This window comes from Schistocerca americana, chromosome 1 (genome assembly GCF_021461395.2).
Source record: "Schistocerca americana isolate TAMUIC-IGC-003095 chromosome 1, iqSchAmer2.1, whole genome shotgun sequence".
Classification (NCBI taxonomy): domain Eukaryota; kingdom Metazoa; phylum Arthropoda; class Insecta; order Orthoptera; family Acrididae; genus Schistocerca; species Schistocerca americana.
In genome coordinates this window covers 131,388,271-131,460,359 of record NC_060119.1, presented here as the reverse complement: position 1 = coordinate 131,460,359, position 72,089 = coordinate 131,388,271, and the positions used below count along the sequence as shown (strand labels likewise).

At 44.8% G+C, this 72,089-nt stretch overlaps 2 protein-coding genes across 2 annotated transcripts in view; one reads left to right on the top strand and one right to left on the bottom strand.

Moving 5' to 3' along the window:
* Positions 1–4,823, bottom strand: part of LOC124605893 (cuticle protein 67-like) — a 6,982-nt gene extending 2,159 nt beyond the window's left edge. Inside the window, exon 1 of the mRNA XM_047137880.1 lies at positions 4,767–4,823. Coding sequence (XP_046993836.1) covers positions 4,767–4,823 — 57 coding nt within the window. The remainder of the gene's footprint in view (positions 1–4,766) is intronic.
* A 10,991-nt stretch (positions 4,824–15,814) lies between these two features.
* Positions 15,815–68,391, top strand: LOC124605812 (vegetative cell wall protein gp1-like). The gene is made up of 3 exons (XM_047137762.1): positions 15,815–15,845; positions 55,185–55,598; positions 68,348–68,391. The coding sequence occupies exons 1-3, from the start codon at positions 15,815–15,817 to the stop codon at positions 68,389–68,391; spliced, it is 489 nt and encodes a 162-aa protein (XP_046993718.1).
* The last annotated feature ends 3,698 nt before the right edge of the window (positions 68,392–72,089 follow it).

The window sequence follows — 72,089 nt, the reverse complement described above, 5'->3', positions numbered from 1 at the left end:
GAACAGATGTCTGCCTATTACACATTACGACCCTCTTCAACTATCGGTCGTCTCTGTTAGTCAACAGACGAGGTCAACCTGCACGCTTTTGTGCTGTACGTGTCCCTTCACATTTCCACATCACTATCACATCGGAAACAGTGGACCTAGGGATGTTTAGGAATGTGGAAATCTCACGTACAGACGTATGACACAAGTGACACCCAATCACCTGACCACATTCGAAGTCCTAGAGTTCCGTGGAGTGCCCCAGTCTGCTCTCTCACGATGTCTAATGACTACTGAGGTCGGTGATATGGAGTACCCGGCAGTAGGTGGCAGCACAGTGCACGTAATATGAAAAACGTATATTTTTGGTGGTGTCCGGATACATTTGATCAGATAGTGTACGTGTAATTTTTTTATAATCCCTGGAAATTACTGCGCAGTCGTTTCCTGAAATCCCGAACGTACTTACGAACAACACTGTAGAACGCTATCGTTTTTATTTCGTCTGAAATCAGCGTTAAAGATTCTCTTTTACAGTTTGCCGGTTTGTAAACTCACTCTGTGTCAAAGTGCCACACTATCTCTACTGCTCTTCGTGAAATGCCATCTCGTACAACATCTTTCCATACTCCAAGGACTACTCAGCGCACAAAGTGGTTGATGAAAGATATTTATTGCTTGAAAATCTTGATAACCGTAATGAGTTTGATTTTTATCACAACAAATGAATGATATTTGTATTTTTCTTTATCAACCAGCACAGAAATGTTTGAGATAGAAGAATGCTGAAACAACTGAACTGATAAAATAAGGCATCTGAAGACGTTCTTGTTAGACCAGAATACTAATCACTATTAAAATTCGAATTTGTGGGAAAATACTGACAGGATTCACGGACAGAGTGCTAAGGCGTCTGTTGAAATATCAGACAACTGTTTCCATGGTGCTAGAGGGAGCTGTAGAGTGTAAAAGTAGATCCAAGGAATAATCGACGTCAATGCGTGTAAGTTGTACTCTGAGTAGGCTGGCACAGGAGAGCAAAACGTCTCCGACCACATTAAACCAGTCGCAAGATAGACGAGCCTAAAAAAGCGCATTAAAAGTGGACTTTGTAATAGAAACGGAAAAACTCTGGAGAAAAACAGTGGAAGATCAGGACACGAAAGTAAAGTAGCTGCTTACCGTCAGCGACGCAACATATTTGGCAATAAGCTAGGACCAAATGCAGGACACAGTGTTTCAAAGTAAGTTACATGTGACTGATTATGATCTCCCAGTAAATGAAAGCAGCTTAGCAGTTGGTGAAAGCAATGCTGTTAAACGGTTTCAGACGGTTCTCAATAAAATTGTAGTAGTAAGTAATGCGAAAAACAGGAGAGGAAAGAAACAGACTTGTGCAAGACGTTCGTCGCCAATAACATCTACGAAAACGTAGTGCATTGTTCCAAAGAATTTTGTTAAAGGCAGGGAACAAAACTAAAAAAATACATTATATTGTGCACACTGCCATCTTGTGACACAATCCGAAGATTTCATATCAAGCTTTACTATCTGTAAATAGTGTATAGAAACCTACAGATAAGAAAGAAAATTTTGGACCAAAGGTGAACAGTTTAATGTAGTAACAGTATATACATAGCGTCAGTGTACCGAAGCACAAATAGAAGAAAAGGAAAGTCAAAACACAACAGTGACCAAATTACTTCGATTATGGGTAAGGAATAAGGGATTAACAGTGAGTTAGCACCTGCAGAAACCAGAGAAATAACCTACCAGTGGACAATTGTGGGTGGTGGTTGCTGCAAAAAAGCTTGCAGCAAGCAGGGAAAGAAATAATTATTCTCAACTGTCGATGAACGTTAGAACTAAAAGACAAGTCAGTTTGAGAATGGCAGTATCTGGGTTGAACAGTTAGATATTAGAGACGTATGTGGTCACTCAAGACTGTGACACTCCAAAATGTTGTTGACTTCCTACAGCTCGAGGAACATTTTGTCACTGTGTTCCTCCGAACACATCGCCAGTAAACAGACGTGAAGGTGCTCCCTTACTATTTTCTGAGCAGGCAGGAATGTAATCTGGCCTGCCTCATTTCAGTAAACATTTATTAGTCGAAGTAAATAGAATTTTTTTAAAAGTAGAATGGAGAGCACCTGAAACTATCCAAAGGTAATTAGAGGCAACTTCATTAAGGTATGAATTTGAAGGTCCAGTTTTCAGGAAAATCATTAGTGCACTAATTAAAACGGATGAATGCAGAAACTAATTGTTGTAACTGTATCTAAGGAATCATTTCGGAATTTGTCTGAGAGATTTTGGAACATGCCAGACAAATTGATTCTGGATAGTGATATAGATGTAAACGAATGATTTCAAATGTGAGCCTCTTTAGTTGGTGTACGCTCAGGTGATCAAACTCATATGACAGCGATATCAACATATAGAGATGGTGGTAGTATCACTCCTGCACGATATAAAGGGGTAGTGGGTTGGCGGAGATGTTCAAAAATGGCTCTGAGCACTGTGGGATTTAACATCTGAGATCATCATTCCCCTATACTTAGAACTACTTAAACATAACTAACGTAAGGACATCACACACATCCATGCCCGAAGCAGGATTAGAACCTGCGACCGTAGCAGCAGCGCGGTTCCGGACTGAAGCGCCTAGAATCGCTCGGTCACAGCGGCCGGCGGCGGGGCTGTCACTTGTATTGACGTGATTTATGCGAAGAAGTTTCCGGCATGATTATGACCGCACGACGGGAATCAAGACACTCTGAAAGCGGAGTGATAGCTGCAGCTGGACGCATGGGACTTTGTGTTTCGGAAATCGTTAGGGAATTCATATTCCGGGATCCAGAGTGTCAAGAGTGTGCCGAGAATATCAAATTTCAGGCATTGCCTCTCGACGGCCTTTATTTAACTCCCAAGAACAGCGGCGTTTGCGTAGAGTTGGACTGCTAACAGACAAGCAACTCTGCGGGAAATAACAGTAGGAATCACTGTGTGATGTACGACTAACATGTCCGTTAGGACAGTGCGGCGAAATTTGGCGTTAATGGGCTAAGGTAGCAGGCGACCGACGTGAATGCCTTTGCTAACAGCACGACACCGCCTGCAGCGTCTCTCCAGCGAGGGATTAGCGGAGAGGTCTAAGGCGCTGCAGTCATGGACTGTGCGGCTGGTCACGGCGGAGGTTCGAGTCCTCCCTCGGGCATGGGTGTGTCTGTTTGTCCTTAGGATAATTTAGGTTAAGTAGTGTGTAAGCTTAGGGTCTGATGACCTTAGCAGTTCAGTCCCATAAGATTTCACACACATTTGAACATTTTGCGCCGGCCGAAGTGGCCGCGCGGTTCTGGCGCTGCAGTCTGGAACCGCGAGACCGCTACGGTCGCAGGTTCGAATCCTGCCTCGGGCATGGATGTGTGTGATGTCCTTAGGTTAGTCAGGTTTAACTAGTTCTAAGTTCTAGGGGACTAATGACCTCAGCAGTTGAGTCCCATAGTGCTCAGAGCCATTTGAACCATTTTTTTTTTAACATTATGCAGCGTCTCTCCAACGATGTCGGTTGGACCCTAGGAGACTGGAAAACCGTGGACTAGTCAGATGAGTCCCGATTTCAGTCTGTAGGAGTTGACGGTAGGGTTCGAGTGTGGCATAGACCCCACTAAACCATACAAGTTGTCAATAAGGCGCCGTGAAAGCTGGTGATGGCTCCACAACGGTGTGAGCTGTATTTACATGGAATGGACTGGGTCTACTGGTCGAACTGAACCGATTATTGACTGGAAATGATTACGTTCTGCTACTTGGAGACCATTCTGCATCCATTCGTGTATGTCATGTTCCCAATCAACGATATAATGTTCATGGAAGACTACGTGACGTGTCACCGGGCCGGCCGGAGTGGCCGAGCGGTTCTAGGCGCTACAGTCTGGAACCGCGCGTCCGCTACGGTCGCAGGTGTCGAATCCTGCCTCAGGCATGGATGTGTGTGATGTCCTTAGGTTAGTTAGGTTTAAGTAGTTCTAAGTTGTAGAGGACTGATGACCTCGGCAGTTAAGTCCCGTAGTGCTCAGAGCCATGTCACCGGGCCACAACTCTTCATGACTGGTTTGAAGAACATTCTGGACAGTTCGTGCGAATGCTTTGGTCACCCGTTTAGGGAATGTATTCAAGAGGTGAGTTGTTGCACAAAATCATGCACCGGCAACAGCTTCAGAATTATGGGCGGCTATAGAGGCAGCCTGGATCGTATTTATGCATGGGGCTTCCAACGACTCGTTGAGTCCATGCTATGTCGAGCTGCTACATTATACTGGGAAAAAGGAGATCCGACACGACATTAAGAGGTATCCCATGACTTTGTCAATCGGTGCATGTTGCGGAGAATATCTTAGGGAGACTCCTAGACAGTTTGAATCGTCCTGTTGTAGCCCACCCCCTCCCCCCTCAAAACGTCAAGTGGAAAAATGGTCAACAGGTTAGTGGACTTCGGTAAAATTCTTGACCCAGAAATTGAGGTTTTCACTTAGATATTTGTCGCTTGACTTCTAAGGGTGATAGCTATTACTGTAAATATGCTGGTCCAGAGACATTAACCGAGATTCGACGGACGCAGCAAAAAGCACAATTGTTAGCTGTTCGATCCACGAGACAGAAGATGTAGCTCAGGTTTCCATCTAAAGCAGGCTACAGAGCCCAAAACGAGATGCAGCGCGATCCAGTGGTGGTGCCGCGGCGCGCTCTGTATGGCAGCAGTGTGGTGCGCTTACCTTGTACATGGTGTGAGTGGTGGTCAGAGCGAATCTGGAGAGGAGTGCGCGCGCCATGCTTTATATACTGTGCGTCTGGCCGCGCCTGGCTGTTTCGTCACCTGCCGCTCGCGAGGTCCGGCCGCTGCTAGCCTCGTGTGCACGCATGCGCCTCCGCCGCGCCGTATCTCCCGATGAGCATTCGCTGACCCTAAACTACACTACTGGCCATTAAAATTGCTACACCACAAAGATGACGACCTACAGACGCGAAATTTAACCGACAGGAACAAGATGCTGAGATATGCAAATGATCTGCTTTTCAGAGCATTCACACAATTTTGGCGCCGGTGGCGACACCTATAACGTGCTGACACGAGGAAAGTTTCCAACCGATTTCTCATACACAAATAGCAGTTGACCGGCGTTGCCTGGTGAAACGTTTTTGTGATACCTCGTGTAAGGAGGAGAAATGCGTACCATCACGTTTCCGACTTTGATAAATGTCGGATTGTAACCTATTGCGATTGCGGTTTATCGTATCGCGACATTGCTGCTCGCGTTGCTCGAGATCCAATGACTGTTAGCAGAATATGGAATCGGTGGGTTCAGGAGGGTAATACGGAACGCCGTGCTGGATCTCAACGGCCTCGTATCACTAGCAGTCGAGATGACAGGCATCTTATCCGCATGGCTGTAACGGATCGTGCAGCCACGTCTCGACCTCTGAGTCAACAGATGGGGACGTTTGCAAGATAATAACCACCTGCACGAACAGTTCGACGACGTTTGCAGCAGCATGGACTATCAGGTCGGAGACCATGGTTGCGTTTACCCTTGACGCTGCATTACAGACAGAGGCGCCAGCGATGGTGTACTCAACGACGAACCTGACTGCACGAATGGCAAAACGTCATTTTCTCGGATGAATCCAAGTTCTGTTTACAGCATCATGATTGTCACATCCGTGTTTGCTGACATGGCGGTGAACGCACATTGGAAGAGTGTATTCGTCATCGCCATACTGGCATATCACCTGGTGTGATGGTATGGGGTGCCATTGGTTACACGTCTCGGTCACCTCTTGTTCGCATTGACGGCACTTTGAACAGTGGGCATTACATTTGAGATGTGGTACGACCCGTGGCTCTACCCTTCATTCGATCCCTGCGAAACCCTACATTTCAGCAGGATAATGCACGACCGCATGTTTCAGGTCCTGTATGGGCCTTTTTGGGTACAGAAAATGTTCGAGTGCTGCCCTCGGCAGCACATTCTCCAGATCTCTCACCAATTGAAAACGTCTGGTTAATGGTGGCCGAGCAGCTGTATCGTCACAATACGCCAGTCACTACTCTTGATGAACTGTGGTATCGTGTTGAAGTTGCATGGGAAGCTGTACCTGTACACGCCATCCAAGCTCTGTTTGACTCAATGCCCAGGCGTATCAAGACCGTTATTACGGCCAGAGGTGGTTGTTCTGGGTACTGATTTCTCAGGATCTATGCACCCAAACTGCGTGAAAATGTAACCACATGTCAGTTCTAGTATGATATATTTGTCCAATGAATACCCGTTTATCATCTGCATTTCTTCTTGGTGTAGCAGTTTTAATGGCCAGTAGTGTACATCCTGCACAGCACAACACGGTGCTGTTTCCGAAACATTGATCGGAAACAGTCTCCACTCCTTCCAGTCTGAGTATGTTGTTTCAATTGAGAGAAATAGTATCGACGGCATTTGTGAGATATATACCAAATAAACTAATAAAAGATGGTGCTCTTGGCCCATGGTATACAAAACAGGTCAGAACACTGTTGCAGAAGCAACGAAGAAAGCATGCCAAATTTGAAAGAACGCAGAACACTACTGGAGATGCAACGAAAAAAGTTCGCCAAATTTCAAAGAACACAAATCCCCCGAGATTGCCAAAATTTTACAGAAGCCCGAAATTTAGCGCCTACTTCAATGAGCGATGCTTTTAAAAGTTTTCACACTGAATGCTGTCTGGAAATCTGCCAGAAAATCCAAAGGAATTCTGATCGAATTTAAAGTACTGCGGGATAACAATGGTGACGTTACAAATGACAGTGCCACTAAAAAAAAAATACCAAACCCAGTTTTCCGGAATTTCTTCACCAGAAAAGATAAAGTGAATATTCCTGAATTCGAATCTAGAACAACTGCCAATATGAGTAACTCACTTAAGAAGTATATAACTTCGTTTTAATGAATCAGCTTAAATCACTTAATGAAGGCAAGGCCTCCGGTATACACTGTATATCAGTCACTTTCTTTGCAAAGTATGCTGACACAATAGACCCATACTTAGCAATCATATGCAACCGCGCGCGAAAGGTCGTTATCTAAATACTGGAAAGTTGCACAAGTCCCTTCAATACCGAAGAAAGGAGATAGGAGTAACGTGCTGAATTAGAGACCTACATCGCTAACGTCGAATTGCAACAGGATTTTGCAACATGCAGAGTGTTCAAACGTTATGGGTTACCTCGAAAAGAACGATTTACTGTCAAACAACCGAAAAGGATTCCAAAAATATCGTTCTTCTGAAACTCAACTAGATCTTTATTCTCGCGAAGTAATGAGTGCTATCGACAAGGGACGTCAAATTGATTCCATATTTTTAAATTTTCTGAAGACATTTGACACTGTTCCTCACAAGCGATTTCTATTCAAATTGCATGCCTCTGGAGTATCATCCTAGTTGTGCGACTGGATTCATGATTTCCTATCAAAAAGGTCAGGGTTCGTAATAACTAACGGAAAGTCATCGAGTAAAACATAACTAATATCTGGAGTTCACCAAGGAATTTTTATAGGCCTGCTGATGTTTCTTGTCTACGTAACCGATTCAGAAGAAATTATTACCAGCCCTCTTATACCGCTTACAGATGATGTTGTCATTTACCGTAATCAGATGACCAAAAAAGTTGCAGAATGATTTATATAAGAAACGGTGCGGAATAGGCAACTGACTCTAAATAACGAAAAGTGAGAAGTGATCCGCATAAGTACTAAAAGGAATTCGCTTAATTTCGGTTACAGGACAAAATACATAAATATAAAGGCTGTAAATTCAGCTAAATACTTAGAGATTACAATTACAAATAATTTAAATTCGAACGACCACACAGGTTATTTAGTGTGTAAAGCAAACCAAAGATTGCGATTTATTGGCAGAACACTTAGAAAATGCAACAGGCATATTAAAGAGACTGCTTACACTATACTTGTCTGGCCTCTTCTGGTGTGTTACCGTGCGGTGTGCGATCCGCATCAGATAGGATTGACGGACGTCATCGGAAAAGTTCACTGAAGGGAAGCTCGTTTCGTATTATCCCGAAATATGGGAGAAAGGGCCATGGATATGTACGTGAATTTGGGTGGCAATCATTAAAGCAAAGGCAATTTTCTCTGCTCCAGGATCTTCTCATGAAATTTCAGTCATCAGCTTCGTCCTCAGAGTTTGAAAATATTTTGTTGGCGCCCACTTACATAACAAAATAAGAGAGAGACTGATGACTCTGCCGTTTAGTCCCTTTACTATGTGTTTCAGGCTCTTTCTAAAACTACAAAAGTTTCTCCGGGAAAGTTACCTTTATCCACATGTGAAAAAATGTTGCAACGGTACACCATGGTCATATACCCAGAACAAGTATTCTATTGAACTTTAAAAAAGTTCCAATCGATAAAATCTTGTCAGTACTGTGTGTAATAGTGTATTTCTTAAATTATTACTCTATTACACGCCAATGCCTAGTAAGTGAAATCATATTAAGTAGAAGTATTACCAAAAACCATGTGCAAGCCAAATAGCGGTACATTATGAAACAGAAGATACTAAAAGCTAATACGAGTTTCCATTTTCAAGGGAGGTAAATTATTAAGGCATTAAAGAAACTCAGTTCAATTCCAGATACCACTTACTCGATTGTAGAACTCCTTCTGTTTCAAGGTACAAGAGCTGTACGACTGACGAGGTGTGGTTCAACCTTCGTTACGTTACGTAATTATTTTTAACAATAAATATAATTTCCTCTCCACAAAATTAAAAAGTCTTCTAAGTAACTTCAAGATATTATACAGAACTTAAATGTGTAGATCTAGATATAATACAACTGCAAGTCTCACAACCACAAAAACAGTAGAAAATGCCAGTAACATTTTGCTGCGATGTTCAGCATGCAGTCCTTCACGTGGTTCTAAAGTCGTCGCTAGACTGAAGCACCGCCCAGGAAACATCATTTGTTTCTAAGTACACTGTCCTCCAGGTGCAGTACTCTCCACAACAAATTATAATGAAGTCGTAGGAATATACGAGGCTTGAATGAAAAGGAATGCCTCCACGTTCGTTAATTGGGTTTGGATGGGAATATATTAATAAATCAAAGGAAGAAATAATCCTTAGAATGTGGTCTTTAATTAGCAATACTCACTTTTCCACATAATCAACAGCCAATTGGATAATTTTCTGTCAACAATGAACAAGTTTTCTGAAGACGTCACGGAAGAGGTCGACACTTTGTTTCCGCAGCCACAGTCGCACGGGGTCGTAATGGTGTACCCACGTTTCATCTCCTACCACAATTGAATGAAGAAAGGCGTCACCTTCATTCTCGTAACGCGAGAGGAGTTCCTGGCAAATTTTAGGTCTGTGTGCTTTCATTTCAGGAGTCAGCATCCGGGGTACCCATCGTGCACAGATCTTCCGATATCCAAGCAAAGCTATAATGTGACCCACACGCTCTTGTGACATGCCGATTGTGCTTGAAAATTCTTTCTGAGCGATACGACGATCGTCCCGAATCAATCTGTCAACATTTTGCTTGTTGAAACTCGATGGTAACTGTCACAGGACGTCCAACTCTTTGTTTGTCACGCAGGTCAGATGTTCCCGCCTCAACATCTTGAAACTTACTCGCCCAACGACGTACAGTACTCACATCAACACAATCACCATAAACTGCTTTCATTCTCTGGTGAATCTTCTTTGTGGTGACACCGTCCACTACCAAGAATTCAATGACTGCACGTTGCTTAAATCGCATTTACCGACCGTCTGCGCAGGGTTCTATATTTTACGCTGTAACAACACAACTGTTCATTGCTAAGGCTTACCGCCAACTGGAGCTGCTGAGAAGAGGCTACGGAACAAGCAAGTACGGATGCCATATTCCTTGAGTTCCGGAAAGCGTTTGACTCGATGCCCCACTGCAGACTCCTAACTAAGGTACGTGCATATGGGATTGGTTCCCAAATATGTGAGTGGTTCGAAGACTTCTGAAGTAACAGAACCCGGTACGTTGTCCTCGATGGTGAGTGTTCATCGGAGGTGAGGGTATCATCTGGAGTGCCCCAGGGAAGTGTGGTAGGTTCGCTGTTGTTTTCTATTTACATAAATGATCTTTTTGATAGGGTGGATAGCAATGTGCGGCTGTTTGCTGATGATGCTTTGGTGTCGTCGTTGAGTGACTGTAGGAGGATACAAGATGACTTGGACAGGATTTGTGATTGGTATAAAGACTGGCAGCTAATTCTAAATATAGATAAATGTAAATTAATGCAAATGAATAGGAAAAAGAATCCCGTAATGTTTGAATACTCCATTAGTAGTGTAGCGCATGACACAGTCACGTCGATTAAATATATGAACGTACCATTGCAGAGCGATATGAAGTGGGACAAGCATGTAATGGCAGTTGTGGGGAAGGCGGATAGTCGTCTTCGGTTCATTGGTAGAATTTTGGGAAGATGTGGTTCATCTGTAAAGGAGATCGCTTATAAAACACTAATACGATTTATTCTTGAGTACTGGGATCCCTATCAGGTCGGATTGAGGGAGGACATAGAAGCAATTCAGAGGCGGGCTGCTAGATTTGTTACTGGTAGGTTTGATCATCACGCGACTGTTACGGAAGTGCTTCAGGATCTCGGGTGGGAGTCTCTGGAGGAAAGGAGGCGTTCTTTCCGTGAATCGCTACTGAGGAAATTTAGTGAACCAGCATTTGAGGTTGACTGCAGTACAATTTCACTGCCGCCAACTTATATTTCGCGGAAAGACCACAAAGATAAGATAAGAGAGATTAGGGCTAGTACAGAGGCATATAGGCAGTCATTTTTCCCTCGTTCTGTTTGGGAGTGGAACAGGGAGAGAAGATGCTTGTTGTGGTACGAGGTACCCTCCGCCACGCACCGTATGGTGGCTTGCGGAGTATGTATGTAGATGTAGATACCTGCCGCATAGCAATGCTGCCAACTATTGAAGAGTTACGAAGGTGGAGGCATTATTTTTCAGTCAGCCCTCGTATGTGACGACTGACGACAGTATGCGGATGGAAGGAAAAAAACGGTAAATTTGGGCTGGAGGTGCTTTTGGTCAGGGAATTTTCCAAATCAGGCATCTGATCTGCCTGAAACGGAAAGTTTATTACAACGAGATTTATGGCAATGAGACACAGACCTTCACTGCCAAGTACCATTTACTGCACCGAAGAGTGGAGAGCTGCTGTTTGGGAACTGCTGGGAGAAGGAGGAAGAGAAAAAAGCAACAGGATTAATGGAATGCTCTAGAGCGGATGAAGTAATTATGACTGTAAAAAAAAATGGTGAGTGTGTCATGTACCCAAGCGGACAGAGGGCAGGTGGACCACGAAAGCTCTTTGCTTGATGTCAATAAAGTACTCAGCCGTATACTTTTAGTTCGAAATGAGTCAAACTTTCTCAAAACCGCACAAAGTGTTAATCGTTGTTCCGTTCTATAAGTTCATTCAAGATCTGTAATTGATATGTTCTGTCAGACGCGCTTGTGAAGGCACCTTCCTCCCCTGACGGAAAAAAATCCAGCCTGATAATTTTAGTGAGTATTTTATACGTTACGGAGAGATAGCAGTTACGTCTACATCTTTTAATGTAGAATACGACTCTTTTCTCATGAAGGTGAATGATTACAGCATTGTTCCAGTTTTAGAAATTATTTCCCTCTGTAGATATTCTGTAAAATATTTATCAAGTTCATCTTGTATTATCCTGGTTCCTTGATTACCCATTCCTTTTGAAACAGTTTCAGCTCCTGCTAGTTTTACTTTCTTCAAACCTTGAGGTTTTGTAACTTTATCCATCATTACTTCGAAAATATCGTTAAATATCATGTATCTTTGTTATTGGTTTATCTCTGGAGCTTTCTCTTCGCATCTGTGTTCCGTCCGCTTTTGGTAAAGCTATTTGTCCTGCAGTCATTTCGCTTCACTTTCCCTGCACTTCCTACTGATGTCAGTTTGACACGGCCCAGTCACATTAATGGGACCACCAGTCAAAAGCCCGAAAAACAACCATCTGAAGCGCGGACATGCGAGAAGAAAGTCAGTAGGTTCTGGAGGATAGAGATACCGACTCCAGGACCTTGGTCAGCTGCACTATGATTCTCGGTTCAGAATCCATTGTGCGATCGAGGTAGTCTCACAGATTCTCGATTGGGTTTTAATCCGGCAAGTTTTGTGGTCAGGGGAGTACGGTAAATGCATCCTGGTGATCGACAAACCACACACGAACGCTGTGAGCCATGTGACACATAGCACTGTCTTTCTGGTAGCTAACAGGCATTTAAGTCCTGAAACATGTAACGATAATATCAGCTTCCGAAAAGTACCTCGAATTGAGATATTTTATTGATGAAGGCAGCGAATATTTTTTAATTGACTGAGGGAATCCATTATGAAATTATTTTTATACAAAACAGATAAGCTTTTCTTGCAAAATTTACAGTAATCTCTTTCCTACAGTGTTACTGCAAGAACTAAAGTAGAAATAATGTTGCAAATGCTCATACAGTCGTTTGAAACTCAGACTTAGCTGTGAAACATATTGGACTTAAATAGTAATATAAAATATTAGGACTCAAAGAGATATGAAGTAATTTTATCCAATTTCGAAAAATTTTGAATCATTGTAGATAATGCAAACAGCATAGGACATCTGTGTTTATCTTCCCAGTCATCACTCTTCTTCAAAACAATAAGTCGGTAGTGCGCATGAAGGGAGATACACTTCTTGTATGTCGATTAAGTCACAGACCTTACGCACTTACACACGTGAAACATCTACACGAATGCATCGTATGTTTTTCTGAGACACCAGTGTCATAGCTATAAATAATTTCCAAAGCTCTGTTTACTATCAGAGTTTACGAGAGCTTATTGTTGGTTGTATAGCAGTGGAAATTTTCCCTGTTGTGAATCCCACGCCCAGCTGACAATTCGCTGTTGGTGTTTCTTACTTTGGACCGGGAAGTTAAGCTAGGTAGTCACGTTCTGTAGTTGTTGAAAGGAATAAGGAAGTAAGATTAGAATTTACCATCCCATTGAAGACGAGGCCAAAATCTTGGATTGGATGAAGATGTTTTTTTTTTTTCAAAGGAACCGTCACAACATTTGCGAGAGGCATTATATGGAAACTGAACTGATGGAACATTTACACTAACGACGCCGCACTGTCACTTTGCGGAGGAAACATTCCAGTGTGCGTGAAGAAATACAACTTTCTCCATTAAAGCACTCAGTATACCCACGATATGCTGGTTTGGGTGCAAGGCAGCTAGATGCTTAGGGCACAAACCAGCCGAATCATTAGCCAGCTCTACCATATGCACGGTCCAGTCACACAAATGTGACCACCCTCTATGTTCGACGTCAGCATGCACTTCCGTACGGCAGGTAGCAGCACCAGTAGTGGAGCGTGTATAAAGCGTGTCGGAGGACGCAGAAAACATTGCAGTCGTTGTCATAATGCGGAAATGGTGCGGCTTACCTGACCTCCAAAAGGGCGTGATTGTTGACTTTCGGGTCAAGGGTGGAAGCATTTCCGATACAGCTAAGTTTGTAAATATTTGCTTTCCACCGTTCTCGGAAAAATTTCGCTATCCAAAACTGGCGCCGAGGCAACTGGTGCACCACGGGCCATATATAACAAGGGTAAGCGACAGCGGAGATGTGTATGGGCGAATAGACGTGCAACTGTTGAGCAACTGAACGCCAAGATGAACCAAAGGACTACCAACAATGTCTGCTGGTTCATGTACCCATGCTGACTGCTGCTCATAGGCGACGAAAGATGGAGTTTGCACGCCAATACCGCAACTTATCATCCATTCAGTGTTCACAGGTAAATCACGTTTTGTGCACCTTCCAACAGATGATCGTTGGCATGTATGGCGTGAAACGTCTGAAAGTAAACACCTTGCAACAACTGTCCGAAGGGTCCATTGCGGGGGGAGAGAGCACTATGATCTGGGCGATGTTTTCATGGCATATTCCTGGGTGATCTCGACATTCTGGATGGCACAATGGACCAACACATGTGTGCACCTATCCTTGAGGACCCTGGCCACCCCAACATGCAATTTGCGTTTTCCTGTGCACGATGATGTCTGGGCTTACCAGCAGGACAGTGCGACGTACAGTGTTCGTGCGCGGTTTGAGAAGCACCAGGATGCATTTGCCAAAGTCTCCTGGAATCAGAAGTTCTGGATTTAAACCCAATTGGAAATCTGTGGGATCATCTCGATCGAGTTGTTAAGCCATGCGTCCTCAACCAAGAAACCTAGTGCAGTTGACTGAGGCACTGTAGTTTCCATAACTCCACATTCCTGTCGATACCTTTCAGAACCTCATAACCATCGTCCTGAACGTCCAGTTGGTGTTTCAGGCATTTAATAAGTTGTCACGCTAATATAACCGGACCGTGTGTAAGACCTGTCTTTTGCCGCCTCAGTTTTTTAAAAAAAGTCGTCATTGCCTCTGTACAAGTAAATCGAGCTATCGAAGCGGCAGAAGAGGAAATGAAATCACTAGTATTTCGACTTGTCAACTCATTGCTTTGTTTGCCAGTCGAGATATTCTTTCTGATGCTTTCATTTCGGAAGACCGATATTTTGTCTAGGGTCCATACATTAATCATATACTTGTCGAATAAAATGACGCCAGGAGTTTATTATATTTGACATTCCCTTTGAAACCCGTTCTGCGATATTTCGTACTCCATTACCCGTCCTTAGTCATCGTGCTACTGAATTTAATCTCCAGCACCGAAAATGTTGAGCATCTATGGACAAATTTCTAGAGTATTTTACAGGGTTAGCTTAAATGATTCGTCGTGTTTCAAAGCAATGTTTATTGACAACTACATGACTTACAAAACCGGAAAAGACTGATACACTCACAAAGTTTAAAAATTCCGAATCGTGGCACGCGTGCAAGTTAGATGGGATCTGCAAGATGGCGGCAACTCACGAGAAGAGATTTTGTAGAATGTACATCGGATACGAGCGTTCAGCGTGCATTCGTACGCAAATACGGGAAGCCTGCTCTTCTTCAGTATGGCATTTTGCGCTGGTTTCGCTAGTTTCGTGATCCTGGATGTTTTTGTAAAGGGAAGAGCGCTGGGGCGACTGCGTGTCAGACAGGAAATTGCGTAGCGCGCGGGACAGAAGTCTGTGCGCAACCCACAAAAAGCGACCGTTCGTGCAAGCCGCGAACAGGGTATTCAGCAGGAAACAATGTGGACTATTTTGCGGCGTCAATTGCATTTCAAACCCTAACGTTTCCATCTGTAACAACGTCTGACTCCAAATGATTATGTCCGCCGATTGGAGTTTCGTACCTGAATGCAGCAAACTATGGAAGATGGTGATAACTTTACAGGAACATTGATATTCAGTGATGAGGTGACTTTCCATCTGTCAGGAGATTCGAATCGTCACATGCAAAAATGTGGTGTTCTGACCTGCTGCATGTCCATTTAGAATTAGAAAGGGATTCGCCAAAAGTGAATGTCTTCTGTGCCGTACCGGAGACAATTACCTATGGCCGCTTTTTCTTCATCGTGCTGACGGTGGAAGATACCGTGTACCTGGGAATGTTGCAGTTGTGGTTGTTGCCACAACTGACGGCTGACTCCTTAGTTTCATTTTTCACAATTGCTTGCATCTTTCACAACAGCGAACTGCCACTTCGCTGGATAGGGCACGCTTGTGTGGGCGATATTCCTCTGTTGCCATGGCCCCCAGGATGCCAGATCTCACGCCATGTGAGTTTTTTACCCGCAAAGCCAACAACGCTTCAGGAACTGCAGGAACACATCACTGTTACTGCGACGGATTTTGACGGAAACACGCTAGTCAACGTTTGGACAGAACTGGATTAGCGTCTGGACGTTTGGATGTGTGCCGGGTGACCAAGGGCGCAACATTGAACGTCTGTAGACTATCTAATGTCGAGTTCTTAGATATGTTTGATGCATGCGTATTACAATTTTCTGGAGACCGAAAATCTCCTCTGTGGGATCATCATGCTGTACATTTCGGCGTCGTGATAGATACCATGTTGCTTGACTTTCACTAGGCATTCCATAGAAAATTGGACCATCTGTGTGATCGGTACGAATAGTTTCTAGAAAACAGAAGACAGTGTGACATTCTCAGCGACGTGAACGTAACTTCGGGTGTGCTACAGGACCGTTACTTTCCGCAATGTACACCATACACCATACGGCCACTTCACAAAATATGGAAAGCAAAGAGGCTGCAATAACAGAGATTTGATTCACAGTATCGAAGATCAAGAAGTGCCAGTAGCCCGTGTTTACTTAGACTTTTTTACTTGGCATGGTCGCTCCTATCATATTCCTGAATACTGACCACACCTCCTGAGACATCCTCTGTACGAATTATCCAGTGGACAACATTAGATGTTCCATGAGGCTTTTCACGAGTAATGCTGATGCGTACAGGGAAGTCACAATGGTAAAACACTGTAGCGAAGTACAGAAGATCAGCAGAGGACTGACCCTTGGCTACTGACTCTCGTCAACAAATGTAACGCCGGCCCGAGCGGTTCTAGGCGCTTCAGTCCGGAACCGCTATGCTGCACCGGTCGCAGGTTCGAATCCTGCCTCGGGCATGGATGTGCGTGATGTCCTTAGGTTAGTTAGGTTCAAGTAGTTCTAAGTGTAATGGACTGATGACCGCAGATGTTAAGTCCCATAGTGCTCAGAGCCATTTGAACAAATGTAACGCATTGCGCAAACATAGGCAGAAGGACCCATTGTTCAAGATTACTCGATACTAAAACAATACTGGAAGCAGTCATACCATAAAACATTTAAGAGTACGCGCACGGAGCGATTTAACGTGGAATGACAACATAAAACTAATCGTCGGAAAGGCACATGCCAGACAGATTCACTGGAAGAATTCTCAGGAAGTATAGTCCCCCTACAAAGCGAGTAGCTAGCAGAACCTTAGCTCGACCAGTAGTTGAGTACTGATCGTCAGTCCGAGATTCGTACCATATGGGGTTGAATCAGGAAACAGACAAAATCCAAAGAAGAGCAGAGCGTTTCGTCACAAGTTCATTTATTTTCATCAGTCTTCTGACTGGTTTGATGTGGCCCGCCACGAATTCCTCCCCTGTTCAACGTTTTCATCTCACAGAATCAACTGCAACCTGCGTTCTCAATTACTTGCCGGATGTATCCTAACCTCTCTCTTCCTTCTCAATTTTTATCCTCTACAGCTCCCTCTAGCACCATGGAATATATTCTCTGATGTCTTAACAGATGTCCTGTCATCCTGTCCCTTCTTCTTGTCATTGTTTTCCATATGTTCCATACCTCGTCGATTCTGCAGAGACTCAGTCCACCTGATTCCCAACATTGTTCCGTAGCACCACATCACAAAAGCTGCTATTCTGTTGCGGTTTTCCCACAGTCCATATCTCACTACCATACGATGCCCACAAATTTCTTCCTCAAATTATGACCTACGTTTAACACTAGCAGACTTCTCTTCACCAAGATCGCCCTTTTTGCCAGTGCTAGTGTGTTTTTTTATGTCCTCCTTGCTCCGTAACATCATGGGATATTTTTCTCCCTAGCTAGCTTCCCAGCTGCCTAGCCAACTTCGTCTTGTTCGGAAGCCCCAATTCTGATGTTGAGTTTCTCGCTGGTCTCATTTCTTCTACTTCTCATTAAGTCATCTTTCTTCAATTTACTCTCAATCCATATTCTGTACTCATTAGACTGCATGATGCAGTCAACACACGCTGTAATTCTTCTTCAGTTTCACTGAGGATAGCAACATCATCACCGAAATTTACCACTGATATTCTTTCACACTGAATTTTAATTCCATTTTTGAACCTTTCTTTTATTTCCGTCATAGCTTTTACGATATATAGATTGAACAGTAGGGGCTAAAGACTACATCCCTGTCTTACACCCTTTTTAATCCAAGCACTTCGTTCTTGGTCTTCCAGTCTCATTGCTCTCCCTTGGTTCTTGCACATACTGTATATTACTCATCTTTTCCTATAGCTTACCCATATTTTTCCCAGAATTTCGAATATTTTTCACCATTTTACATTGTCGAACGCTATTTCCCGATCGACAAATCAACGGACGGGTCTTGATTTTTCTTCAGTCTTGCTTCCATTATCAAACTCAAAGTCAGAACTGTCTCTCAGGTGCATTCACCTTTCCTAAAGCCAAACTGATCCTCATCGAAACTTCCTGGCAGATTAAAATTGTGTGCCGGACCGAGACTCGAACTCGGGACCTTTGCCTTTCCCGGGCAAGTACTCTACCAACTGAGATACCCAAGTACGACTCACGCCCCGTCTTCACAGCTTTATTTCTGCCAGTACCTCGTCTCCTACCTTCCAAACTTTACAGAAGGTCTCCTCCTCATCTTTTAACAAGCGCGAAAACGTCACAGAGATACACAACCAACACCGGTCCCAGAGTTGCTAGAGAGTCAACGAATATATTGTTGGTCGCAGGTTCGAATCCCGCCTCGGGCATGGATGTGTGTAATGTCCTTAGGTTAGTTAAGTTTAAGTAGTTCTAAGTTCTAGGGGACTGATCACCTCAGCAGTTAAGTCCCATAGTGCTCAGAGCCATTTGAACCATTTTTGAATATATTGTTTCCTCATTTGAGAAGAACATGGCCATTTTCAATCGAAATCCTTGTGCAATACCAGCTTGTACTCTGTCTTAAATGATATTGTCGTTGACATGACACTAAAGTCTGATCACTGTTTCTCTCTGTTTAAAAAAATTCTCAGTGTGTCACTTTCCTTTTGGAGTTACGTTAGCACGGTATTCGCCATTCCAGAGGTAGCTTACTTTCTGAGGTATGACATGATTCAGACACGGATAATTTGCGATAGAATTGAGCATTCCAAAAATAATATAGGTTAATTCTGATATAGGATTTATGATGATGTAGTTATGCTGAAGACTGCTACTCGAAGGCAATAAATTCTACTTCATTAGAAATATTCCCCTAGCAAACTGCGCCGAGAAAACTTTTCGCAGTAGAACGACTGCCCGGCTTGCTCCAACTGCACAGGATAATTCTACGGTATATTCTTGTACCAGCGGAAAAATGCTCTTATCGGATCAAAATAAAATGCGAATATATTCCTGTTTATTTAAAAGATTCTGACTGAAAAGCAGGGCACCATCTGCCTATTCTGCCATTTGAACCATTTTTTGAATTGCCATGGTCCTCCCACTATGTTGCAAAGTATAGAAATATTTATTTCTTCACACGTATTACTGACACAGTGGATCACATTTTCCCGTTCTTCAGGTTATTTTCCCCGACGTATGTGTAAGCACAATACGGGTGTGAGGTGACCGTGATTTCGCCAGGGGCTCTCATTCTGTGAACTAACCGCGTTACTTCCTGCGGCGCGCCGTGGCGTGCCCTCCTTTCCAGAAGGCCGAGTCCTTGGGTGTTGTCCAGGTCGGTGTATCTGTAACAGCATCGTGTGTAAACGCAACACGGGTCTCAGCAGGCGTGGTCACCTGTCGCTAATTGGCACACACTCCATCGCTACAGCTTTAAGGCAGACTTTTGAACCTTACAGTGATGTTAAACGTGTAATCACCCGTAAGATTCTTTGGACATGCGCCTTGCGGTGGTACTGTAAAAAAATTTGACCAGTAAGAAGGGGGCATTCGACCAAAAAGAAAGGTGTTCGAATCCTGATTCTTCAAGAAAATTCCAAAGCTCAGACGTAGGCCAAAAGGCAGTCCTTTATCAGCAGACGGTGTAAGATTATTGTGCAGTAAAGCTGTCGGTAACGTCATTAAGAAACAATAAACTGGTAGCCAAGATCGCAGGAATTCTTTTTATTCCATGATTACCGGTTTCGGCGAAACTTAAACCGCCATCATCGGATCTTAGGACACATACGGGTTACAACATCAAGGCAAACAATGGTGATATTAATAGTTGCCTATAACACGCAGGCCTTACAAAATTGTCGCAAGTAGCGCACAGGCGTCCAAGAGAGATGACATTATAAATGTTAAGTGTCTCCATCTTATACAAGCGCAAGCTAGGTATTACCACAGCTCCGGCTCTGTTCTTAAGCCACAGGCCGCGTCGAGAGATGGCGTTAGCGGAAGAGGAGCCAATGGATGTCACAGCTCGCGTCATACCAGGCTCTTCATGTCTGGTAACACTACGTCATTAGGGCTTGTACATAATTCGAGATATTACTGTATCACGTAAACATATACAAAACTTATGAAAGTGGCAGACCTACACAATTGTACATCTGCCTAGTCACATATACGACATATCGAAAAGCAAATGCAAATTTCATGAAAACTGCGGAATTACAAAAATGTACCTCTGTCTGGTCCTATACGCAATAAGATACAAACATACATAGGTATTCCATGGGATCTGCAGGGTTATACACAGCACACCAATCTGGTGATATATAAAATCTACCAAGAGGATATACAAATTTTAAGGACATTACAGGGTTACACAGTGCATACCCGCCTGGTCACATATAAAAATACCAATAAAACACACCTTGCGTATGAGCGCAGATTTTTCCGGTCGTATCAAAAGCACGTCTGCCTGGTTGCATACAAAACATACCGAAAAGAAATACAAATTTTTTGGCACTGCCGAATTACACAAGTGCACATCTGTCTGGTCGTAATAAAACCTACCAAAAGTCATATACAAATTTAAGAACACTGCGGGGTTACACAAGTGCACATCCATCTGGTCTTACATTGTATGTGATGCAGACACTTAACATTTATGTCATCTCTCTCGGACGCCTATGTGCAACTTACGACAATTTTGTAATGCCTGCGTGTTATAGGCAACTATTAATATCACCAAGGTTTGCCTTGATGTTGTAACCTGTACGTGTTTAAGATCCGATGACGGCGGCTTTAGTTTCTCCGAAACCGGTAATCATGGAATAAAAAGAATTCCTGCGACCTTGGCTACCAGTTCATTATTTTACAAGCATCTAGATCGCTCCCACATGAGCACAATGAGCTCCCTACAAAGTCACGTAAAACATGTAACGCATCGTCCTTAAGTAGAAGGATGGCAACGACAGTCTGCCGCCATCAGGAAATAACACGGTGAGTTCCACGAAGCCAAAATGAGTAAAAAGATGTAATAGGTTATATTTTGACGAGCAGTTATCTACCGGGCCACACACTTAGCAGACCTCCCAGGAGCTGTTGATAGCTGGAACTCATTTGTTAATTTAGACCAGTAGGTAGTTCTCAAAATGGTACAAATGGCTCTGAGCACTATGGGATTTAACATCTCAGGTCATCAGTCCCCTAGAACTTAGAACTACTTAAACCTAACTAACCTAAGGACATCACACACATCCATGCCCGAGGCAGGATTCGAACCTGCGACCGTAGCGGTCGCGCAGTTCCAGACTGAAGCGCCTAGAACCGCTCGGCCACACCGGCCGACTAGGTAGTTCTTAACTTAGCGCATCCTACATTCTTTGGAATGGTGTCCAACTCTCCACCCCTTCCCTTTCCCGCTGCTGTCACCACTATAAACCCTCCTAGTTTAAACGAAGTCAAAATGTACCTTGTATACAAATCCCAGTTGGTACTTAGTATTGCCTTAATCGCAACTGGAAAAATCGTAAGGTTTTATATATTTAGGTAAAATTAAGTTTGCTTCTAACTATGCACCAAAATACTTTTCAAATAAGTTTACTGAGATTTATCAACATATACTGTTTCGTATGTCGTAATACTCATCATATTTTGTGTGAAATCTAATAGTTTCAGCAGATTTCCATTATTTCTGGAAGTTACCAAAGTGGTAAGTAAGTTTTGGGTACAATAGTTATTAAGTTTTTTAGGAAAGAATTTTTTGGGAAAGAGTGTTTAATTACCATTTTACGGAAATGTGGGATGTACGAAGAAAATATTCCATGTTCAGAAGATTAACAGAAAATACAACAATGGAATTTAAATATATGTAACAGTAATAACATTAGTAACAGTAATTCTAGTAACTTCGACAATGATAATAATATACACTTTAAAAAACTGTACAAATCTCTGTCATTAGGTGTAGGTGAGCAGATGCCAACTTTGCGATAACTGTTGCCGTCGTCGTCAGCTTATATCGTCTCTCTCTCTCTCTCTCTCTCTCTCTCTCTCTCTCTCTCTCTCTCTCTCCATTTTTTTTTCTTTATGAAAGGTGTCGGTTTGGTACATTTGGAATTGTGGATGGAAATTTTTATAAGTCGTGACGTAGAATATATTTCGCACACTCCTAGTATCGGCTAAAATATACGCTATCATCAATGTTGCTTCGTAGACAAATCATTCTGAGTAAAGGTACTACGTTGAGTCGTAAAAATTTATTTAAGTTGACAGCAGATATGGCTAGCTCAAAAATACGCGTGGTTAGTTTAAAACTGCCCGATAAATAAATATTGTTGCAGAGAGACACACGACATAATCACCCACATAGCTGAATGTTACGTAAATTCTTTGTTAGACACTGAAATTTTATGCTGTTAGTTATGATTTGAATAATATTTACGGCAGAATTTTTTATCAGTCAGTGATTAACTCATAACGAAGCCTGATCCTCATGTTATTATTTATTATCTTTGCGTTCGTCGTGCATATTTAATGGAAACGTTTGTGCAAAAAGCACTTCCTTTTCATGACAGCAAATATATTGAAAGTATTTTTTCCTCTTATCTTGTGGGTGAAGCCCGAATATCATGTGATTAATTATATTTCACATATGGCTGCCAATGCACCATAACGACAAAAGAATGGCAGAAGGCCAATGATAAAAATTGAATTCTAGCGGTAATTAATTATTTTGATTTAATTATGTTCACATGGAAGGTGAGGTATGAAACGAGAATACAAGTATTAAAACTTTTTATAAATACGTATATTCTGAGAAAACTTACGTTCAATTAACAAAATCGTGCGTTCAGATGCAACATCGTGCAAAAGCGTCCGAGGGCTGACACCACAGTCATTATTTTAATCATCCAAGTCTGGGTAATTTCCAAGAATGATTGCCTATCGAAGTCGCGGGGTCCAAACGATACATTTCGAACGAGGATCGTAAATTGATCATGCGACTCCGGTGGCGGGTATTGTTACTATGTTTACAGAGGTCCTTGCAGCAACGACAAAAGAAGAGCGTTACAAAAATACTTGTGATTTGCAAAGGAGACAACTTACCTCAATCGTCGTCGGTGTTGTCGTCATGTGAAAGTCCATTACGGTGGTCTGGATGGATTATTTGGAAGAGTCGAAGCATATATTCCTCCTGATACTCGTTCGTTTCCCGCACTGTCTGCAATGACATTGTAACGGTATTTCAGCATCTAAACTGTTCTTACGAAGTTTTACACACTTCGCACCACCACAATAGGCACAGTCCATTCTTTCCTCGTCCAGTAGTACTCCATATTTGCGACAAAAAGTCGAAAAACTTTCTACGCTGGATAAACATGGAATTAGATTTTTCCATGTGAGAGAATCCGCTGAAGAAACGTAAAGAACACCAGATATCCCATTCACTAACGACATAAATCGTCTGGGTTTCCCTAGCAACTCATAAACAATTCGTGGAGGTATGTAATTTAGAGCAACTAAGGGAACGTCGGAAAACAGATAAAAATGACGATTACAAATAAGTGATCACAACATCCGCCACCGGAGTCGCATGATCGATTTACGATTGCACGTTCGATAAGTATCGTTTGGAGCCCGCGACTTCAATAGGCAGTCATTCTTGGAAATTACCCAGCCACCCTTCCACAACAATCTTTAATTCGAACTGTGCAACGGCATCAGAAAATGGGAATCGGTAGTGACCCGACAACCTAAATGAGCCGGTATATAGCAGTAACAATCACCAGGGTCCATCAGTTAGACAACTGAAGAGAACCACTACAAAGTCGGTCGAAAAAACACATTTTAGTTCTTTCAGTGTCTCATAATGACGCGACTTAGTAGCCAAAATCATTTTATTCGAAATAACTAAACTGTTACAAGGGTTTTGTTTTATGCATAAAATAGTAAGTTTGATAATATTTTCTGTGTCATCTGACTAATAGCGTGCAAAATCTCTGCCAAAGAGACAAGTTAGAGAGTGTTAGTAGAACCTTTGCGAGTGGAGCGCAGTCTTGGAGAGAGAGGGGAGAAGTGGAGTTGTATCTCGTGATGGAGTAAGATGTGCTTAGGTCGTGGTGTGTGCCAGCAATAATTTTCATATATTATTTTTCATTTATGGAGAAATGTTTTGTAAATTCACTCAGAAGCCTTCCAAACGTACCGCAATAGCGCATTTCCCGAGATATCCAAACATAGAAATTGTTTTGGTCAGGGATTTAGAACAGGATTTTATGCTAACGCAACAATGTGTGATTTACTGATTTTTCTTCAAAGATGGATAGCATACATGTCCGTAAGAAAGGAAAAAGAATTTTTTCAGGTTTTTCCACTATTATCTTTAGGTGAATTTTTTATTGCTTCAAGTGTTAAAATATTTTGTCTTCACGTGTAAAAATATTTTGTCTTAGTGATGTAAAGTAATATAGTTACTTTATTCTTTTTCTATCAATCAGCATTTGTCTCTTTATTTCAAGTTTCACATATAGAATTTTGGTTTCCCGAGTTACTCAGTGACAGAACTTGAATTGACTATAATCATTGCAGTTATGAGATTTATTAGCACACAAGTTTTATGGATGTCTCTATAGTTTAAAGCAAGCGTTGCACATTGCTTTGCTAGTGGTTTGAATTTTTATTTTTTTAATTAGCATAGCAGCAGCAGCTGTAGTAATTTGAAGATAATAGCAACACAGCATTCATTCATTACGCATAGGGTTAGGCCATTTATAGTTTGCGTGTGATGAAATTAACATTTCAACAGGTCACATAGTTTTCAGGCAGGGCATTTTGATAGTTATTTGTATTTCATATTTTTCTCGCAGTCAGATTGATTTCATTGTTGGTAAAAGGACAATTTGCTTAAATCCCACCGCCACACCTCCAAAGTGAATTGCAGTGACGGAGTCACTGCCCTGTGGAAATTTACTGCCTCACCAACACAGTTAGACCGGTGATGCTGTATTGTAACATATCACCCCGGACTACAAGTCCATTTAAAAAAAAAAAAAAAAAAAAATTTGACAAATCAGGCAGCACTCTCGCCACGAACTTGCAATGCTGATCAGTTGTCAAAGTTACGAGAACACATACAAACTTAAATACGAGCTTAACTGTTTCTCTAATTCAGGTTCACTTTACCATACAAAGTATCAGTAAATATAACTATACATTACCATACAACCAAAATCAAATTAGTCACTTTCTCTCTTTATTTCACAATAAAAGGATGTAGGGAAATGACTTCTTTCATGAAATTTATGCTGGTAGTGGAACCACACAAAGGACTATCAGAGTACTGTCTGACACATTTTGCCATATTTGGGATATTTTTCTATTGTTCGTTGAGTGGGTGTATACAGCGTGTTTCGTAGGAAATATTTCAAGACGAAGACTTTTGACGACTATGCCTTGCACAATTATGAATGGCACACGATTCTTAAGTTAATGACGAGGTTGTAGCCACATATGTTACTACAGACATATTTGAGAACTGGCAGTGTCTGAAACCGGTAATGTAAAAAATGATTTTATTCACAGTCTGACGAAAAACATCGTTCTTCAAATTTGTTGAGGCTGTGGGGCACACACAAAAATGAAAATGATTCTTCTATGCATACAACTGATATCTCATTCTGTATGACTTTAGAGTCTTGCGTAATTTATTGGTAGTCAGAGAAAGGAACTTGACATTCGACGCGCAAACAGCTAGCCACACGTGCTACGAACCGCGCAACCTGCGGTGGCGGTAACGAACCAGCCAGCGATCATTGGGTCAGTGTCAGGCGGAAGCTGGTCTCCGTAGAGGCATTCTCGGCCGCAGGGCCCCTCTTGTGTCGAGCCGATCTAGTGGAACCCCGCATGGCCCAAGTAAACAGGAAGCAATTCGGTAGCGAAAATAAACTTCTGAATAGAAGGAACGAACGTGTCAAGGAGATTACAAAACAGGATAAGGAAATTGAGGACGCTCTCAGACAGTTCTAAAACTATGTACAAAAATAAGTACTTTCAACGAAACGTAGGTACGAGAATCATCGTGAAAATAAATATGTGAAAGGACAGATTTTTGAAACACTATGTTTTTGTGTAACTCGCTCTAACTTGCTTTCCATGCGAATTATTTTTGAAAACATTGCTGGAGAAAGTCATCGACTGAAATAGAATAGCTGGAATTAATTATGAGACAGTCTAAACCGCAAAGGCACACTTATTACAAGGTAACCGTGTGATATTCCTGACTGTGGCCGCCAGTATTTTATTTTGCTAGAAGCTCGCCTTGATGCAGCTTGATACACGTAAAGTAGCATATGGTACGAAAGTGGAGTGAGGTACGAGCGACAGATGGTACAGTATGTACCAGTCCCAAGGGAGAGTACGCCAACTGTACTGAACCTGCTTCTGACTGGTCTGCACATTTGAGTGCTAGGCGCAAAACGCCTAACTTCTCTATTATTTATATACTTTTCATTGTATTGAACTCAGTTTTCAGTATGACAATCTCTCGTCGTTACCCCACGAGTCTACCGTTTTTGTTTATTAAACTTCACCAGTTTTGAGAAACATAATAGTAACGGTATTGCAACCGACTGCTTCGGACACCTTCGCTTCGCTTTGGCGCGCCTGAAAGATGAAGTACTTCGGCTGCTCTAGTCATTCTGTTTCGGGCGTTCTGGAGTGACGCACAGGTAACACCGTTTCGGGCATTCTGGAGGGACGGACACGTAACTCCGTTTCGGGCGTTCTGGAGGGACAGACACGTAACTCCGTTTTGGGCATTCTGAAGGGACGGACACGTAACTCCGTTTCGGGCATTCTGGAGGGACAGACACGTAACTCCGTTTCGGGCATTCTGGAGGGACGGACACGTTACTCTGTTTCGGGCATTCTGGAGGGACGGACACGTAACTCCGTTTCGGGCATTCTGGAGGGACGGACACGTTACTCTGTTTCGGGCATTCTGGAGGGACGGACACGTAACTCCGTTTCGGGCATTCTGGAGGGACAGACACGTAACTCCGTTTCGGGCATTCTGGAGGGACGGACACGTTACTCTGTTTCGGGCATTCTGGAGGGACGGACACGTAACTTCGTTTCGGGCATTCTGGAGGGACAGACGCGTAACTCCGTTTCGGGCATTCTGGAGGGACAGACACGTAACTCTGTTTCGGGCATTCTGGAGGGACGGACACGTTACTCTGTTTCGGGCATTCTGGAGGGACAGACACGTAACTCCGTTTCGGGCATTCTGGAGGGACAGACACGTAACTTCGTTTCGGGCATTCTGGAGGGACAGACACGTAACTCCGTTTCGGGCATTCTGGAGGGACGGACACGTAACTCCATTTCGGGCATTCTGGAGGGACAGACACGTAACTCCATTTTGGGCATTCTGGAGGGACGGACACGTTACTCTGTTTCGGGCATTCTGGAGGGACGGACACGTAACTCCGTTTCGGGCATTCTGGAGGGACGGACACGTAACTCCGTTTCGGGCATTCTGGAGGGACAGACACGTAACTCCGTTTCAGGCATTCTGGAGGGACGGACACGTAACTCCGTTTCGGGCATTCTGGAGGGACAGACACGTAACCCCGTTTCAGGCATTCTGGAGGGACGGACACGTATCTCCGTTTCGGGCATTCTGGAGGGACAGACACGTAACTCCGTTTTGGGCATTCTGGAGGGACGGACACGTTACTCTGTTTCGGGCATTCTGGAGGGACGGACACGTAACTCCATTTCGGGCATTCTGGAGGGACGGACACGTTACTCTGTTTCGGGCATTCTGGAGGGACGGACACGTAACTCCGTTTCGGGCATTCTGGAGGGACAGACACGTAACTCCGTTTCGGGCATTCTGGAGGGACGGACACGTTACTCTGTTTCGGGCATTCTGGAGGGACGGACACGTAACTCCGTTTCGGGCATTCTGGAGGGACAGACACGTAACTCCGTTTCGGGCATTCTGGAGGGACGGATACGTAACTCTGTTTCGGGCATTCTGGAGGGACGGACACGTAACTCCGTTTCGGGCATTCTGGAGGGACGGACACATAACTCCGTTTCGGGCATTCTGGAGGGACAGACACGTAACTCCGTTTCGGGCATTCTGGAGTGACGGACACGTTACTCTGTTTCGGGCATTCTGGAGGGACAGACACGTAACTCCGTTTCGGGCATTCTGGAGGGACAGACACGTATCTCCGTTTCGGGCATTCTGGAGGGACGGACACGTTACTCTGTTTCGGGCATTCTGGAGGGACGGACACGTTACTCTGTTTCGGGCATTCTGGAGGGACGGACACGTAACTCCGTTTAGGGCATTCTGGAGGGACTGACACGTTACTCTGTTTCGGGCATTCTGGAGGGACGGACACGTAACTCCGTTTCGGGCATTCTGGAGGGACAGACACGTAACTCCGTTTCGGGCATTCTGGAGGGACAGACACGTAACTCCGTTTCGGGCATTCTGGAGGGACAGACACGTAACTCCGTTTCGGGCATTCTGGAGGGACAGACACGTAACTCCGTTTTGGGCATTCTGAAGGGACGGACACGTAACTCCGTTTCGGGCATTCTGGAGGGACAGACACATAACTCTGTTTCGGGCATTCTGGAGGGACGGACACGTTACTCTGTTTCAGGCATTCTGGAGGGACGGACACGTTAACTCCGTTTCGGGTATTCTGGAGGGACGGACGCGTAACTCCGTTTCGGGCATTCTGGAGGGACAGACACGTAACTCCGGTTTGGGCATTCTGGGGGGACGGACACGTTACTCTGTTTCGGGGATTCTGGAGGGACGGACACGTAACTCCGTTTCGGGCATTCTGGAGGGACAGACACGTAACTCCGTTTCGGGCATTCTGGAGGGACGGACACGTTACTCTGTTTCGGGCATTCTGGAGGGACGGACACGTAACTCCGTTTCGGGCATTCTGGAGGGACAGACACGTAACTCCGTTTCGGGCATTCTGGAGGGACGGACACGTTAGTCTGTTTCGGGCATTCTGGAGGGACGGACACGTAACTCCGTTTAGGGCATTCTGGAGGGACGGACACGTAACTCCGTTTCGGGCATTCTGGAGGGACGGACACGTAACTCCGTTTCGGGCATTCTGGTGGGACGGACACGTAAATCCGTTTCGGGCATTCTGGAGGGACAGACACGTAACTCCGTTTCGGGCATTCTGGAGGGACGGACACGTTACTCTGTTTCGGGCATTCTGGAGGGACGGACACGTAACTCCGTTTCGGGCATTCTGGAGGGACAGACACGTAACTCCGTTTCGGGCATTCTGGAGGGACGGACACGTTAGTCTGTTTCGGGCATTCTGGAGGGACGGACACGTAACTCCGTTTAGGGCATTCTGGAGGGACGGACACGTAACTCCGTTTCGGGCATTCTGGAGGGACGGACACGTAACTCCGTTTCGGGCATTCTGGCGGGACGGACACGTAAATCCGTTTCGGGCATTCTGGAGGGACGGACACGTAACTCCGTTTCGGGCATTCGGGTGGGACGGACACGTAACTCCGTTTCGGGCATTCGGGTGGGACGGACACCTAACTCCGTTTCGGGCGTCCTAGAGGGACGGACGCTTAGCTATGTTTCGGTCGTTCAGGAGGGATGGACTTGTCGAACTGTATATCCAAAGTTGTCAGAGAAGTTACCTTACAATTAAGAAAGCTATGTCGGTTGTGTAAAATGTGTGATTATTTAAAGTATAAACAAACAGAATACATCAACGAGATGTGTCGCCTACAATTATTGTCCGTACTACAGATCTTGCTCTCTGTAGGCACAGAGACTAACCTGGCAAGTGGCATCCCATAAAAAGCACAATCACAGTTACAAGTTGACAGCGTAGTAGCGTCCGCCGAAGAAGATCCCACGACCGAGGAGCTGTCTTCTGTGTTGGGTACACAACTTCAGAAGAACGGTTAGAGACTCTTTTTCAATCTCTCCAGATCTCTCCAGCATCCAGATCTGACTTCCAAAGCACACATAATTTATAACTGATTTCGATCACACCCTCGCACTTGCACAACAATACTGATGAACAATGACTGTTCAAAGAGTGGGAACCGCTGAATGACGATAGTCAACTGCTCCTACGACTAGTCATTCAGCGGTTCCTACTCTCTGAACAGCTATTGTCACAAACGAATTGGCTTCTAAACAGATGATAAATAACGTGATCATGGCGTGTGTAAAATGTAAGAAATGGCTCAAATGGCTCTGAGCACTATGGGACAACTTCTGAGGTCATCAGTCCCCTAGAACTTAGAACTACTTAAACCTAACTAACCTAAGGACATGACACACATCCATGCCCGAGGCAGGATTCCAACCTGCGACTGTAGCAGCGCCCAGAACCGCTCGGCCACTCCGGCCGGCAAAATTATGGAACTGACCAGGGATCGAACCCGTCTTGCGAATATGGAGGACCACATTCAACAGCCTCAAGTCACTAGCGCAGACATAACGTTCGCCAGTCGTGCAGGATTGTGCAGTCATGTCACATACCTTGACTCAGGAAATGGGTTTGTTTGCAGCGAGGCATTGCGATGTCGTCTTGACCACCAAGGACTGTGAGCATGGGGACGCCGCAGCAGAAAGAAGCGCAGCGACAGCGTTGCACCCAACGACGAAATTGGACACAAGGGTGTCACCACATGGTCTTTTCAGGTGAGTCTCTGTTCTGCGTACAGCATCACTATGGACACATTCATGTGTGGAGGCTCGGAAGATAACTAAGGTTGCCAGATTCCATTCGTCATCATCATAGAGTCCCATCACCTGGCGTAATGGTACACATGATCTCTAATTTGGACAGAAGCCGTTTCGTTTCCACCTGTTCAGGCTGGTGGCTGTGCACTACCTTCAGGTATCCGTTACAGTATCTTTCAGCAAGATGAGGCAAGACTGCATGTTGTCCATGAGGCCCTAACCTACCTCGATACAGAAGATGTTCCACAGTTGACATAGCCATCATGAACACCAGATCGTTTAGACGTTGGCAACATCTGGTGATGGATTAATGAGAAACTGGCACCCCTTACGAGCCTCTACAGTTGATGAATTCTGGAGCAGAGCTGAAGCAGCAAGGGATGACGTACCCGTATTTTGTCATTCAAGCTCAGGTCGAGTCGATGTCCAGCCTGGCTTGATGCATTGTTGCAGTGCGGAGATGACAGCTCGGTGCACTAAATTTCACACCCTGAAAACCCTCAAATAACCTGCAAATTGAATCTTGTATTTTTCATTCTGTATTGTGCTGTGCTGTAAATGTCGATGTTTGATTAATTTCCTATTGTTGTATTCTAGCTCTTCATGAGCTACACTGTCAGTGATGCAGCAGCACTATGCCAACACGGTAAACCGCTGCATATTCATCTGCAGTGGGCATCAACGTATCGACGACAGTGATCGCCGTTGGGTATCCGGGCTGTAATGGTAGAAAGATGACTGACAGTGCAGCTTATCACGTGGATGTTCTATACTCCGATATAACATCCAGTGAGCTGACATGCCATCCAGAATCAGCTCCTCAATGAGGGACAGAGGTCGCCATACCGCACGTCTTCCTCTGCTCAGCACACTCCACATGACACGGAGAGTAGGAAAGGTGTACTGACACCGTGACTCAACACGTGAAACCTGGAAAAAGATCATCAGCTCTGACGAGCCGCAGTATAGGCCATTGGCAGAAGAGGACTCTGGAATTTTGCACTAGCCTATGCAAGTCACTTACCAGCAGAGTACTGTTCAGGCGAGTGATCTTGCCGTTTGCGGGATGCTTGACTGAGACGACAAGACGTCTATCATCGCGTATTACAGGGACGCTCACGATACCGTTCTACATGGTAGGCAGAATAAAACTTGCCCAGGGAATACAGGGTAAGCGTAAGGTCACGAGGGGATTGTAACACTGAATAACCTATTTATCATAAGTTTCAATTGATTTTTCACAAAAGAACAAGGATGGTGAGCCGTACACGGCTCCTGTTATTGTCATTTATTGTTTGTCATCTTCTATTACGCTACTGCCGCCTCGTTTTCTTATTCCATTTACTGGCGTCACTGGCTTCCTGCCTTACCATGTCTGGAGCGACCGATAGTATTTGCGAACCGTTGTGTGTCTCGAAGTTAGTTGGAGACGGACCAGCAGTGCAGTCGGGGACGGAGCAGCGGTCGGCAACGAAGGAGCGTCGGGGACGGAGCACCAGTGAGGTGCAGACAGCCAGTACTTGCCGACGGCTGGCGACACACTTGTACTGTCCGACTGAAGGAGACTGGAGTGGGAACCACCGTTGGTTGGTCGTCCGGTCGGTCGTCCCGTCAACCGACGTCTGTTTCGTCCTTTGACCGTTTCCGTGTCTGGCAGTTGGTCAGTTGGTGCAGAGCAGCATGGAAGTCTCCATGATGCGTGGTCAGGCTGGAGCCGCTGGCGGCGTGCACGCGCGGTCGGAGTTGCGAGGCGCTTCTCGTGAGTGTTACCAGGTTCGTCGCCTACCGATCCTGAACACTAAAGTTTAGTGCTCACTTAATCTACTATCAAGCCTCAACTGCTATCACATCTCTTCGTTTGATCCTGGTTGCCACTTTCTGGGAGATTCCCACGAGCAACAACGTGTGTGCATTGAAGTCGGCTAGAACTGCAGCCGTGTTCCTGTGTTGTGTTTAACTTAATTTAATTCATTCCTTCTTTAATGAAGTGTGCCAGCAGTATCTTCAGCCTTGTGGCCGTTTATGTCCCGGTTACCTGCCCTCGGCATTGATGTAGTTTTCGGCAGTGTGTTTTCCTCGTGATGTTGATGCTGTCCAGCACAGCGTCTAGTTCAACAGCTGAGGTGTTTTTAGTAGTTTTGGGTGTTTATTCTGACTTCGCTGGAATGGGCAGCAATATCCAGAACGCTGTGCCATTGACATCTTGTTGTCGTTTTGCTGGTTGGGTGGAGCAGAACTGATCTTGTTGGTTGGTTCGCCAGCTGGCTTTCAGTTGGGTTGCCTTCCGATTAAGAGGCTGTCGGCCTGGCTGCCTGTCTCACCTAAAAGTGCGTTAGTGTTACCTTCCCAGGCCGATCCTTGGAACCTTCTGAGTGCCGTTAGTTTTGTTTTACATAGTGATTTCCTTTTTAGTCATAAGTACTCTGTGTGGCCTTCAGCCGAGCTTTAGCTTATTAAAATTGCAAGGCTTTTCTTCTTAGGCCTTAAGCCGTAAAAAAATTGTTTCTTGTTTGGTATGTGCCTTTCAAAATTAAAAATAAAAATTCCTTGTGCCTAGGTCTTGAGCCATAATTTGGTTTCAAGTTGGTATGTGGCCTTCAGCCGAGTTTTCAGCCTTTTCAAATTAAAAGTTGAAAAATTTTCTCTAGGCCTTAAGCTGTAAGAAATATTTTCTAATTTTGTGTGGCCCTCAGCCGAGTTTTCCAGCTTAAATTAAAAACTGGAAATTTCTTTGTCTGGACCTTAAGCCATGAGATTGTTTGGGTTTCGCATGTGGTCTTCAGCCGAGCGTTATGTGAAGTATTTTAGGATAAAGCCTTTAGCCTATTTTAGTTGAAATTTAGAAGCTCTTCCCTTTCAGCCTTAAGCGGTAAAATTTTTTTTTGCATGGTGTGTGGCCTTCAGCCGAGTTTTAATCTCTCTTAAATCAAAAATTCAAAATCCTTGTCTTTCCCTTAAGTCTAAGGCGCTGCAGTCATGGACTGTGTGGCTGGTCCCGGCGGAGGTTCGAGTCCTCCCTCGGGCATGGGTATGTGTGTTTGTCCTTAGGATAATTTAGGTTAAGTAGTGTGTAAGCTTAGAGACTGATGACCTTAGAAGTTAAGCCCCATAAGATTTCACACACATTTCAACATTTTTTTCTTGCCCTTAAGTCATAAGATTCTTATTCTTTAGTGTGAGGCATTCAGCCGAGTTCTACACGAAATATTTTAAGATAAGGCCTACAGCCTTTTCAAATTGAAAGCTCCTCTTCTGAGGCCTTAAGACGTTAAATTGTTTTGTTGATATGAGGCCTTCAGTCGATTTTTCAGCCCATGTAGATTAAACTTTGAAATTCTTTGTCTCGGCCTTAAGCCGTAACACTGTTCTTGATTAATGTGAGGCCTTCAGCCGAATTCTATGGGAAAAATTTAGGCTAAGGCTTTCAACCTTTTTATATTGAAGATAAAAACATTTTTCTAAAGAAGTGAAACCTCCAGAAGAACTCCTGTACCTCAATTCCTTGCTTAGGCCTTGTGCCTTGGATTTTCGATGTGGCCTTCAGCCGATCTAAATTAAATGAAGGAGATCTTTCGACAAAACCTTGAGAGTTTTGATTCTTGCTGGTGTGATTGTGTGTTTTAAGAAATAAAGTTTATATGATGAGTGCAACTGACAGTAACTTATTTTGCCCCTTTCCACAAATATAACCACATCCGCTCTGTCCTGCTAGCCCAGGGATTTCAGATGGTCCATCTCCCGCCCTTCCTCTGTCAGAATCTGAAACAAAGGAAATTAGAAAAGTTTTGTGACGAGACGAAAATACTTCCTGCCATCAATAGCCGTGGGTTCTTTCTTCTGGAAGAAGGCACATCAAACTAGAACACATAAAACATTAGTTAACTTTTATACAGAATTAAATAAATGCTTTACTTAACTTTGATACAGTTCATTGCCACAGGATTTCTTGATAACTTAGGACTGTCGCTGACTATGAAAGCACCACTTGATGCGCTAAGTGACAACTGTTCTCTTGAGGTAGAATGTTCGACATTTACAACAGTAGAAATTCATCAGGACCTTTAACGGTCCCTGTCCTGCACGATGATGCTGACTGCTGTGGCCGAGGTCTCAAACTGGGCAGAGCTCTTCCAAGTTCTGTTCTGAACTGACCTCTGGTGTGAGGGCGCTGGTGTGCTGGGAAGGGATGCGTGGTCTTCATGAGCGCCTGCCGTATGCCATTGCAGATTGCCACAAGCCCTCGCTGATGTCTGTGGTATCAGTTCTTGTTTCCTCCTTTAGTGTGGCACCGCGATCTCACGATGATACCACAAAAATAACAACTAAAAATGTTACTGACAGTGATAATCACTTCGTGATTTTTGGGCCACCCAGTATGTTATGCACTTCAAGATAGGCGACCTAACTCACATGATATGCACCGAGAACAGATTATGCAAGAAGGGTTTCCCGTCTTGGGGTATATGTAAGATTTTCCAGGATTTATTTTGCCTACCCTGTATGTACTAGTGAGACTTTGCTCGTCCTCCGTCCATTGCTCATAACCAGAGAACATGCCATATAGCGGAAGTGACGTGGCGCACAGGGGCCCCTCTGTCGGCGGTAGCGGTGTCGTAAATAGAGACAGAAGGTGAAATTTAATTTCTAATAAACAAGTAAACGTTTCGGTCCAGAAATACCTGAACAGCCGATGATCCAAACATTTTGCTCGTATAGCATTAATTAATTACAGTGCTGGCCATTAAAATTGCAACACTATGAAGACGACTTGGAACAAACTTCAAATTGACAGTTAATTGAAATCCTCAGCTGTTGGCAGATGTTGTTGATATACCTCGATGGGGACAGCTGAAGATGTGTGGCCCAACCTGGACTCGAACCCGGAACCTCCTACTTACATGGCAGACGTTCTATCCATCTGAGCCACCGAGGTCAGAGACTAATAGCGCGACTGCAGAGACTTACCCTTGCACGCTTCCTTTGAGACCCACATTCCCAGTTGTCCACAATCTACATACGTAGTTTACCTAATAGATATTTGCCCATCCACTCATTACTTGCGCACACTAAGGTGACGTTTCTCGTAAGAGTTCGGGCAACCTGTGAGCATTCGCACAGACGAAGGTCAACGGCTAGGTAGCCTTTAAGCTGCACGGCCATCTATGGTATCTGTTCGTTCGAGAGCAGTTACTATCTTCATATAAAAGTCAAATTGGTATGGAGTGTATTGCGTGACTGGGCATGCAAATGATTAGGAACGACACAAAGTAGATGACAATACTGTCAACACTCTGTATATAAGTCAAGGTTATGCAGCTGGTTTCCCATTCGGAAATCTCATTTGTATATTTGTTGATTTTGAGGATATCGTGCGAGAAGAAAAAATGACGTGTCAGAACTGAACAAAATCGTGGTCTATCGACACTTCGGTTAACCGTTTCGCTATATTGCTGCTCACATTATTTAGAATGCCACGACTCTCACACGGATATCTAATCTATAAATGGATATAATCAACGCCATGAAAGATCTCAATGGCTCCACGCGACAAGTGATGGAGAGGATAGATATAATCTTCCACTGGCCATGCAGGACCGTACAGCCACGTCATGTGCTTTTAGTCACATTTGGAAGTGAGTGCCGTTTATATCCATACGGACAGTGAGACGATATGTGGAGCACCACGGACTGTCAGCATGGTTGCCACCATTGCAGGTTCCCTTCACGCAGCAGCAGACGGAAGCGTGCTGATAGTGACGTGCCCAGGTATAGACTAAAACTTGACACAAGATGGGCACCATGTCGTCTTTTCAGACTGTTCCATATACAGCACTACTATGGGCGTATCCGTGTGTGCAGGCTCCTATTAGAATTAACATTTCCAGAATACGTTCATCATTGTCATACTAGCCCAGCATCTGGCATGATGGTATGGGGTGCCGTTTGGTACACAACACCATCACCTCTGCGTCACATAGCCAGTAATTTGGACAGCAGGCGCCGTATTTCTGACTTACTAAGACAAGTGCCTTGCCCTATCTTCGATATCTCCCTGATGTAATCGTTCAATAAGATAACGCAAGACCCCATGTTGCCCTGATTGACTGACATACATCGGTACGCTGGGTGTTCGACTACTGTCTGGCCTCTACGTTATTACAAATATTTTATCCACTGAATTCATCTGATCATAGCACGCCACCACTGTGGGGATAGCCTTGCGGGGTAGTCGCGCGGTCTAATGGCGCCTTGCCACAGTTCGCGCGGCGCCCGTCCCCCCCCCCCCCCCCCCTCCCAATCGGAAATTCTAGTCCTCCCACGGGCATGGGTGTGTGAGTTGTCCTTAGGGTAAGTTAGTTTAAGTTAGAGTAAGTAGTGTGCAAGCCTAGGGACCGATGACCCCCGCAGTTTGGTCCCATAGTCCTTAAGACAAATTTCCAATTTTTCCACTGTGGGGATAGTCAAATGAAAACCAATCACCTTCCACAATGAGATCATGCAATGGTTCAATTGAAAAGTAATAACCACAGGCGTTAAAACATTTGTCCCACTGGGAGAGACGAGACCATCAATTCCTGTTTCGTAGAACGCGGTTGGCTCCGACAGATCCTCAGCCACACCCACTCTCGCCCAACTGAAACAGACGTCCACGCATGTCTTTTTTCACGTCGCAAAAGACGTGAAAATCAAGCGGTGAAAGATCCAGGCTGTGCAGAAGATGATGCAGTGTTTCCCAACCATATCCCATATAGCCTTCGTCCGGTTGGCAGTGGGGGGCGGACGTTATAGCGCAATAGGATGGTTCCGTCCGACAGCGTTTCTGGACATTTTGACTTCATAGTGCGTCGCAGTTCTTCCAAAGTGTCTTCATAACGCTTCGCGCTTTGATTTTGGTTCCACGTTTGAGGTGATCGACGAGCAGAGGGCCCCTGCAGTGGGAAAAGGGAGTCATCCTGATCCTACTGACACTTTTGTGAACGGCTTTGGATTTCTTTGGCGGGAGAGATGTTGGATGATTCCACTGTTGGCTTTTCCGTTGGCCCTCTGGCTGTCGGACCCGTTTCTCTAATACAAGCTCTATTCGACTCGACGTCTAAACGTCTTAGATCCATGGCTGCTGCCAGAGGTGGCGGCTATGAGTAGTAAATATTTCGCACCCATTATACCACCGAATCACTCACATATTTGATCATGTATTCTTTCTGCTATACTGTACACAGACAATAAGAAAATATTCGTTATCTTTTCTGCTGCTGCACTTTTAATGGCTATCAGATTAGTTTAACATTTATTTTAGAAAAAAGTTGTCTGGTGCATCAAGCAATGAAAAGGAATGGCAAACACGTTCAAATTCTGCATTTTACTTTCACACGTCCTAATAAGCCAGCGATTTTGCCCATCACGTCTGTTGCCACGCAAGTTAATAACAATCAAGGCGGACCAAATTTCTGCAAAATTTCTTCAAAGGCATGTTGTTATCTTGCCCTGCTATTGAATGCTTCACGGAGATGTGGTCTAGCATCTTCTCAGACAACTAAGGTTTCATTCAGTGTCCTAATAAAATTTACGTTCTATGCCGTGTCTTGATGAGTCCAGCGACATTCAAAGACAAAGAATTCAGAGAATTATGTTTTTCATTACTATTGGTTACGCCTGCACATCTTCTGCTAAATCATCAATTCAGTGCATTATACTCGTTCGAGAAAGTGACACACGCTACAGTTGCGAAATCAGATGCGAGAAAAATTATTTCCTCGCTGAAAAATACAGTCTTTAATTAAGTCGCCTTTCAAATCGACAGCTATCCCATCAGCAGTTTGTAAGTAGGCTGTATATGTTTTTATGTTGATGACGCCACGTAGCGCTGTCTATTAAAATCGCTGACTGCGCTGTGTGCAGTCTGTGGCTGGTTGAATTCGTTGGACGTTTTTCGCCAGTGTAGTGTTTGGCAGTAGAAGGTGAACAGCCAGCAGTGGTGGATGTGGGGAGAGAGATGCCAGAGTTCTGAGATGTTAATATGAGCGGACGGACTTTCGAACACTATTAAGGTAAATACATTGATTGTTCTCTATCAAAATCTCTCATTTGCAAACTATATGCTCATCAGTAATTAGTGCCTTCAGTAGTTACAGTAGTTATAACCTTTTATTTAGCTGGCAGTATCGGCACTCGCTGTATTGCAGTAGTTAGAGTAACGAAGATTTCAGAAACTACCTATTTTTAAATTAAGAGGAACTTCGAGTTTTGTAACAACAAACTATTTCGACATCCATGTTATCTCAGGGCAGGTACGGCTAAATATCTGATGCAGTTTGGGATGAAGTTTCCAAAACCCGACAAATCCTGAACTGTTGTTGACGAAATTCGACTTATCCAAGCGTCTGGAACATCTGTCAAACATTACCAAAATTTTATAAACGGAATTTTTTCACAACATTTCTGAAGTTCAGAGCTTGCTGTGTATTCCTGGAAAGTGTTGGCATTTCAAAGGAGTACAGCCGTAGATCAATTTACTTATTTTGCAATGTTACTTTAGCATTAATTGAGTTTGTAGTGTAGTTTCATGCTATGGAAGCGTCACATTTGTCTGAATGAGTAATTAGCCGCTGCAAATAGTAATAGTGCTCCACTGCTTGAAAAGTGAAAGATAGGTAAAAGCAGCATAGAAGCAGTAACTACACTATAGCTAGAGCAGTAGTTCACAACCTGGAGCATACTCCTTAAGAGGTAAAATATAATTTTTCTGAGGAATAAAAACGAAAGGGTTCAACTGTTTTTTGGTCATGATGTGAGGCTGCTTAATTATTCATGTAGCGCCACCCTCCGTATTTTTATTCATACTTTTATGTTCTCATAGTACTCCAAAGGTCTGTTAACATAATGAATGGGTAACTGAAATGTGCATTTCATAATTTGTATTACTACTTGCAGAACTCCACATGTTTCTACCGTCCGTCCAAGAACTGAATTAGTTGTTCATTTCTGTTTGTGAAAAGCTGTTTATTCGGGACAACAGCCTAGCAGGGAGAGACCGAGGAGGGAAGCAAGCAACCGACGTTCGGCACGGCGATATATGTGTAGATTAAAGTGGGTTTCAGGAACTAAGCAGCCTCCACCCTCGCTGTTTCCCCCAAATCAGGGCTGTCCACGTTAACACAATGGGAAGTAGCTCGTCCACCTGCTAGCAAGCCTTCGTGCATAGGCTTGATGGCTACATGGAGGAATGTCTCCTTTACTTAAAAAAAAGCGACGGTTGGAATCTTCCTTGGGTCTTGAAAGACACAGCATCTTAGCAGCTGCTTAGGAATGTGGCTAGAAAATTGAAATTTCACTTGGGCGGTGGTTGCAATTACCGTCATTGGTGGATGGCCTGTAGCTTTTCCAAAACTACAGGTAAGCTAAAATTTTAGTGAGTTCACTCTTTGCCTTTTACCTGCAAGAACGGCGGTTTGCTGAAGCCTGTCGGGCCTCGCACGGGAAGATGGACACACAACCCTGTTAACTGTAGCACACGGCCGGAGCACAGGCGATCACGAGTGCTGGAAGTTACTTGGTGAGTTTTGGGCAGTGATGCTTTTCCTCGCTATAATTTAGGGGGCGCGGTGTTATTAACTTTTAGAGCCAGTCGTTTCGGCAATTGATGACCGCAGTTTGTTGGTTCAAATGGTTCAAATGGCTCTGAGCACTATGGGACTTAACAGCGGAGGTCATCAGTCCCCTAGAACTTAGAACTACTTAAACCTAACTAACCTAAGGACATCACACACACCCATGACCGAAGCAGGATTCGAACCTGCGACAGTAGCGGTCGCACGGTTCCATACTGAAGCGCCTAGAACCGCTCGGTCACTCCGGCCCGCAACTAGTTGTTTGATTTGCAGGATGCACTTTGACTCTTTGAACGATATTTCCTCTTCCGAGTTCACTTTTCGCTAGCAGTTCCTGATTTTTTTTTTTTTTTTTCGCTTGACACTTGACAATATTCAATTCGTTGTAATTAAGAATCCAATTTGTAGTAATATTTATTAGGGTAAAACTGACCTCCTTCCCTCAACACTTTCCACGATTAGCGGGAATACCACGATGATACTCCGATTATCCAGATGCATGTACATCATGAAATGTAGTATCAAGCACTGGATCAACAATCTCAATTGTTGGAATCATTCCAAAAACTGGTACGAGTATCGGAGTTAAACGCAACTGTTTCTTTAATTTTGCATTCACTGCCATCCTGCTGAAGGCTTTTCCCACTTGAACACACGTTAAGGGAAATAAACAGCATATTTTGTAAGTGTGCGTTTTCATTCAGTAGTTAGGTATCTCCCTTAACAGAAACGTGCTATCGTGTGGTAGTTGACATGAGTATTTCATGCATCACTATTAATTTTTAAAGGTGGCTGCCCCTGTTAAATTCAGATTTAAGAAGAAGTTATTTGTTACGTAACTTGTTTCATTACCTTTTAGAAGTTAATTCGCACCATTGTATAGAGAGCTTCACTCCGTTTTCTGATCTCGGGGACTTTAATTTTGCATCTCAGAGATATGCACTACGCCTACTACAACCTCAACCAAGCCAACTCGGAACGATACGAAATGACATTTAGAAGATCATTACTGATCACATAAGATAAAATTTTTTTTTTCATATAGTAACATTAAAGTGTGAAACAAGTTGATAAAGATTAGAACCTGTGAAACGAATGTATGAACAACATCTACCTCACATAACGCACCCCTGGCTGATATATTTTGTACTTCGTACCATGCACCTCCTACAGTAGAATTGACACATATACGTCACATATGCTTAACTATCTCACGCAAGCCGGGCGGAGTGGCCGTGCGGTTCTAGGCGCTACAGTCTGGAACCGCGTTACCGCTACGGCCGCAGGTTCGAATCATACCTATAGCATGGATGTGTGTGATGTCCTTACGTTTTGTTAGGTTTAAGTAGTTCTAAGTTCTAGGGCACTGATGACCACAGCAGTTAAGTCCCATAGTGCTCAGAGCCATTTGAACCATTTATCTCACGCAAATCCCTTTTCCGGTTCCTAGGTAGTTCAACGCGTTAGACTACAAATTACAATAATAAACGAACTAATTCACGGCACAACACAACAGCAACTATAAAAAAGCTACTACTCTGCTTCAGGACTTACACTGTGTTCTTACTACTATAGTTCAATTCTTTTATCTTGGCGGCTCGTGCATGCCCGCCCAGACGCGGGAAATTGCTGCGTTGCCAGTTGCAAACGACGCACGCGCCAAGAGAACCAGCGCCATGGTATAGTATAGTTGGCAAACTTACGTTTAGAGAGGAGCGCGCGATTTATGAAGTAAAACCACCACGGCCGCATTAACCCTTTCGCTGCTGCAGAGACGTGCTCCCTGCATTCCGGGCTGTGCGCGATTTTGTCATCACTGCACAGCCCGTCTGTGCAGACACATGGCGTTCCGACTGCTTTGACTCACTTATCATTCGATTTCACAAAAACTATTTGGCCCAAAAATTTGATTTTTACACATCTTCTTGACTGATACCTTCCCGCGTAAATGACTTAATTTTGTTTCGATGTTCTACGCAGTTATTGTGCAGCATTAAATGTAGTAAACCATTGCACGAAATTTTGAAGAGTTTGCAGAGGTAACAGTCCATAGCGTATACTTTCCGTATGGTAGATTTTAGTTGCCACAATGTTGAGAATGAAATGTGGACAAGATACCTAAATTTCATATAAAATTTACTGTATAACAATATCTCATTTAATGTAAGTACTAGATAGGTGTAGTATGTAATATTGAGAAATTTCCGTCTTTCGCGACTGTAATAAAAGTTTTATTTATACCAGAGTCATTTCGCTTTTTTCTAAAAAGTTCTGGTTAAAACAAAGTTGGCGAAGTACACAGAAATGAATTGTGGACGTAATAAAACATAGAAACTAAAATATATTGTCAGTGAGACGCAGTGCGTAAACAATTTGTGTTTGTCACAACGGACAGTAAATACTTGCCAAAACATAGATCAGTCGACGAAAACATTGAATATGATGTTGCCAAAGCAGCGAAGCAAAGAATTGCGTCAGACAATCAAGTAGCTCGGCCACGTACGAGCCGAAATTCTGCTGTAAATAATACTTTTAATACTGTCGCAAAAGAATATATCTCAATCTGAATAGTAAAACAGCGACTGCGGAAGAGAAGATATACAAACAAAACAGATAACATGAATATTGTACGTGTGCTTTTTCATGGTTTTTAATTGGTGTGGAAAGAAATATTGCAGGTCAAAATTCGAAAAACCGAAAACTTATTATGATTATAATAAAGAGAAAGCATTAGAAATTTAAAAAAAATTAATTCAAACGAATAAAATTCATGAAGTAAGACACTTCGATATTGTTTTTAAATAAAGAAAATATTAAGTATCGAACAAGGTTTGAACCCAGAACCTTTCACTTAGCAGCCACCCAAACATCTAAACCATTACGCTAACACACTTCATCATTTAAGAGAAGTCCAAGAGGAGTCTAAGACAAACACTGTTGGTATGACTATGAATTACGTTTCGTCGAAGTACAATAGGAAATAAACAATTAGCGCTGTTCTTTATTGCGAAAAAGTGGTTCGTGAGAATGATACAAACACCTTTCCTTGCTATCGCCTGGATTAGGAGGCTTATTGCTTGTTTGGTTTAATTAATTTATATAATATGAAGCAATTGGTATAAAGAATGCTTTTTCCCAACTACACTCCTGGAAATTGAAATAAGAACACCGTGAATTCATTGTCCCAGGAAGGGGAAACTTTATTGACACATTCCTGGGGTCAGATACATCACATGATCACACTGACAGAACCACAGGCCCATAGACACAGGCAACAGAGCATGCACAATGTCGGCACTAGTACAGTGTTTATCCACCTTTCGCAGCAATGCAGGCTGCTATTCTCCCATGGAGACGATCGTAGAGATGCTGGATGTAGTCCTGTGGAACGGCTTGCCATGCCATTTCCACCTGGCGCCTCAGTTGGACCAGCGTTCGTGCTGGACGTCCAGACCGCGTGAGACGACGCTTCATCCAGTCCCAAACATGCTCAATGGGGGACAGATCCGGAGATCTTGCTGGCCAGGGTAGTTGACTTACACCTTCTAGAGCACGTTGGGTGGCACGGGATACATGCGGACGTGCATTGTCCTGTTGGAACAGCAAGTTCCCTTGCCGGTCTAGGAATGGTAGAACGATGGGTTCGATGACGGTTTGGATGTACCGTGCACTATTCAGTGTCCCCTCGACGATCACCAGTGGTGTACGGCCAGTGTAGGAGATCGCTCCCCACACCATGATGCCGGGTGTTGGCCCTGTGTGCCTCGGTCGTATGCAGTCCTGATTGTGGCGCTCACCTGCACGGCGCCAAACACGCATACGACCATCATTGGCACCAAGGCAGAAGCGACTCTCATCGCTGAAGACGACACGTCTCCATTCGTCCCTCCATTCACGCCTGTCGCGACACCACTGGAGGCGGGCTGCACGATGTTGGGGCGTGAGCGGAAGGCGGCCTAACGGTGTGCGGGACCGTAGCCCAGCTTCATGGAGACGGTTGCGAATGGTCCTCGCCGATACCCCAGGAGCAACAGTGTCCCTAATTTGCTGGGAAGTGGCAGTGCGGTCCCCTACGGCACTGCGTAGGATCCTACGGTCTTGGCGTGCATCCGTGCGTCGCTGCGGTCCGGTCCCAGGTCGACGGGCACGTGCACCTTCCGCCGACCACTGGCGACAACATCGATGTACTGTGGAGACCTCACGCCCCAAGTGTTGAGCAATTCGGCGGTACGTCCACCTGGCCTCCCGCATGCCCACTATACGCCCTCGCTCAAAGTCCGTCAACTGCACATACGGTTCACGTCCACGCTGTCGCGGCATGCTACCAGTGTTAAAGACTGCGATGGAGCTCCGTATGCCACGGCAAACTGGCTGACACTGACGGCGGCGGTGCACAAGTGCTGCGCAGCTAGCGCCATTCGACGGCCAACACCGCGGTTCCTGGTGTGTCCGCTGTGCCGTGCGTGTGATCATTGCTTGTACAGCCCTCTCGCAGTGTCCGGAGCAAGTATGGTGGGTCTGACACACCGGTGTCAATGTGTTCTTTTTTCCATTTCCAGGAGTGTATATCTAAAAGACAGTCTGCTATCAAGACACTGCTTTTGTTCAATTATTTTATGTATGACTGAACATTTCTAAAACTGAAGACACTCTTCTGTGCTCTGCACTGCAGTGGAGCTCTGGCAACATCGTTCTCTGTTCATTGGCTCACTGTGTTTTGTGACGTCAGATGCGCAGAACGAACCTAAACTCGGCCGCCGTCGTAAATGACGCGCACTTGTAGTACTACTGCTGCTACTACAGTTACTACTGGCACTAGTATTATTATCATTATTATTATTGTTATTATTAATGGCAGTGGTCAGACACAAAGCACAGGCAGCCTGAAGTCAATTTCTGCCACTTCAGAAGGTAGTTCAGCAATCAAGTGATAGAGAAATAGCAAGTATAGCGCATACATTTTAACTTAGTTAATTTTCAATGGGGGTGCAGGGTGTAGGTGAGACAAATGTCACTACACGAGGAGAGGCGCAGAGGAAGACTGTTCTGTTGCAAATACCTACGCACGATGTGCATAGTTAGCTTCCTTCTCTGAGGAGTTGCAGATGGCACTCGCAATGCACCGAGAATAGCTTTGCTATTCTTCGAAAAAGGTTGTTAGAAATTAGTAATGCCAATAGTCCCTCTGACCCATTCATAGAACATAGTTTAGTGAAACATCTACAAACACTAAATATAATTTACATTTAGTGATTTTATCAATGCAAGTGATAGAAGAAAATGCATTTTCATTCTACAGTTCAGTTAGGCGCTAATGACGAGGGCGTAGGAAAGTTGGGGTTGTCAACTAATATTTCTTTGCACTCAGACGGAATGGTCTCAGAAAGATTGGTAACCACTGCTCTAGCGACCACCTCAGCTATTATTCCTCGCATACTTTAATGTGTAACTGAAGGCAGGTATAGATATATAAGGGCTGTGTCTATTGTTTAGGGGTAGAATAGCAACTGGCCATTGTCCGAAACACAATATCCATTGACCACGACCGACGGGTTTCGGGTTGCCGCATTGCGCTGCGGTTGCATTGAGGCACCTGCGGTGAAATCTGAGGCGGCTCTGTTAACCTACAGCGTCGCCTAGGATTCCCGATGCGCAGCAACTACCTGTTTGCCTGACCTGGCCAGTTTACCCTCACCTGGGTATGACTGGCACATAGTTGACCCACTGCCACTCAGCGGAATACGGAAGTGGGTACTGGCCACTGGCTCTCCCTTTACACCGGGACGATGACGGAACCTTTCAGAGAGACAGCAGACAGGTCGAGAAGAGAGACCAATGGCCACTTTGCTCCGAAATCGCTTTTGAGATGTGGCGCAAGCAGCTGTTGAGCGCTTTGGCTGCACCCCGTTGCAAACCGTGGCATATTTCGGCACGAATTGTGTCGCTTACATGCTTCAGACGTCTTCCTCAATTTAAAAATTTTGTACCTAGCTAGAGCAGCGAACTTAGGATGAAATACTGTTGTATAAATAATAAACAGCCGGCCAGTTGCCAAGTGGAAGGTTTATTAGAGCTCATCTACCATGGATTCAAAATACCAAAAGACAGGAACCATGTCGTCCACATTTTAATTATTACAGAGGTGGCATATTACGTTCGACTCACGCCTTTCCGATGTATTTTAACATATGTCCGTTATAACATGTAACCTAGTAAGCCTGACTAATTTTCTGTATTCGTAACAATATACGGGGTGGTCCATTGACAGTGGCTGGCCCAAATATCTCAGGAAATAAGCATCAAACGAAAAAACTACAAAGAACGAAACTCGTACAGCTTGAAGGGGGAAACCAGATGGCGCTATGGTTGGCCCGCTGGATGGCGCTGCCATAGGTCAAACGGATATCAACTGCGTTTTTTAAAATAGGAACCCCCATTTTTATTACGAATTCGTGTAGAACGCAAAGAAATATGAATGTTTTAGTTGGACCACTTTTTTTGCTTTGTGAAACATCGTGCTGTAGTAGTCACAAACGTATAAGTACGTGGTATCACGTAACATTCCGCCAGTGCGGACGGTATTTGCCTCGTGATACATTACCCGTGTTAAAATGGACCGTTTACCAATTGTGGAAAAGATCGATATCGTGTTGATTTATGGCTATTGTGATCAAAATGCCCGACGGGCCTGTGCTATGTATGCTGCTCGGGATCCTGGACGACATCATCCAAGTGTCCGGACCGTTCGCCGGATAGTTACGTTATTTAAGGAAACAGGGAGTATTCAGCCACATGTGAAACGTCAACCACGATGTGCAACAAATGATGATGTCCCGATCTCACCAAGTTAATGTATGGTGCGGCACTATGCGAGGAAGGATAATTGGCCCCCATCTTATAGATGGCATTCTAAATGGTACAATGTAAGCTGATCCCCTACGTAATGTTCTACCGAAGTTACTATAAGATGTTTCACTACATGACAGAGTCGCGATGTAGTTCCAACATGATGGATGTCCAGCATATAGCTCGCGTGCGGTTGAAGCGGTATTGAGTAGTATATTTCATGACAGGTGGATTAGTCGTCGAAGCACCATACCATGGCCCGCACGTTCACCGGATCTGACGTCCCCGGATTTCTTTCTGTGGGGAAAGTTGAAGGATATTTGCTATCGTGATCCACCGAGAACGCCTGACAACATGCGTCAGCGCATTTTCAATGCATATGCGAACATTACGGAAGGCGACCTACTCGCTGTTGAGAGGAATGTCGTTACACGTATTTCCAAATGCATTGAGGTTGACGGACATAATTTTGAGCATTTATTGCATTAATGTGGTATTTACAGGTAATCACGCTGTAACAGCATGCGTTCTCATAAATAAGTTCACAAAGGTACACGTATCACTTTGGAACAACCGAAATAAAAGTCTAACGTACCTAAGTTCTGTATTTTAATTTAAAAAAACCTACCTGTTACCAACTGTTCATCTAAAATTGTGAGCCATATGTTTGTGACTATTACAGCGCCATCTATCACAAAGCGATAAAAGTGGTCCAACTAAAACATTCATATTTCTTTACGTACTACACGAATATGTAATAAAAATGAGGGTTCCTATTTTTAAAAAATGCAGTTGATATCCGTTTGACCTATGGCAGCGACATCTACCGGGCCAACCATAGCGCCATCTGGTTTCCCCCTTCAAGCCAGACAAGTTTCGTTCTTTTTAGTTTTTTCGTTTAACGCTTATTTCGTGAGATATCTGGCCCGGTCGCGATCAATGGACCACCCTGTTCATACATACCATTGTTAACTTGTATAGGTTGTAACTATTCCCTTCTAAAGAAGACTTTTTGTATAGTAGTTTTAATAAACCTACCATTTTGCAACTGACTGGCTGTATATTATTTCTTCCCCAGTTACTGCTGTCAGCTGCCTGTGTTGACCAACACATCAAGTCTCGCACGTGGTATGGAACCTGAGCTAGCGATCTATAGCATTGCTTTCAGCCGGGTTGAGAGTTGAAACCAGAGGTTCAGATGATTCTGTGATGATCCTGGACGTGGAGTTTTCGAACTCTGCTATTGAGTGGGAAGTTACAAGACACCTCTTAAGATGGCAGGCATGAACTACACACAACAAGCGACTACTAGGGAAATACCGCATCGCTTATAAACGAAAATAATGTCCATGTAGTACTTGAAACTGAAAGCTGCCTAAAATACCAACGAAATCTTTATTTAAGACAGGATCATATATCTCAAATATAGGCTTGACTCCGGTGGTGGAAGTGTGTTTACCAGCTGTAAATAATTCGATGATGTCTAGTGAGGTAAGTATGGATGGCGAAAACTAAGCAACGTTGAAGTTAAGTACTGGAGTCGGATCAAACATGCAAACAGTGTACTTTACAAACTCCCTTACCTTAGGAGCAGTAGCGACGGAACATTTCATGGAAAACGTGTATGTGGCTGCCCGTAAATTTTCGGATAACGCTACGGTATTAGAGATGATATTTGAACTTATCAGCTATGGAATGGGAGATACAACTGATTAGGGCAGGTCATAGGGATAGTATGATATTGTTCTAAATGTCTTACCCGAAAATTATCTTCAGTAGTTACTGAGATAATGACTAATAAGTTTGGTGTCTTAGAATTTGTGTTTACAAACAGGGCCGAAATTTCCTATTCATCTTCACCTCCGATTTAAGTGTAGTCAAAACCTTGTCGAGAGTCAAAAACTGACTGCATGCATTTGTAGCCGAAATCGCTGACTTCAGTCGGTTGTAGTATTTTGGAACACTTTCTATGTACACATACCCATAACCTCCTATGTAGGAATGACCACAATGTGCACAATCAACGATCCTGTGAAAATCCGCTCGTTCTGTTCTCAACGAGACCCAGAAGGCCGAGAAGGCAATAGGTATCTGCGTCCTTGACGACACCGGACGCCGGTTTCTTTCACTTCCGGAAGGCTTTTGATGCAGTTCAGTACATTCGACTAATTAAAAAAAATGTAGGTGCACTGGATATGAGACCAGCTTTCCGAGTGGACTGGAGTGTCCCTAGCAAATACAGCACAGCATGTCACTATAAACGGAACTAAGTCTTTACACATAGGAGTACCGTAAAAGTAATTTCGGGCGGACCGCAAGGGAGTTTTATATGGCAATATATATGACAATATACAAGGGTTGGAACTTTAATAGTGGCAACTATTTATTTACAGGTCGTACAAAATAGATGCATGTTTCAAAGTTTTACTGATTTTTCAAAGTAGTCCCCAGCATTCTGTATAACCCAGCGATGTGTAAGTCGTAGGATACTCTTAGCAGTGCCACTTGTGTTGACAGTTCGAGCGGCGCGGTCTATTTGCCCGACAAATTTGTATCAGCTCTGAAACGAATGCCGTGAAGTGTTTCCTTCAGTTTAGAAATCGAGTTGAACTCACGAGGGCTTAAGTCAGGGGAGTGCAGTAGGTGGTATAGCACTTAGCGGCCCCATCAGTCAAACAAATCAGTATAGCTTGCACTGTACGTGGTTGAGCATTGTCCTGCAAAATGATGGTCGGGTCCTGCAGAAAGTGTCATCACTTCTGTCTCTAAGCTGGTCGTAAGTTGTGTTCCAAAAATGAACGAGTCCTTGACTTCATCAAGGTGTAGTGAACATTCGACTGACGAAGGTCAATCCAGAGAGAAAGAGATAGTTTTGTTATTTTTCAGCGTCTAACGACGCAGGCAGCAGTTGTCGCAGCTCACGGTATTGTGCGCTGCAGCGTAGGCGAGCCCCATCTTCCCTTCATTAGAAATAACATACTTCATGTTATATCCTAGCCAGTAATGCCACCCGAGCCCGCTGCCAAAAGGTTGGTAGCATCAAAGTCCGGACGCCGTCCGCATAAGCAGCGCCAGCGAGACAGGAAATCGCCGCAAGTCTGCGCGCGCCACCGCTGGCTTCTGGTTTCTTAAGCGCTGGAGTCGCGAGCGCTAGGACAGTTCTGTATTCGCCGCTCAGTTGTATACTCGCCGCCGAATTGTGTACTTGCTAGTCAGTTGTGTGTTCATCGCAGCAGAGTTGTTGTTTGTCGTCAGCCGACGCTGACCTAGCCGCTCCGACTCGAACTAGACAGATCTCTGTAGACACGGAGTTCACTACTGTGTTTCTGTATCTTCGTTAATAAAGATAAGTACCGACTTTTATTTAATCAGAGTGTTTGGGTTTTCATCTTTCTGTTCACTGTTCCAGCGGACCGGTCGGCTCGCTATTAAAAGTGAGCCGGTGACTTCGTAAGCCGTTTCTACAGCGAATTGTTTGTCGCTACGAACGCCGCCACAAAACTGGCGACGAGGGCTTCCGAACTCGTGTGCAGGGCTGGTTCAACTTGTTTCTGGTTATACTACTTATAGCGATAAACTTTTGGGGGCTGGTTTAATTTGTGTTCACTATGTCTGCCGAATTACAACAGTTGATCTTGTTACAGAGTCAGCAAATACAAAGTCTGGTGGAAGCAATCGCCAAACAAGCGGCTAATCCTCCAACACAAAAGGAACAAGCACAGGCAGCACCACCTTTCCGTGCTTTTGATGCATCACGAGAAGAATGGCGAGAATATTTCGTGCAGTTGCAGGCGCACATGACAGTCTACAAAATCACAGGTACTGAGCGGCAGCTTTATTTAATTTCCACTGCAGGCGTGGAAGTCTATCGACTACTTTGTAAGTTGTTTCCGGAATCCCAGCCAGAAGCTTTAGACTATGACGTTGTTGTTAACAAGCTTGCTGAGTATTTCGAGTCGCGAGTTCACGTGGCAGCAGCCAGATTCAAGTTCTTCAGATTAAAGAAACTGCCACATCAATCTAATAAACAGTGGTTAACAGATTTACGGGGCCTCACCCGTCAGTGCCGATTTAATTGTGTGTGTGGAGCTTCCTACAGTGATGTCATGTTACGAGACGCTATTACTCAAAACATTGCAGATTCTCGTATTCGTGCTGCTATCTTAAAGTTGCCCTACCCGTCATTAGAGACTGTGATGAACATCATTGAAGCCCAAGATACTTTTGACTATGCTGAGTGTGAGTTAGAACAGCCATGTATTTCTCAAATTGCCTGTGCTAAGCAAGTTATGTCACGCCCGCGGCCCCACCGGCAGAGTCAGACTGTAAACACTAGCCGGCCGCGTCATGTTAAACACATTCGTCAGCCGCGTGTGCAAAATGATAGAGTTAAGTCTTGCCCTAAGCGTGTTCTTGCTCATCCTCGTAAACGTTGCCCGTTAAGAAACGCGGTTTGTCACTTTTGTCAAAGGAAAGGACACATCCAGACTGTTTGTTTGCGTAAACGCAAGAACAATTCTAGTGCTGCCCAGCCCATGGATATTCATGTTCTTCAAAGCCAGCCCGCCCAGAAGGTCGCGTTTAAAGACTCTTCCACGGTTCGTGTGGGTAATAAACTTGTTCGCAATAAGCCACCCACCCAGCCCTCTGCTATGCGACCCAAGCGTAATTCAAACGCTGTAAAAAGTAATGTACAGACTGCAAGTGAAGCGGGAGTTGTTGTTCCACCCGCCCAACCCACGAGTTGTCGTAAGCAGCAAACACGCGCTAAACGCGCTGATTTTGTGTCTTCCGCCTCCACTGCACCGATCCAGAGACAGTGTAATAAACTATTTGTGAAGCTACGCATCCAGGATAAGACCTTCAATTTTCAATTAGACACTGGTGCGTCTGTGACTCTCATAAATAGTGCTACGTATGCGGCTATCGGCCGCCCTAAACTTTCAGCGGCAAAACATTCTTTGGCTACTTATAGTGGAGAACAAATTCCTGTGTTAGGTGTATGTAGCGTGCCAGCCACATTCCGTGGCAATACAAAAACAGTTTCATTCACAGTGCTCCGCGCTACAGACAGTGTAAACATTTTCGGATTAGACTGTTTTGACTTGTTTGGCCTGTCTATCCAAGACAATGTGTTGCAAATTAATTCTGTTGTTGTTCCTCAAGACAGCATAACCGATTTGTGTAAACAATACAGTGACATATTTAAAGACGAACTAGGTTGTGCTGCGAACTTTGCCGCTCATATTACGTTAAAAGATAATGCTCAGCCTCGATTTTTTCGTGCTCGTCCAGTGCCTCACGCCCTCCGGGCACCTGTAGCAGATGAACTTCGTCGTTAGCAAAACAACGGTGTTATTCAACCCGTTCCAGCGAGCCAGCGGGCTTCTCCCTTAGTTATTATAAAGAAACCGTCTGGCAAGTTACGTTTGTGTGCTGATTTTAAGTCGACAGTTAATCCTCAGACTGTCATTGATTCTTTTCCTTTGCCTAGACCGGACGAGCTGATGGATAAGTTAGGGGAAGCTCGTTTCTTTTCCAAAATTGATCTCCGTGAAGCATATTTGCAATTGCCCCTCGACGAGCAATCACAACAGTATTTTGTCATAAACACGTCGTTGGGGTTGTTCCGTTTTCTGCGTTTGCCTTTTGGTTGTGCGTCAGCTCCAGCTGTTTTTCAGCGTTTTTTGTCACAACTTCTGGCTAATGTGCCATCGTGTTGCAACTATTTAGACGATATTGTTGTGTCCGGTCGGACGCCTGCTGAACATTTCCGTAATTTGGAGTGTTTGTTTACAGTGTTGTCTCAGGCAGGCCTACGTTGCAACATCGATAAATGTTCATTTTTCCTTACGGAGATGGAGTATCTGGGACATGTTACTAATGCTCAAGGCATTCATCCCTCCCAGTCACATTTAGCAGCTATTCGTGATTTGCCCGCCCCTCGCAATCTGCATGAATTGCAAGCAGTTCTTGGCAAATTGACATATTATATTAGGTTTATACCTAATGCATCACAGATTGCTGCACCGTTGCATCGTCTCCGCCGTAAGAATGTTCCGTTTGTGTGGTCAGCTGATTGCCAATCATCCTTTCAGCAGCTTAAAGAGGCTTTATTGAATGATCGTTGTCTGGTCCATTACGACCCTAACAAGCCTCTGGTGTTAGCTTGTGATGCCTCTTCTTTCGGCCTCGGTGCTGTGTTGTCTCACCGAGTCGGTAACACCGAACGTCCTATTGCGTTCGCATCTAAATTGCTAAACAAAGCTCAGTGTAATTATAGCCAATTGGACAAGGAAGCGTTGGCTATTGTGTTCGGTGTCACAAAATTCCATCACTACCTCTATGGTAGACCATTCTATTTAGTAACAGATCACAAGCCCCTGACGTCACTGTTTCATCCGTCTAAACCAGTTCCTCAGCGGACAGCTCAGAGACTACAACGCTGGGATCTTTTGTTATCACAATACCAGTATGAGATACTGTATTGCCCTACAGCTCAGCATGCAAACGCTGACGCGCTTTCTAGATTGCCGATTGCTGCGGATGATGTCTTCGATTCCTCTGACGACTCTTGCCATCAGATTGACGCCGATGAGCATCAATCCCTCCGGGATTTTCCGATTGATTATCGTCAGGTGGCACGTGAGACAGCTACGGATCCTCATCTGAGTTTACTATTACGTTTTGTTCAACGTGGTTGGCCGTCCAAGGCAAAGGACGTATCGGATCCTGTGGTTCGTCGCTATTATCCGCAACGTCATCTGTTGTCTGTTTCGCACGGAGTTTTGCTGTTACGCACCGAGAATGACCAGCTTCGTGTAGTGGTTCCCCAAGTGCTCCAATCCAAGGTCCTCGACTTGTTACATCAAGGTCATTGGGGAGTGGTCCGCACCAAGCAGCTTGCCCGCCGTCATTGTACATAGATCGGCATTGATAAGCAGATTACGCAGATGTCTACAGATTGTTCGACGTGTGCCGAACACCAAGCTGCTCCGCCTCAACGCTATTTTGAGTGGGCACGCCCTGCCGGTCCCTGGCAGCGAGTACATATTGATTTCGCTGGTCCATATTGGAATTCTCTTTGGCTCATCGTGATAGATGCATTTAGTAATTTTCCGTTTGTTGTGCCCATGCGGTCTACAACTTCTGCACAAACTATACAGGCGTTGACTTCAATTTTTTGTATTGAGGGTCTTCCAGAAGTTTTAGTGTCTGACAATGGTCCACAATTTACCTCTGCTGAATTTGAAAGTTTTTGTTCTGCCAATGGCATTCCCCGTGTTCTTACTCCGCCGTTCCATCCTCAATCGAATGGTGCAGCGGAACGTTTTGTACGCACATTCAAGGATCATATGGACCGCCTTCGTGCTACGCACTCTCGGCAGCAGGCCCTCATCACGTTCCTGTCGTCGTACCGGACCACGCCACGCGACGGCCCTTCGCCTGCGGAGCTTCTCCACGGCCGTCGTCATCGCACCCTACTACGGTTGTTGCACCCCCCGGATCGACCCGCCGCTTCTGAGCATCGCACGCGTTTTCAGCGCAACGACGCCGTTTTTTTCAGAGTTTATCACGGTCGCCGTCGTTGGGAACGTGGTACCGTGATAAGTGTCCAGGGTCGCGGTTTTTATACTGTTCAAGGTGCTACTGGGGTGCACAGGAGGCATCAGAACCAGTTGCGCCGCGCTGGCCGCCCGGATTCTGCCGCTCGTTCTTTGTCCACAGATTTGGTCCGCGGCGGGTTCCAGCCGCGCCTTCCGACTTCGCTGCCGCCCCCAGGGCAGCAGCAGCAGCCGTCGCCGCTACCACGCCGACAGCCCGTCCCGTTGATGCCTCCCGCGCAGCTTCATCCGGGAGCGCCCCAGGTGGTCGCTCCGGCGCCTGCGGTCCCTCTTCAGTCGCCACCGCCTTCGGAGCTGATGGACGTCGACCCCTCAGCCGGGCCGCCTTCCCAAGCGGTGGCTGTGCAGCCTGTCCTGCAGCCGCTTTCCTTGGGCACCCCCAAGGAGTCTGACACCGCAGCGCCTTGTCCGGCGCCCACTCAGCAGCCGTCGACGCAGCGTCAGGAGACGCTGCCTCTCTTCGTGGGTCCCGACGCCCCGTCGCGTCCAGTACCTGAAGCTGCGCCCGTGGTCACAGGCGTGCACCCTGACCTCGGTTTTCAGTCGGTGTTTCCCGAGGCCCCGCGCAGCCAATGCTGGGGTGCGGACCGGGGACTGCCACCGACAACAGTCTCCGCCCCGGTCTCTTCTGCTACGCCTGCGGCCAGACCCCTCCCCCGCCGTCGACGCTCGCCACGTCATTATTCAACGACGGTGCGGCGATTTGGGGGGGAGGAGTGTTATATCCTAGCCAGTAATGCCACCCGAGCCCGCTGCCAAAAGGTTGGCAGCATCAAAGTCCGGACGCCGTCCGCATAAGCAGCGCCAGCGAGACAGGAAATCGCCGCAAGTCTGCGCGCGCCACCGCTGGCTTCTGGTTTCTTAAGCGCTGGAGTCGCGAGCGCTAGGACAGTTCTGTATTCGCCGCTCAGTTGTATACTCGCCGCCGAATTGTGTACTTGCTAGTCAGTTGTGTGTTCATCGCAGCAGAGTTGTTGTTTGTCGTCAGCCGACGCTGACCTAGCCGCTCCGACTCGAACTAGACAGATCTCTGTAGACACGGAGTTCACTACTGTGTTTCTGTATCTTCGTTAATAAAGATAAGTACCGACTTTTATTTAATCAGAGTGTTTGGGTTTTCATGTTTCTGTTCACTGTTCCAGCGGACCGGTCGGCCCGCTATTAAAAGTGTGGCGGTGACTTCGTAAGCCGTTTCTACAGCGAATTGTTTGTCGCTACGAACGCCGCCACAAAACTTCATTCACGTCACTCCATTAGATTTCTCACGCGACAGCCTCGAACGTACTTAGAAAAATTCAATAGGATAATTATTCAAGTTGAGGAGGCGCAGCTCTCAGACATTCTGCCAACAAAATAACATTCTTAAAGAAACGGGATAAAAGAGCTTTCCCACACTTTGTATATAAATTTCATTAACAGGATTCCTATCCATAAGAGGTAACATCCTATTCCTAAAAGAACACGGAAATTTGTGTATCAGTTTATAAATAAAAGTTTCACTTGATTTTCTCAAATTTTGCAATAAATATTTTCAGTTCGTTTAATGTTTTTCTTACACTAACTAGCAATACTCCAGCACCCAAGTATCTCACTAGTTACGTAAGAAAATAGAATATTTTTGTGCTTTTCCTTACAGTTGACGTCTCCAGAAGATATTTATTGCTGAAAGTTTCTCAGGCATTTCTTTTTGGTATGTTAGGAGCGTCTGTCTGACTTCTGTAGTAGTGTGGGGTGGAAATTGCTTCTTGCACGAGCCAAAAGGTACTTGTCAGATCAATCCGTTGCGCAACTCGTCAACATAACACCCAAAAACTGACAATATCTTGTCACGAGAGCGGACTGCATTCTTCCCACACTCTCCATATACCATGAGCATTTCGACTGTCTCTGCATTGTTAAATCCCATCGTCCACTCACGAGCTATTGCTTGGATTGCCACACGTTAACTAACAAGTCACAATGCACTCCAGGAACACAAAAGCACAAAGTAAGCAAAATTAATAACATCGTCCCCAGCAGCAGATTGAATAGCACAAACAGGGGTCGGTGTGGAAACGTTCCAAAATATGATATCCTGTAAACGAATATAATCCTGCAACAAACACTACTGACATTCTAATTGACCCTGCATTAGGCATTGATCCTTGTAAAAAAAAAGGTATGTTAACAAAAAAAATACACTTTCTAAGTATTATTACATTATTATTACAATCTGTTGACTGACTAACAATACGAGCTGTTGACTACCAATCCTTTCCGTAATCCTAATACGTAAAAGCAGATGTTTTCACTTGTTTCTGAGGACACTGTGCTGAACAACATCACGTCGGTGTGTACTTCATTTGTAGACTAATAATTATAGTCATTAGGGATAGTATGTTTTAGGTTGGTTATTACCTCCATGTCCATGTGGCAACAGCAAGCCATTAATGCATGTTTGCTCTGGACAGCAGGACAGGCGTTGAAGAGTGGATGCATGGAGGCTCAATTGTTAGTCTATACTGTCAGGCATAATCCACATGGTGCTCTAGTTATAACTGTGCAGAAAACATAGAACAGTTCATCGTCTGTCGATATTGAGGATATGAGCCGGCCGGTGTCGCCGAGCGGTTCTAGGCGCTTCAGTCCGGAACCGCGTGACTCCTACGATCGCAGGTTCGAATCCTTCCTCGGGCATGGATGTGTGTGATGTCCTTAGGTTAGTTAGGTTTAAGTAGTTCTAAGTTCTAGGGGACTTACAACCTCAGATGTTAAGTCCCATAGTGCTCAAAGCCATTTGAACCAAAACATCATATAGTACAGTATGTGACATGTTTGTGTCAAGACTGTTAGGTGCAGAGAAAAAGCAACTAGTAAACTGAAGTGGGTACATATTAAGGTAGCAATTATCACAATATCTGACCTTATACCCCTGACACTAACGTCTTCCAGTTTTGAATGTATAAGTGCATTAACCAAGACCATGCAACATGGGGATCATAATACAACATAAATAAACAAATACGTAAATTCATTAGTGTAATAAAATGTTTGAAGTTTTTGTAAACGCCGTTTAGGAAGTGTTCACTTCCCTGAACCATAGAGGACAATGGGGCATGTAACAGTATTGAAGATATACAATGCCATTATACGCCCCACAGTCCACTGTCCTTTCACAGAGATAGACGCTAACTGAAAGAGAGATGTGAAAGCTTATAACATTTGAAAGAAAGACTATGAGAAGAATATGGGGCCGGTGAGAGACGGAAATACTTTGAGAGCAAGAAAGAATAACGAATTTTACGAGAAGATGAACCGGCCCAAGGTTTTACGATATCAACTGAGCAGGTGACTCCAGTGGGCAGGTCACGTAATCCATGTGCCAGAAAACCGACTTCCTAAGTCACCTTTCATTGTCCACATTCCATCTGAAAGACCCCTGGTTAGGCCAAGAAACGGAGGGGAAGATGACGTAAACAAAAGATGCGGAAGCTTTGAATGCAGTCAATTGGGAGGAAGCAGCAACAGAAAAGAATGCAGTGAAGACTGATCGTTGACGCAGCTGACCGCTGGATAAGTATGTAAGCACGAGTGACGTTTCATAAATAATGCAAAACATTTTTTTTTCTCGGCCGATTTCGGCTGTGAACAAGAGTAATTTGTTGTGGGACATTGGGGAATATTCCCGCTCCGGCCCCTATATTTTCACAAAGTTCCGATGGATGGCAGCGCTGTACGTAGCCTTCAAAATGTCGACTGTAACGGGCTTGCGTTCCAAGCATAGAGCTGTCATTGAGTTTTTTTGGAAGAAAACCTGGGCATCGCAGATATTCATAGGCGCTTGCAGAATGTCTACGGAGATCTGACAGTGAACAAAATCATAGCGACTCGCTAGGCGAGGTGTCTGTCATCATCGTAATGAAGTAGCGCAAACCTATCCGATCTTCGCGAGTCATCAGGCAGCACGCAGCTTTGACTCCTGTAATGTTGAATGTGTCCGTAGCTCGTGGTCTTGCGGTAGCGTTCTCACTTCCCCCGCACGGGGTCCCGGGTTCGATTCCATGTGGGGTCCCTGCCTCGAGATGACTGGGTGTTGCTGTGTTTTCTAGGCATCTCCAAATGCTCATTGTGAGCGCAGAACTGAGAAGAGCGATGTAACACGTTCGACGAACGTACTAGAGAGACTGACCAATACATCAGTGCAAAGCTTTATCGAATTTTCACAGTGGTCTCCATTTCGTAACCGATCGAAACTTACTTTCCGAATAGCCGTCTTATGATGTAATGGATAACAATGGGAGCTTCGTGAAGACTGCAGCGAAATACAAGAACTGCAGAGGATGAACGATTTGGGCCGGGCATGGCAGATAACCTGAACGTAAATGCAGCGCACTCCACATTAAAAGGTCTCTTTGTCTATTTCTGTACGATTGCGCTGTTTGTGATAAATCGCTGGATATAATAACAACTAAGGGTAACTATCCGGAGGAAGAGACTCCGAGTGCTTAACAGTCTCCTGTGGCAGACGCTACTAGAGAGGTTTTGTGCTTCACAGAGAGTTTGCTGTTGAAATTTCAAAGGGGTACGTTCCGGGAGGAGTCGGCAACAGATCGCAAAATGACTACGACTAGAAAATCGGCGAAATCAGAGCTCATGCGAAACTTTATCGACATTTGGCCTCTTTACTCGCCAGAAAACGGGGCGAAATGCCAATGGTACCAGAGCCATCCTCCAACACATTCCGTAACGTCGTTTACACAGTAAAAATTTAGAGTCAAACGATTTCTCATGGTCTGTGTCTCTCACTAGGTTAAAGCCCGGTGCTTCGTTCGCGTTTGTGTAGTAATTACAACAAAAATGATTTTATAAACCTATATAATGCGTACTGCACAATTAATGGCTTTAAGAGGAGTTTCGTTTTCTGTTCAGTACTGACAAAGCCGATTGTCGTGATTGTTAAAGAGTTTTGTTTCATTTAGTTATTCGCAGCTCGTTGTCTCGCGGTAGCGTTGTCGTTTCCCGAGCACGGGTTCCGGGTTCGATTCCCCGCGGGGTCAGAGATTTTCACCTGCCTCGAGATGACTGGGTGTTGTTGTGTCCTCTGCTTCACCATCATTCATCCCCATTACGGTCGGAGGAAGGCAAAGGGAAACCGCCTCCACTAGGACGTTTTCTAGCACGGCGGTGCGGGTCTCCCGCATCGTCCCCTACGCTCCTCGGAGTATGGAAGCTCATCATCATCATCATTACTGTTAAATGTGCGTACGCTCTCCTTCGAAGTGACCGATGGATCGCAATTAAACATCCCGCTTCTCAACTGTCTGTCTCCGTTGGTAATGCTGACTTACTCTTCTATCAGTTGCAGTACTCAAAGATGTAATACCTGCTGGTTTTCTCACCGCCTAAGAGCTACGAAGCACCATCTGTGCGTGATTGCTTGTGTATTACAAGGCTGATCGTGACAAATTTGTGTAGAGTATCGTCACTGGCGATGAAACACGGTCTCATCACTTCGATCAGAAACAAAACGGCAATGCATGGAGTGGCGCCGCATCACATCTCTTCCGAAGAACATGTTCAAAGCAGCACCCTCAGTAGGTAACGTCATGGCGACAGTCTTCTGGAACCCAGGAGGCGTTATTCTGTTTGATGTCCTGCCTCATGGTGCAACGATCAACTCTGAAATGTAGTAATCTACCATCAGTAAATTGAAGAAACGACTACAGCGTTTTCCTCGCCGCGAAAATGTAAATGAATTTCTACACTATGACGACGTAAGGCCTCACAAAAGTCTGCGCACCCGAGAGCAGCTCACAAAACATCATTCGACTATTCCTCATCCACCCTATAATCCGGATCTCGCACGTGTTTGCTGCACTGAAGGACGCATTCCGCGGGAAGTAGTACGTGGATGATGGGGAGGGTATTGATGCTGCAAGACGTTGGCTCCGACGTCAACAAGTAGAGTCGTACCTTGCGAGCATACAGGCCTTCCCAGTACGGTGAAAAATGGTTCAAATGGCTCTGAGCACTATTGGACTTAACAGCTAAGGTCATCAGTCCCCCAGAACTTAGAATTACTTAAACCTAACCAACATAAGGACATCACACACATCCATGCCCGAGGAAGGATTCGAACCTGCGACCGTAGCGGTCGCGCGGTTCCTAACTGAAGCGCCTAGAACCGCTCGGCCACTCTGGCCGGCCCAGTACGGTGACTTAAGGCCGTTACATTGATCGCAGATTATATTGAAAAGTAAGGTTTTGTGACCAAAAGAGTGGCGAATAATTTGTTGTATTCGAATCCTGAATAAAACCAAACTGCTTTCTGAAAAATATTTGTTGTATTACTTATTGCATGCGTCTCATAAGTAAGCAGGAATATACTAAAATACACTAATGGCCATTAAAATTGCTACACCAAGAAGAAATGCAGATGATAAACGGGTATTCATTGGAGAAATATATTATACTACAACTGACATGTGATTCCATTTTCACGCAATTTGGGTGCATAGATCCTGAGAAATCAGTACCCAGAACAACCACCTCTGGCCGTAACAACGGCCTTGATACGCCTGGGCATTGGGTCAAACAGAGCTTGGATGGCGTGTACAGCTACAGCTGCCCATGCAGCTGCAACACAATACCACAGTTCATCAAGAGTAGTGACCGGCGTATTGTGACGAGCCAGTTGCTCGGCCACCATTGACCAGAAGTTTTCTGTTGGTGAGAGATCCCGAGAATGTGCTGGCCATGGCAGCAGTCGAACATTTTCTGTATCCAGAAAGGCCCGTACAGGACCTGCAACATGCGGTCGTGCATTATCCTGCTGAAATGTAGGGTTTCGCACGCATCGTAACACATCTGAAATGTACCGTCCACTGTTCAAAATGCCGTCAGTGCGAACAAGAGGTGACCGAGACGTGTAATCACGCCGGGTATTACTCCACTATGGCGATGACGAATACACGCTTCCAATGTGCGTTCACCGCGATGTCGCCAAAGGCAGATGCGACCATCATGATACTGTAAACAGAACCTGGATTCAACCGAAAAGCCGGCCGGGGTGGCCGAGCGGTTCTAGGCACTACAGTCTGGAACCGCGCGACCGCTACGGACGCAGGTTCGAATCCTGCCTCGGGCATGGATGTGTGTGATGTCCTTAGGTTAGTTATGTTTCAGTAGTTCTTACTTCTAGGGGACTGATGACCTCAGAAGTTAAGTCCATAGTGATCAGAGCCATTTGAACTATTTTTTTTTCATCCGAAAAATTGACGTTTTGCCATTCGTGCACCCAGGTACGTCGTTGAGTACACCATCGCAGGCGCTCCTGTCTGTGATGCAGCGTCAAGGGGAACCGCAGCCATGGTCTCCGATCTGATAGTCAATGCTGCTGCAAACGTCGTCGAACTGTTCGTGCAGATGGTTGTTGTCTTGCAAACGTCCCCATCTGTTGACTCAGGGATCGAGACGTGGCTGCACGATCCGTTACAGCCATGCGGATAAGATGCCTGCCATCTCGACTGCTAGTGATACGAGGCCGTTGGGATCCAGCATGGCGTTCCATATCACCCTCCTGAACCCACCGATTCCATATTCTGCTAACAGTCATTGGATCTCGACCAACGCGAGTAGTAATGTCGCGATACGATAAACCGCAATTGCGATAGGCTACAATCCGACCTTTATCAAAGTCGGAAACGTGATGGTACGCATTTCTCAAAAATGGTTCAAATGGCTCTGAGCACTATGGGACTTAACTGCTGTGGTCATTAGTCCCCTAGAACTTAGAACTACTTAAACCTAACTAACCTAAGGACATCACACACATCCATGCCCGAGGCAGGATTCGAACCTGCGACCGTAGCAGTCCCGCGGTTCCGGACTGCGCGCCTAGAACCACTAGACCACCGCGGCCGGCACGCATTTCTCCTCCTTACACGAGGCATCACAACTACGCTTCACCAGGCAACGCCGGTCACCTGCTGTTTGTGTATGAGAAATCGGTTGGAAACGTTCCTCATGTCAGCACGTTGTAGGTGTCGCCACCGGCGCCAACCTTGTGTGAATGCTCTGAAAAGCTAATCATTTCCATATCACAGCATCTTCTTCCTGTCGGTTAAATTTCGCGTCTGTAGCACCTCAACTTCGTGGTGCAGCAACTTTAATTGCCAGTAGTGTATTATACGATTCACCTAGTTATAACTAAAAACTGTATTTCTGTTTCGTTCTCACCGACTACTAAAATCCGTTGTTTCTGCGTGGAAGAGGACCAGGTAAATAACAATGCCTGGATCTAAAGCTAACAGTAAATTTTAGAAGATTCGTAAGAGATTTTAGCATACCTTCTGAAATAGTAGTTCGGTCTCTCATACGCGATAAACGATGGAATTCCTCGAGGTGATTCAGAAAACAGAAATACGAAAAACTTGTCAGCGCCATCCATACTTAAGCTCTATACATTACCATCTTCCACAACAAACGAATCGCCGAGATTCTTTGGAATTCAAGCGTACAAGCATCTTGTAACAGAGTGTTACACACATGATCGCGTGTAACGTCTACAAAGGTTACAGCGGCGCCCTCGCCTAGGACAGCTGTTGTTTTCTCCGTCGCAGGCCTGTTAGGGCGTTTCGCCGCCGTTATAAATGTGATGCAGAACAGGTTCCCGGCGGGCGCCCGGTATATTTATGAAATTCCTCTTACCGCATTCCGACAACTTGACATCACATTAGCGAGAGCGGCGTATGATTTGTGAGCCCGGAGAGATGTAGTAATTCGAGCCTGCCACGGACCCGGAGCAGGTGGAGAATACCAGAGTGACCCCGCGTCGACGAAGGCACTGCCTGTAGCTACTCTGCAATTTGTTTCCTCTAATAGGCGACCGAGACGTTGGGGCATCGCATGAGGTACAGCAGTACACGCGCAGTCAGTCATCGTCTTTAATGTACTAGAAACACTAGATGAACCATAAGCACACTCTAGGCTTTCCTATCGCACTTCGTGTGATCTGTTGCCAGCTGTACTAATTTTATCACTGCTAGGTTAACCTCAGAGGTCTGGGGATCAACACTAATAACTAAGTCTCATGGCTGATGGACAAAAAAGCGGCGATTTATTCACTAGCGTGGGGCCTATAACGTAACCAATACACAAACTGACACCAGATTTGGGACAGTAAACTAACCATCCACGTAACACCGACGATAGCAAGGGCAGATTGGTGCGGTGCGATACTGTTGAATAAACAGCTTAAAACTTCATGCATCCAAGGTGCAAACAAGAATAATATGCAGAAGCATGGAAAGGAAAACAAGGATCTATCAGATGATCATCAGTTTGAGTTTACAAAAGGTAACGGCACGTCGATATGTAGCAGGATTTTAGAATAAATATTGTGTACGAAAATTATGAATTACCTCTAAGAAAACGGTCTATTGACACACAGTCAACATGGGTTTAGAAAACATCGCTCCTGTGAAACACAACTAGCTCTTTATTCACATGAAGTGTTGAGTGCTATTGACAAGGGATTTCAGATCGATTCCGTATTTCTGGATTTCCAGAAGGCTTTTGACACTGTACCATACAAGCGGCTCGTAGTGAAATAGCGTACATGTGGAATATTGTCTCAGCTATGTAACTGGATTTATGATTTCCTGTCAGAGAGGTCACAGTTCGTAGTAATTGACGGAAAGTCATCGAGTAAAACGGAAGTGATTTCTGGCGTTCCCCAATGTAGTGTTATAGGCCCTTTGCTGTTCCTTATCTATATAAACGATTTGGGAGACAATCTGAGCAGCCGTCCTCGGTTGTTTGCAGATGACGCTGTCGTTTGTCGACTAATAAAGTCATCAGAAGATGAAAACAAACTGCAAAACGATTTAGAAAAGATATCTGAATGGTGCGAAAAGTGGCAGTTGACCCTGAATAACGAAAAGTGTGAGGTCATCCACATGAGTGCTAAAAAGAACGCGTTAAACTTCAGTTGCACGATAAATCAGTCTAATCTAAAAGCCGTAAATTCAACTAAATACCTACGTATTTCAATTACGAACAACTTAAATTGGAACGAACACATAGAAGATGTTGTGGGGAAGGTTAACCAAAGACTGCGTTTTATTGGCAGGACACTTAGAAAATGTAACAGACCTACTAAGGAGACTGCCTACACTACGCTTGTCCGTCCTCTTTTAGAATACTGCTGAGCAGTGTGGGATCCTTACCAGATAGGACTGACGGAGTACATCGAAAAAGTTCAAAGAAAGGCAGCGAAATATGGGAGAGAGTGTCACAGAAATGATACAGGATTTGGGCTGGACATCATTAAAGGAAAGGCGTTTTTCGTTGCGACTGAATCTTCTCACGAAATTCCAATCACCAACTTTCTCCTCCGAATGCGAAAATACACTCCTGGAAATGGAAAAAAGAACACATTGACACCGGTGTGTCAGACCCACCATACTTGCTCCGGACACTGCGAGAGGGCTGTACAAGCAATGATCACACGCACGGCACAGCGGACACACCAGGAACCGCGGTGTTGGCCGTCGAATGGCGCTAGCTGCGCAGCATTTGTGCACCGCCGCCGTCAGTGTCAGCCAGTTTGCCGTGGCATACGGAGCTCCATCGCAGTCTTTAACACTGGTAGCATGCTGCGACAGCGTGGACGTGAACCGTATGTGCAGTTGACGGACTTTGAGCGAGGGCGTATAGTGGGCATGCGGGAGGCCGGGTGGACGTACCGCCGAATTGCTCAACACGTGGGGCGTGAGGTCTCCACAGTACATCGATGTTGTCGCCAGTGGTCGGCGGAAGGTGCACGTGCCCGTCGACCTGGGACCGGACCGCAGCGACGCACGGATGCACGCCAAGACCGTAGGATCCTACGCTGTGCCGTAGGGGACCACACCGCCACTTCCCAGCAAATTAGGGACACTGTTGCTCCTGGGGTATCGGCGAGGACCATTCGCAACCGTCTCCATGAAGCTGGGCTACGGTCCCGCACACCGTTAGGCCGTCTTCCGCTCACGCCCCAACATCGTGCAGCCCGCCTCCAGTGGTGTCGCGACAGGCGTGAATGGAGGGACGAATGGAGACGTGTCGTCTTCAGCGATGAGAGTCGCTTCTGCCTTGGTGCCAATGATGGTCGTATGCGTGTTTGGCGCCGTGCAGGTGAGCGCCACAATCAGGACTGCATACGACCGAGGCACACAGGGCCAACACCCGGCATCATGGTGTGGGGAGCGATCTCCTACACTGGCCGTACACCACTGGTGATCGTCGAGGGGACACTGAATAGTGCACGGTACATCCAAACCGTCATCGAACCCATCGTTCTACCATTCCTAGACCGGCAAGGGAACTTGCTGTTCCAACAGGACAATGCACGTCCGCATGTATCCCGTGCCACCCAACGTGCTCTAGAAGGTGTAAGTCAACTACCCTGGCCAGCAAGATCTCCGGATCTGTCCCCCATTGAGCATGTTTGGGACTGGATGAAGCGTCGTCTCACGCGGTCTGCACGTCCAGCACGAACGCTGGTCCAACTGAGGCGCCAGGTGGAAATGGCATGGCAAGCCGTTCCACAGGACTACATCCAGCATCTCTACGATCGTCTCCATGGGAGAATAGCAGCCTGCATTGCTGCGAAAGGTGGATATACACTGTACTAGTGCCGACATTGTGCATGCTCTGTTGCCTGTGTCTATGTGCCTGTGGTTCTGTCAGTGTGATCATGTGATGTATCTGACCCCAGGAATGTGTCAATAAAGTTTCCCCTTCCTGGGACAATGAATTCACGGTGTTCTTATTTCAATTTCCAGGAGTGTATTTTGTTGACACCGACCTACATATGGAGGAGCGATTACCAAGATAAAATAAGGGAAATCAGAGCTCGTACAGAAAGATATAGGTGTTCATTCTTTCCGCGCGCTATATGAGATTGGAATAATGGAGAATTGTGAAGGTGGTTCGATGAACCCTCAGCCAGGCACTTAAATGTGATTTGCAGAGTATCCATGTAGATGTAGATGTAGAAAGGGAGTTCTGACGGTGGTAAGGGAAACAAGACTGAAGAAAAATCAATATAACATGTAGGATTTGTCGGACCAGGAAAAGCGTTCGACAATTTGAAAAGGTGCAAGATGTTCAAAATTCCGAGAAAAATAGGAGTCAGCTACAGGAAAAGATGGTGATGTACAATATGTGAGGAACCAAGAGGGGACAATAAGAATATAAGATCAAGAACGAAGTGCTCGGATTAAAAATAGTGTAAAACAGGGATGCAGCCTTCGCCGCTATTGGTTTATCTGTAACTCCAAAAAGCAATAGTGGAAATAAAAGAAAGGTTCAAGAGTGAATTAAAGCTCAAGGTGAAAGAATATCAATGATAAGATTCGCTGATGACATTGCTATCCTCAGTGAAAATGAAGAATAATTACGGGATGTGTTGAATGGAATGAACAGTCTAATGAATATAGAATATGAATTGAGAGTAAATCGGAAAAAGAGGAAGGTAATGTGAAGTAACAGGAATGACAGTAACGATAAACTTAACACAAAAATTGTTAATCAAGAAATAGAAGAAGTTAAGGAATTATGCTACCGTCGAAGCAAAATTACCTATGACGGACGGAGGACGGTGGACATAAGAAACTGACTGGTACAGGCAAAGAGGGCGTTCCTGGCCAAGAGAACTGTACTGGTGTCAAACACAGGCCTTAATTTGAGGAAGAAAATTGTGAGGATGTACGTTTGTGGCAGAACGCTATGTGACAGTGAATCATGGACAGTGGGAAAACTGGAACAGAAGAGGATCGAACAGTTCGAGATGCGGTGCTACAGGTGGATTCATAAGATATGGAATGAAGAGATTCTCCACAGAATTAGCGAAGGAAGGAATGTATGGTAAACACTGTCAATAACAAGAGACAGGATAATACGACGTGTGTTACGAAATCAGGGACGAATACTTACCGCTCAGCAGGAGGACTGATATTCCGCCACCATAACAAACTTCGATTATACTTGCAAGACAATTCGCTTTAGTTCGTAGTGCCATCTGTTTCAGCTACACGACAAGAGCGTACGTACAGAAAAGATGGTTCGGTATATTTTACTTCCGGCTATATATGTGCCGTTCATGACAGTGCAGACACGCAGTCATTTACTGTGTGGTCATCAACGTCTAGACTGTGCCGTGAATGAGTGCAAGAATGTGTTCTTCACAGATGTATAACGCTTTAGCTTGCACCTAGTTTTTCATCGCTCATTCGTTTTCAGGTAAGGTGGTGATGGGTGTGATTCTCGGAACGTCGTGGGCGTGAGGTTATGGTGACTTTAGAGTGGGGACAGGGGGAGGGTGGGAGGGGGAATTCTGGTGTGCGCAGGCTTAAATGTTGGTTTGGGACATGGGGCTTCACTTCTTCATTAGAAATTGGGAGATTACCGTCAGCACTCTGAGGTACAGAGAAATGTAGCTGCAGCAAAATGTGCGACTTTTCCGATGTACTGACCAGCTAGTAAAGTGCAGCTGCATCAAGCCAGTCTGGTAGATGAATTTCTGACTGGTGAATATTTGGTAGACTTGTAAACAAGGGCTACAGAAATGAATCCTACTGAACAGCGAGTATGCGTTTGAGAAGACGAATTTGAATCCCAGCAGCCACCATCTACGAATCTTCATCGTATAGCTGTTACTGAGCAATGAAATCAAGTTTCAAAAGAGCTATAGAGAAATTCCACAACATGCTATAGCTGGGCCAACTTCTCGATTCGATACCTTCTGTGACAGGGAGCGCACCCGACCAAATAAAATCAGCCTTCGGAATGGCGCTGATGGAGCTTTCAAGCAGATTAAAACTGTGGCAGGTCTCGAACCCGGAACGCATGCTATTCATCTAAACCTATATCTTCATGATTAATCTGCAGTTCATATTTAAGTGCCAGGCAATGGATTCAAGCTATTTCCCTACTGTTCCACTTTCGAAAAGTGCGTGGGAAAAACGAACATTTAAAAATCTTTCTGTGCGAATTCTGATTTCACTTACTATAAGCATTTCTCCCCATGTAGGTGGGTACCAACGGAATATTTTCACAATCTGAGGTGGAAGTTGGTGATGGAAATTTCATGAGAATCCCGCCGCAACGAAAAACACCTTTGTTTTAATGATTGTCATCCCAGTTCAAGTATCATATCCGCGGCGCTCTCTCACATATTTCACGCTAGTACAAAACGAGCTGCCGTTCTTTGAACTTTTTCGATGTTCGTCATCCTGTGTGATGCGGACCCCGCATCGCATAGCAATGCTGCAGAAGAGGGCGGACAATCGTAGCGTAGGCAGTATCTTTAGCAGACATGTTGCATTTTCTCAGCGTTCTACCGATAAGTCATCGTCTTTGGTTTGCTCTACCCACAACATTATCGTTCCACCTTAAGTAATTCGTAATTGTAATCCCTAAGTATTTACTTGAATTTACAACCCTTAGATTTGTGTGATTTATCATGTAACCGAAATTTTGCGGATTCCTTTTTCGTTATTTAGAGTCAACTGCCACTTTTCGCCTCATGCAGATATCTCGTCATCGTCTTGCGATTGCTTTTGATAATCTGATGACTCCATAATACGGTAAATGACAGAATCATCTTCAAACAATCTACGTAAGCTACTCAGATTGTCTCCCAAATCGTTTATGTAGATAGGGATCAGCAGAGGGCCTACAACACTTGCTTGGCGAACGCCGGATATTACTTCTGTTCTACTCGATCAGTTTCCGTCAGTTACTACGAACTGTGACCTTTCTGACAGGAAATCACGAATCCAGTCACACAACTGAGACTTTAGTCCGTAGGCCCACAATTTGATCAGAGGTCGCTTGTGAGGCACGGTGTCAAAAGCCCTCTGGAAATCTAAGAATACGGAATCCGTTTGACATCCGCTGTCAACATCACTCATTACTTCGTGAGAATAAAAAGCTAGTTGTGTTTCACAAGAACGATATTTTATGAATCCGTGTTGGTTGCTTGTGAGTAAATCGTTTTCTTCGAGATAACTCAGCGCGCAGCTCGTGGTCAAGTGGCTAGCATTGTTGCCTCTGGATCACGGGCTCCCGGGCTCGATTCCCGGCCGAGCTGGGGATTTTCTCTGCCCGGACACTTGGTGTTTGTGTTGTCCTCATCATTTCATCATCATCGTCGCCATCATTCGTGACAGTGGCTAGATTGGATTGTGTGAAAATTGGATTGCGTCAAAATTGGGACTTTGTACAGGCGCTGATGACCGCGCAGTTGAGCGCCTCAAAAACCAATCATCATCATTCGAGATAACCCATAATGTTTCAACACGGTATATGTGCCGAAATCCTATTGCAAATCGACGTTTAGCGATGTGGGTCTGTAATTCAGCGGATTATTTCTATTTCCTTTCTTGGACATTGGTGTGACTTATGAAACACTCCAGTCTTTAGGTACGGATCTTCCAACGAGCGATCGGTTGTATGTGATTGCTAAATATGGATCTATTTTGTCAGCATACTCTGAAAGGAACTTGTCTGGTATACGATCATCCCTTGCCTTTATGAAATGATTGAAACTGCTTTGCTACACCTAGAATATCTACACCTAAGTTACTCATGTTGGCAGTCGTACTTGGTCGAATTCTAGAATTTTTTATTTGTCTTCTTTGGTGAAAGAATTTCGGAAAACCTTATTTAGTAACTCTGCTTTACTGGCAGTCTCATCAGTAACATTAACATTGTTATCGCTCAGTGAAACTGAAATTGCCCTTTAGAAAAATTTATGAATTACTGTGCTGATAAACCTCTTACATTATTTGATTTTCAAACAGCTGAGCAGAACTGAACGTACTCAGACATTTCGCTCTTTACCTTCTCTAATCAACACTAAACAGACACACAATATTTTTAGCGCAACGCAATCTGACTTTCAATAATCTCTACAAAAGAATGGCCCTAACTAACAATAACCTATATCTTTCATGGATCACTTACCTCACAAAAATCTTAATTACTCGGACTACCGCAATACAGCGAGTGCCAACACTGCCAGCTAAATAAAAGATTTTAACTACTGAAGTCAGTAACTACTGATGGGCATTGTTAGCAAATGAATGATTTTGATAGAGAATAAGCAATGTATTTACCTTAACAGTGTTCAAAAGTGAGGTGTGCGTACTGTAAGACCTTCGGTACACACACCATCAGATTATTTGACTTGTCGCTCTAACGAAGTAGGCGAGTGTCAGCAATATGTCTCGTGGTCTTATCGTGGCGTGTTTATCTTCTGCCGTTAGGTCAGACGATAGAAATGCCACTTGCACGCTTAGAGTAGCAGATTGATGGTGACCAACCTTAAACAGGACTTGATTAATTTTCACACACATTTATTAAAATAATAAAAAACATAGATATTACGTAATTTGATTCTGGATGCTATTTACAATTGACAATCTGAAGTTCCTTTAGTCTTTGTACGTTAATCCTATTTTCACATATCTCTGATACTTGACAAAGTGTCCATTCATTTATCTTCATGGCTATGTACAGGAATGTGATAATCTTATTAGGCGCAGACTGAAACTTGACTATAGACTGGTACAGACAAATGCGGACTAATGAAGACTGATGCAGACTGACTAATTGGAGGTCTGTACACTCGTTATAATACCTCGTGCGTTCAGGTATCACTGCGCGAGTGTGATCCGCGAGGAGAAAAGGTTCTACGTTAGCAACAATCTCATTGGCTGCCTTACATATTAATACGCGGATCGGTGGAAGCAGAATTTGGTCCGTCTCTATGGCAGGGCCATCTCGTAGTGCGGAGACGGACGAGCGCTGCGCCTGCGCTGTTGTGCTTAGCGGGGCGTGCTCTAGTGGGAAAGTTGGGCACGCGCTGACTACGCGGAACTGTGTACACAACAAAAAGTATATATATATAATCAGTTCATGACATCCAGTCTTACAAATTTCAAAACTCTGCTATCTCTCTCCCCACATCCACCACTGC

Bases quoted from the DNA above. Each gene is read 5' to 3' on its own strand.
- LOC124605812 (XM_047137762.1), top strand. From the start codon at position 15,815: ATGGCCCCCAGGATGCCAGATCTCACGCCAT. The intron at 15,846-55,184 runs GTGAGTTTTTTA...CTTTGTCCACAG, and splicing joins GATGCCAGATCTCACGCCAT to ATTTGGTCCGCGGCGGGTTC. The intron at 55,599-68,347 runs GCGTGCACCCTG...ATTCGTTTTCAG, and splicing joins AGCTGCGCCCGTGGTCACAG to GTAAGGTGGTGATGGGTGTG.